This window comes from Pyxicephalus adspersus, chromosome 4 (assembly GCF_032062135.1).
Source record: "Pyxicephalus adspersus chromosome 4, UCB_Pads_2.0, whole genome shotgun sequence".
Taxonomy (NCBI): domain Eukaryota; kingdom Metazoa; phylum Chordata; class Amphibia; order Anura; family Pyxicephalidae; genus Pyxicephalus; species Pyxicephalus adspersus.
Window position 1 is genome coordinate 120,612,638 of NC_092861.1, and position 67,943 is coordinate 120,680,580.

Consider the following 67,943-nt stretch of genomic DNA (forward strand, 5'->3'; position numbering starts at 1 on the left):
GCTTTAGGGGATTGGTTCCTTAAAAGGAGGTAGCCTACAGGTCGAGTTAGGTAGGGCAAAATGATTTTTATTGGCACCCTAGGCAAAAACAATAAAAAAATCCTGCAGCGGGGTTAGTTTAACATGTATACATCATGATGCAAGGAAATGATACAAGGAGGTACTGAGTATTTTTCAGACATAATGGGCCTGATTTATTAAGGCTCTCCAAGGTTGGAGAGGATTCACTTTCATGAGCAAATCTAGGTGATCCAGCAATCCTGGCATGGATTTCCTAAAAGTAATTTCCTATTTGTTAGCCAATGTTTCCAATCCTGGACTGGGTCCATTCCAGGTTTGCTGACTGAGGAAAGTGTATCCTCTCCAGCCATGGAGAGCTTTATTAAATCTGAACCATAGGCCCTGATTTATTAAAGTTCTCCAAGGCTGGATACACTTCCATCAGTAAAGCTGTGTGATCCAGCAAACCTGAAATGGATCTGGTCCAGGAATAAAAACATTTGCTAACAAATAGCTAATGACTTTTTGGAAATCCATTCCAGGTTTGCTGGATTACCCAGCTTCACTGATGAAAGTGTATTCTCTCCAGCCTTGGAGAACTTTAATAAATCAGGGCCATTATGGACAAATAACAAACTAAACATACTGGGTAAACAAGGGTTATCTTCCAAAATTCATCACACTTGGTGTTGACATAAAATAATTATCCGTAAACATGTATACTCAGTGGGGACTTGCTCACTCACTTTGTATCCATTCCATACAATTTCTTACATTGTAAACTTTATGTAAAATGTGCGGATGGCTGGGTATGTTTTAAAATCTGAATTTTATATATGATTGTATAGATAATAAAGTGTGAATTTGAAGATTTCTTAATGAGATAGAAATATTTCAAGTAAAAATTAGGTGACTTCCCTATTAAAAGGTTATAATGATAACATTGTTTCTTGACTATCTGGCCCTAAAGTTCTGGAAAACTTGGGAAGTGATTTCAGGGTTTTTGTTTCTAACTGTGAAACAGAACTGTGGATAGCAGTGAAATAAAAAACTTCTGCAGAGGATGATGACCGTTATGAACAGTTTAAGCTAACCTGGGCTGCCTAGAACTGGTTTATCCTCCCTAACGGTACATTTCTGTCTGGATATATATCTCTAACAGCAGTACATTGTTTTTCATGAAAATTTATTTTACAGTATAATATAATAGTATGAGTATGTTAAAGTTTGAAACACAAAATCATGTAAAAATAATAAATAACTAAAAAAAATATATATTAATATATATATATATTTCTCTACCACTAGGTAGGTTAAAGAATCTCCCCAAATTCAAGCATATATAACCTAAAATATCTATACATACAATAGTAATTTTTTTTTTTCCTACACCAAAGGTTGCCTTTGTTACATTAACCAGCCCTTCCCGTTTTTCCTCCCTTACCCTCCCTCCCCACACCCCTGTGGGCCGATCTTTTGATTCGGTTTATATTATTTATTCCCTCCCTACCCCCTATATCCCCCCCTTTTTTGTTGTTACCAGTCCAGGGTTACATTGGTTTTTCAGGTACCTGGGTGCGACAAGAATGTATATTATTGCTTACATTGCTGTGTGCAGGTGATACTATGTTCACGAGGGCACATACCCTCAAGTCTACATTTTTTAAGGGAGTATTGAATTTTTTTCAGTTCTAAACTCTGTTTTCTTGCGAACACCCCTAATTTACATGTGCTATTACCTTGTATCGGTATTGTGTTTGTTTTGTTTTTTGTATTTTGTTGTATCTGTTTGAAAAACCCAATAAAAATGATTGACACAAGAAATAAAGAACCTCTAATCTTTCCGGACTTGGACCAAACAATTGTTTTGCTTAAAATACACTTTAATAAAAATGAACTTGCTATAAGTAACATTGCAGCTTGTTCGTATCTCCATTAGTGTACACTAGGTCTAACGTGTAAGGTATATTTGCACCTCTGCAAAGGATTATTGTGAAAGATTAATCTTTATAAAACGTTGTCTTTATGATAAAGACTTACTATTTATATAATTCTACAATGCACATTTCTACTAAAATGTAACAAAATAATGTCCTTCTTGGATCCAGGTTGTCAGCAACGTTGGTTTCAACTGTCATTTATATAAAGACCTTCTGCATGACAAAAATCCAACACCACCATCAAGATCTATTTTAAGGCACAGTATTGTTTTGTGGCTAGCCTAAACCTTATGATTAACGATCTGCTTTTCTACTTTTAGAACTCTGTACAATGAATGGCTTCTATCTTTGCTCACCTCATCCTTTTGGCCCATGGTACTGTCAAAGAAAAGAGTGATGTTTTCAATCCAATAGTGTCCCTGCTCCAGTACATTAAATATTGCTTGATTAATGGGCCTGCTGCAATTTAGTCTGCGCCTAGCTTTTTGATTAATGCTTCCTAATTTACCTCGGAGGAAAGACTCGAAAGGCAAAATCTTTAAACTTAATTGACCTTGTTTGTAAATATTACCCTGGTCTAATAGTTTGCAACAAATATGCCTTGTATACAGTGATTAAAATGGAATATAAACAGTAAAGTTAATCTCTGTCACCAAGTAAAAGTATACTGTTACCCATCAGTCTTTCCAGCATAAGTACTTGGCAGTTACAATAAGATGCAGAATCAACAGAGCGTATTGTTTTATATTAGAGTTTAAAATTATTTGTGGAAACTGATCAATGCTACTTTCAAAAAGATAAATATATTCTACTTGTGGTTCATTCATTTTATGAAAAGATTTCAATGCAAACAATATTTCTTTAGAAGAAGTCCAAAAATGGCTCTTTTGTAAGAAAGAAGGAATGTGGACACAATTCTGAATGTGGACTTAGCAAGCAATCAAAACCAAAATGAAAACAATAAAATAAGAAAGTTAACACTTTCTTATTTTATTTTGTTCAATTGGTCAGTGAGCCACAGTCATATGCAGTGTTTCTTGGCCTTTTCATATGGGGAAACCATTAAAAACTTTCAGGTCTCCAGGGAACCCCTGCTATAACTACTTTATCCACAGCTCACAGTTCATTGAAGTAGTGGTCATTGGGAAAAATGCTTCCTATATTGGTGGTTATTGGGAAGAATGTCACACTTACAGATAGCCAAAATGATCATTGTCAGTTAATCCGACTTAAAAGTCACAAATTGCTAAGTGATCGAGGAACTCCTAACAACCTCTGGAGAAACCCTAGTTGAAAAATGGGTTTTTACTTTGGGGATCTAAGCCACAAAATAAACTAATCTCTAACTAAAAGTTAACATTTATTATAGTGACAGAGATTCCCAGGGTTTATTTTCCAATATGTCAATCCTAATAATGTCAATTAAACAGCAGAAGACAATGCAATAAAAATCAGCAGCATAACATTTTTAAAAGTGAATTAAAATAAAATAATACGCCTGGGACAGCAATTAGGCAATCATTTTTATAACTAGACTTAAAATACATTAATTGAAAATAATGGATTAGGTTTGATCAAGAATGGAGTGAAGATAAAGGAAAAGTACAGCTACAGTTGCATTTTTTTTTCTTCTGTCTGTGTCTCGATTGGCAAGATCATATTAATTAAGGTGATTGTGGTCACTAGGACAAGAAGGTAAAATATATTACCAACAGCGGAAACCGGACAACGTGGAAACTTTTCTCCACAGACAAAATTCAAAAAGAAAATGGACATAATTCCAATAATAAAATAGTAACAAAAATGCAAAATGGAACAGCTGTACTTTTTCATAAATGTGTAAAAAGGTGTAAAAGGTGTTTATGAATAATAAAAAGGCATCATTCTAAAAATTCTTGTAACAGTAAATGGCTGGCCAGCTTCAAGCAGCTTCCCTTTAACCATTAACCACTCTTCTTTTAAAGACAAACCTATTTAATGGCAAATTATAAAAAAATAGAAATATAGAAAATATAGAAAACATGATTTTTGGGTCAATGTTTTGGATTGTCTTTATGTTTAAAAAAAATTGTAAAAAATTAAGGTAGAACAGCAGAGGCTGTCTTTCTTATGGCTCGGTTTGTCTGATTGTAAAGGAGACCTAAGCTCTAACTGCTGGCTCATAAATGAGTGCAAAGCATTAACATGAAATATTTTATATTTACTTGCCCTGACTATAAAAAATAAGACAAAAAGGTATTAAACGGGCTACACTATAAATACAATGTGCTATACTAAATAATTACATATATTGACCGCATTACAGTCTCATTTTATGGGGCTTTAAACTCCTTTCTTATATATTTGAATCTCAACCTTGGAACTGTGGCCCAAGCATGGAAATCTTTAACACTCTCTTAATTATCATTATGTGCATCACAATGACTTGATAGGTAAATTTCAGAAGGTATAGGAGCCATGGATTGGAGGGTGCTTTTTACACGTTTTGATGTGTTGTCTTTTCACCCAGTAGTTTGTCTCAATGGAGGGATAATATATTAGGGGTTCATACTAAATCCCCGTTTTTCCTTGAATACCCTTAGAATATCTACCCTTTAACACCATTCTTTTTTCTTCCATATACCTGTAAGGCCCTGCTCAGCACTAGTTCTCACCAGACACCAGTACCCCAATCTAACACTGCAGTCTTCAGACTTGGGAGACTAGTTGTGTCTCCCAGAATTTGGTTGCCCCCAGGACTTACTGCGCATGGAATGGTGTCTGGGGATGGTCTGGCAGCAATCCAGGAGCCCACAGATAGCAGTACCAAGATTCCAACAGAGCCAAGTCCAGAATACAGAGCAGAGGTCATACACAGAATATCCATGTACCAAACGAAGTATACAAGGGCAAAACACAAGCAGAGTCGGGGTCACAGGCAAAGGTCCGTTCAGGCAGCATAAACTCATAAGGTCAGAAACAGGCAAGGTCAGCAACTCAGAGGAAACACACTCCAGCATAGATTAGCCCTGCTACATGCTATAACAGGCCCTGGTGACTGGGAGCAGAGAGGCTATAAAATCCCAGCAGCCAATGGCAGTGCAGGACTGAGTCAGGAGCTAATTGCCTCTGATATCCCCTTTAGCTGTGCACAGCCTTACAAAGTGGTGCTAGGGATGCAGAAAATACATCAGGGTGCACAGCTAAGGGGAAGCAGGCACTGCTATCTTAGTTCTCCTGGCTCCTCCAAATGACATCACTGGACAAAATAAACAGTGTTTTTTACTCTGATGGCACACAGCACAGAGTTGCCGGACAGTTGAGCATCTCCTAACAATATCTTTGCTTCTCTTCCACTCTGTGTCTTTCTTTCATTCCCCAGTTCTTCCTCCCCATGTTCTCACACTGGTTCAGTGTTTCTCATCCAGGGTTCTGCCAGAGGTCGATAGGGGTTTCTTGAGTAGTGAGCAATTTGTGCCTCTTAGGTCAGATTTAGTGACAACGATGATCTTTTTGGCTATTTGTAAGGGTGACATTCTTCCCAATTGCCAGCAATGTTAGAGGCATTCTCACTGACCACCACACTGGGCACTGTGGATATAGTAATTATAGTAGTGGTTCCCAGAGGACCTGAAAGTTTCAAGGGTTTTTACATGTTAAAAAGGTTAATAAAGGCTGTGCTAGCTATTATATACCATGTCAAACCATTGGGAACTTTGCTTACATCATTGTTGAGTCATTTTCCTAATGTTACCATTTCCCATGATTTGCAGCCAATGCCACATTCTTAAGCACAAACCGAACATACCACAAACCTGTTGCAAAGACCTCCATAACTAAAGTCAGTTATAAAGTTCTATACCCGGTATGATATCTGAGTTCAGAAGGTTATTTTATGCTTTAATGTGTATCTTTTTTTCTGTAGTTTAGTGAAAGGTTTCAGACAGACAAAGCAAGATGTAAAGCAGTATCTACTGTGCTGTTCCTTAGATAAAGCACAGTGCGCTTGGATTACATGTATGTATTTAGTATGTAGTATATCTATCTATATATTTATATATATAGTCTATTTTGTGGGCAGCCAGAGATTTAGGTTTAGTGATTTGAGGTTTCTGCATACACATGCTTGTTTTGCATCGGTGACTATGTAATAGAGCAAAACTAGGAGGACTACCTGATGCATTTTCAAAAACAATCTGGAAATGCAACTTTTAATTTTTGTTTGGACAGAATAATACTATAGTTATGAATGCTGTGAACCCTATGCAAAAATAGGATTTGAAAATTTTCAGTAAGAGTCTTCAATAGATATACCTAACCCTTGATAAAACATATTGTTTTTTTCTTCACTCTGCAGTCATTATTGATCCAATGTCACTAATTAGTTAACAGCATTCTCTGTGAGTAATTACGGGTAAAATAACTGCTAAATAGTTGAAATTAATTGTGAATGTGAAGATGAGATTTCTAGCACTATAGCTGACAGACTAAATGTAATAAGCACACTTCGCGACAACTGGCAGAGCTTTTCAGATCTTTTTATACTAAGCACAATAGACGTTAACACAGCAATCCAACTACCAAAGAGCTCATACATGTAATAAGATTAAGTCGGTATGGCCTTAATGTGAGTAAAAAAATCGATCAATTGAAAATGAAGAGACTCTGTTATGGATGTTGGATTACTTTAAAAAATTTCTATAGCTCAAGCATTTTTCATATTTTTTTATTATCAGATACATGTTTTTTTTCTGTCTGTGTCCCATTGGAAATTGTAACCTTTTCTTCCTATTGTAAAGACACAACAAAGAAATCTCTTCTATGTGAAAGTAAATCCCATGTAATAGTTGTCTCCATTAAAGAATTTCTTACCTATCTCTATTCCAATGGGAATTTTACATCATTTTCTTAAGAGTATGAGTTACCCCAGTAAATAGACCAAGAGAAATAGAACCAGGAAAAACACTTTGTTAAAAAAGTACAACTTTTAAAAATATAATTTAAGGTGAACTTTGGGCTTCCAATTTACTTGTTTTATCTACATTTAAAACAGGTTCATTTCATTAGAACTTTTAGATGTCTAAAGATCACATGGATTCTTGTCTACAAAATAGTTACTGTACTCTGTACTACTCGTAGTATGCTAACATAGTTATTTTTGGTAAAACAATTAGGTATGCTATGTCACACTTGGGGAGATGATGCCACTAGGGGGCACTATGGCCAAAAAGTCCAAAAAGTAACCAGGTCTCCTCCAGAGCCTCTAGTGGTAAGGATGTTGTGCTGCTGGTTACTGCCAGGTTGAGGTCCTTAGGCACACCAGGGTGGGCAGGATGATACTGGGTACTAACTACAGACAGGGAGAAACACTGGAACAGCACAAGGGAATTGGCAGGGAAACAATAGACTGGGCAACAAGGGGTAAACATAGGATTCAAGGGAAGCACTGAATTAGCCAACAGGTGTAGAGAAAATGCTCAGCAGAGCTAGGGGGCTCAGCACTAGTGGAGACACTCAAGTCAATGACAGTGTCTGAGCTAGCTAAATAGCCCTGGATGATTAGGAGGCTTTTTCCTGATTGGGCGGCGGGATGGGCGACACTGATAAAACTTGGAAGAGCAGGCACACCCAGGGTCACAACTCACGCGCAGGAGAGAGGTGCCTATACTTTAGTGAGGAAGAGGTAAGTGTGGCCAATTTTGTAACATCTAGGTGTATTTATAGTTAAACTTTTTAAATGATTTGGAAAAAAGAAAGGCTAGTACAGATGGCAGGTTATTTTTGTAGTCCACATACCAATGGGAAAATTTCAATTCACTTTCTGTCCCAAAGATGAAATAGGAAGTTAGAGGAAATTTTGGAAAGTGAGGGGGACTTCCCTGCTAGATACTTATGCCTATTAGCAAGTTCCCCCCTGCCTTGTGTTCTGGTGATTTCTACTCTCCTTAGTAGAAATTTAGTTCAATGTGTTGAGAATTATTTTTTCAAACAATGCTAAACCACGTCAAGCAAATGTAAAAAAACATGATTTGTGCTTACACATGATCGGATGGTTAAAATTAGCAAAACATCTAACTTACTAAACTAAGTAAAAATTTCCTTGCAAGGTGATATAAAAAAAAAAAAAAAAAGAATTAAGTAAACTGCCTTTGGTAAATCAAGTCCTGTGATCAACATTCTGAACAGGGTAGCGAATCTCCCCACAAGGGACAAGGAGAAAAATAAAAACTTGACAAAAACCCACCATATACAAAATTCAAAATATTCATGTTAGTGTTGGAGATCACAAACCCTACAAAACTGAGTTAAGCTTTATTCAAAGATCCATCACAAACTGTAATGTTAACACTTGTTTGTTAAAATGTGAAAGTTTTCTTATAATTCTAATTTACACTTAATCAATGAGGCTTTCATTTGAAAATACATGCAGTCTAGTCATGTGCTCCTAGATAGGAAACCTGTAATAAAGAGAAGATTGGTGTGTCTATATTCATTTTTGTATTTCTCCATGATGCATGTTTTGTGCAAAGATTTTATATATCGGAAGCAAAGCAATCATTTCTGATTTATTACTTTTGGTATCCTAAAAATATGCAGTTTCTTCTATTTCTCTATTTTGCACAAGGACAGCTTTATTACCATGGTGGTTTCTCTTGAAAAGTAATCTAAATATATAATCAGCTTTAACGAAAGAGATCCAACACATTATTGGCCATGTTTTATGTTAACACTTTTCTTTGGCATCAGCACAGAAGATCAGGCTTCATTGGCCAAAATGGATTTTTACACAGCAATGACCGAAACAGTGTTGTGTTTCTTGGTGACAATAACATACTGGCACATGTTCCTGAAAAATGAAAGTCAGTTGTCTAATACCATATTTTGATTAGCAACAGGAAAACATATTAAGCTCAGATTATTTTTTAGTAAAGTACTCTAAAAATAACTTAAGCATATCTAAGAGCGAACCAGTAGCCCATCTGTCTGATTACCAGCTTACGGCACCACTTTAAAAATCAAACAGAAATTAGCATCATTATAACCTCATTGTCAAATGATTTTTGCGGGATATGGCAGAGATTATTTTCGAACAGACTTGACAAAAGAGATACGGTAAATGATATACATGTAGGGGTATATCTATTTATAAATTTTTTTACCCAAGTTTTCCACCAACTTTTACCTAAAATTTACACATTGTATTTTTAAACGATTTTTCATTCTTCACATTAAATTAGAAAATGAACGACTGGTAAAAGTTGGTTCACACATTTTCCTATTGAATTCAGCATGACAAATGTGTAAGTCTTGAGTAAACCTGGTTGAAAACATTTATATACAGACCCCTTAGAGTAACAGTTTTCCACCCACATCCCTTTCAAACCATTGGGCAGGTCTTGCATCCCTGAAAAGAAGAAATAAAGTTACTATTTTAAGCATTTATAATCATTTACAAAAGTAAAGCAGTCAGATCAAGGTAGAAATCGTAGATGTACAGCTTTATATATATATATATATATATATGCATTTTCTTCACAGCATATACCTGCTTCTATATCTATATCTGCAAAATGCATTGAAACAAGAGCAATGTGATATTCTATGTTCATTCAAGGCCCATTATACATGGTATACTTGAGGGGAAGGTGTAACTTCCAAGACACAAAAATATTTTGGCTGTGTTGTGCTCATTGTCATAGGTATCTGAAAATGTTGCTACATGCTTTTGCAAATATGTGTTATTTTTCAATTAAGTATATGAATAAATTGATACATTTTTATTGCATACTACATTTTATTATTCATTAGTTCATTTGTTCATTTGTTGTTATAATAATGCAGAAACACACTTCAAGACCCAATAACAGTTTGAGCTGCAGTCCTATCCACACCACGTAGCCTTAAATGGGGATAACTGACTTGGGGACTTATGTATAGAAATGATAGGGTTTGCACTACCTTCTCCAACCTTTAAACAACAGAGATATAGGGCCTGTTAGAGCACGCCCCTTAAATATTCGAAGTAAACAAATTGGTTGAAAAAAAATGGGACTACCAATGGTCAAATTAGATACATTTTTGATACTCTAAAACATTCTAGTTCATTTCAACTAAATTTAAAAAAAACAAATACATAAAATTAATTTATTATAAAATACCTATCCAAAATACCAATTTATATCCCCCAATAAATCAGTCAAATAAAAATCTTTCATTTCTGTAATTGCAATTACCTCAATTTCCAAAAACTTCTTCTTCAGGAGGTGTGCATATGATGGCAAAAACCTCTGTATGCACTGCAGGTTGTTGAGGCAAATTTAACATAGCAAGTAGAGTGTTTCCCTATCCCTTATTAGTCGTAAAAATAGTTTTCAGGTTAGAGTTTGATGCCACCCCGTATTAAACTCAAATATTCAAATGTGTAGAAAAGGAGACAGGGACTAGGCTGGCAGTAGGTAAATTATGTAATAATATAATTAGACATCATACAAAATTACAAACAATATATGTATATTGTGTATATATCTTAAACTCGGTTGTATCGCGACAGAGTTCAGATATTCAAACTATACATTATACACCTAACAGATAAGGAATTACCAGTTTCACTCAGATATGTCCCGACGCGTTTCGCCAGTTCGGCTTCTTCAGGGGTACGGTTAATATTTAGGAGTTATTATATTTGTTACAATAGCTGGTATATAATACAAAAAAAATGATATATAAAAGATTTAATACAATATATAAATAGCTAAAAAAAATATGGTATGCAAATTAACATTCAACATAATTCATATGAATATACATGAGATAAGATGATATAGTGTATATTGGAAATAGTGGTAAATTGATGTTTTTTAGTGTAATCATTACATTGGATGTATGTAGTTTTTAGCAGTTCTAGTGAGAAAAGCTACATAGTAACACTTAGGCTACGTACACACGTCCAATGGTTCTCAATAGTACACACGTCATATGGTTCTCTGAAAGGATCATGAAAAATCCTTTCCAATGACAATAATTGCACGTGTGTACCCAGATTTACTTGGTATTGGAAGGCTGATAAGATGTTTTGTCCCAAATAAACTGTGGGAGACTTATGTAACAAGGAACAAGCTGTATGTATCTATTGTGTAAATAATGATCATTAATAGTATTCAAATTGGAGAATGTATGAAAGAGTGCACAAAAATAAAAAAAAAGTATAAAAATATTCAAAGTTGTTTATAACTTTCTTCTCGACTGAATAGGCTTAAGGGAAAGGGTAGTTTTGATACAATGTTTCCGTTTGAAACCTTATGTGTTGAATGGATATTTTCTATGTACAAATAGCAAGTGAATATCAATGAGGTTTGATTAGTTAGAAGGTCAATGTGTCTGCACATAAAAAACGAAAAAAATTATATACATCTCTTACCCTTTTCTGTGTTTTAATCTGGGGTTAACCAATTTTCAATCACATGATGTTCTAGGTCCATAAAGTGTTAAACCTTAAAGGCTTATTATAGACCAACTGACTATAAACCATTTTAATTACCTGGGTAATTGTGGTTAACTTTTTGGAATGAAAATGATGGGTAGGAACATTCAAAACACCTAAAAAAGGGGGAAGGTGACAAGATGCAATAGGATGCTTGGAGTATTTGCAGCAAAAAGTGGAGAATAGAGCTTAATAAATAATGCAATAAAGGGAACATTTTTTTAACTTAGCAGTTAGAGATGTAGGGGACAAAATAGAAGTCCATGTTGCAAGGAACCAGCCAGAGGCTGTCTGGAGGAAAAATCCACCAAAAAAAGGCATTGGGGGCGAGGTTGTATGGAGCCTGATGGCAGCCTAGGTTATGTACAAAGGCAGTGCATAAAATCTAGGTGGGTGCGATCTGGGCAGGTCCTGCACAATCCACGCCCACTGTATCGGCATGTAGGATTCCCTTAGACAATGGGGGAACTCCCATCCCACCAATCAGGCCCATGTATTGTGCGTCTTGTGGTTGTGGGGTGGTTAGTCATCTCAGTACCGGGGAGAAATTAACTAATCCAGGGGAGATAGATGTTCCCTGGACAGTCTAAACCGCTAACCCTTAGGCGGCGCTTTTTCCCCACAAGCCGCCCTGGTTGCAGAGGGACATCCCTAGGGGATAATGCAGTGAGGGTCAATTTTGATGTGAGTGTGGCCCCCTGATTGTGTAAGTGTGGCATGAAGGTATGCACAGTTGAGGATTATTAGAGGGAAATACAGATTGCCCTTAGCAGCTTGATACCAGCTATCTAACAAATGCAGATATAGGGTGAAAATATGCCAAGTAGATGGTTGTTGACAACAAATACAGATTGTTATTAGTAAACTTGGAAAACAAAGTGAATAAGTTTGATATGCTAAACTAACAGATTGTATCCAACCTATCTAATCAATGTAAATATCATATAGACAACATGTAAATATTGGATCTTAATATGCTAATGCAAAGAGTTGAAGGGTTAAAATTGTGAAAGATTACTGTAATTATGTATCATATCATAATAGTTATATATTATAGGGTAGGGGTACATGTGGTCCCATGAATGATTCCACAAGGGTGTATCAGAGTATGGGTGCTGAGAAGTTCCTGGCTTTGCACAGAAAGAAGAGAGCCAGAGTTATGAAATAACACATTTATTCAACATATTCTCCCCTGAGACTGATGCACTTGGTACAGCGTAGTTGCAGCTTTTTTAGACTGTTGAAATAAAAGTCCTTTGGTTGGGCTGCAAACCAGCTCTCAGCAGCATCTTTGACATCAGAAATGTCCTTAAAACATTGCCCCTTCAGGTGTTTCTTCAAATTCGGGAACAGATTAAAGTACGAAGGGGCCAGGTCAGGGGAGTAGGGGGGATGGTAGACCAATTGGAAACCCAGGGTGTTCAATTTGGCAGCCACAACGTTGGACGTGTGTGCAGGTGCATTGTCCTGGAAAAAAAGGATCCCTTTGGTCAACTTTCCATGACATTTCATCTTAATTGCCTCCTTCAGCTGGTCCAGGATAGCATAATACTGTCTGGTGATACTAGAGCCCTGAGGTAGGTGGTTCACCAACAGAATACCGTCTTTGTCCTAGAGAACAGACACCATTACTTTTTTGGCCGATTTCTGGGTTCCGCACTTCTTTGGCCACGGGGACCCGCTGTGGCGCCATTCCTTTCACTGTTCCTTGGTTTCAGGATCAGAGATGTGGAGCCAGGTTTCATCCCCAGTCACTAACCTAGCCAAAAAGTCCTGTGCAGCTTAAAAATGGGCCAAAACAACTTTGGATGCTTCAACTCGTTCCTTCTTCTGATCACTGTTCAAACATTTCGGCACCCACTTCACTGAAAGCTTGCGCATGTCTAGAATAGGGATGATAACAAACCCAACGCGCTTCCGTGAGATGTCAAGTATCTGGGCTATCTTTTTTGCAGATATTTGCCGGTCCTCAGTAATCAGCTCATGGACAGCATCGCAGGTTGCCGGGTCAGTTGAGGTTGGGGGCACCCACTGCAGGGCCGTGAAATGCCCAGTCATGAAACGAGATACCCAGGTTTTGACAGGACTGTAGGAAGGACACTTCTCCCCCGGTGTTTGTGACATCTCAGTGTGAATGTCATTTGCTGACTTTCCCTGGAATAGCAGGAATACCAGAATATTTTTCCATTATTATAAAAAATCAACAGGAACAGGATAGAGGGATTTCAGAAATCCGGATGTCTTTGCATCAAATACTGTGTATCAATGCAATTGCGATTACAGCATAGAAAGATTTTTTTAACTGATTTATTAGAGGATAACTAATTGGCAAGTGATGTCCCAGGAAGAGTTTCTGCTAGAGATTTATGCAGATCCTGGCTAGTTGCTGGAAACAACCAAGTTGAGCTGTCCATTTGTCTTTGCTTCTCTAGTTCTCTAACAGCACAGCAAACACTCTGTTCTGCCTGATTGTAGCCCTGGAAGTCTGGATTTTCACCATGCTGTTCAGTCCCTCTCTCTTTTTCCCCCTCACTACAATCGTCTGGACAAAGGGCCAAGTCCAGCCAGTCACAGCCCTGCTAATCTCTTCCCCTCAGCTCCTAAAGAGCTTCAACAAGAAGCCAAGAGGACTGCCAGTCATGGGAATTGAGGCCATTTTAGACTCACAGTGTTCTGCTAAAAATTCAACTGCAATCTCTACCTCCTATATTCAAGTGAATAAGGGAGGATCCTTTTTTGCATGCAGCAGGCTGTGACAGATTGTGGCACAGGTCCCAAATGCAACATGTTTTTAGCCATGTGGTAGACTTTGGTAGGTGCCCTAAAAGTCCCAAAAACACAGTTTAAATCTGTACAGTAATAAGGAATGTGGCACCATGATACTATAACCCCACCCTAAACAAATAAAATAAATAGATGAAATATCCATTGCAAATGAATAATACACTTTGCTGTTAGCAACCTATATTACTTTACAAAATAAACTCCACTGACTTGAATGTCAAAGATAAAGATAAATGAATCTGGCACTCATTTTCATTTTCAGGTCTGTGGCTGCAATAGTATTGCTGCTAGGCACGGTAAGGCAATAAAAGCCTTATAAATATAGGCGCAATGACAGCCTCCATACGTTTCTTATGGCAAAATCACTTTACTTACCTTTCAGTTGAGTTGTTTTTTTACTATGCCTTGCCGAATAAAAAGACTGGAGTAGCTTACATTTATAATGTACTCAATCAGTAAAAACAGCCAGCCATCTACAGAGTATGTCTCCAGGATGCAATGTGGAGCTTAGCACTTTCATTGGGAACCATATCCACCTGTAAAAGTAAAAAAGAGGGAGCTGACCTCACTGTGCATTTGAGGGATTATTTTTTTTTCATTGTTGGGGAAAAGCACCTTCTGCACATGACGTAGGTATCCTAGGAGGTTGAGTGCTCCCATTCAGTCTTTAACACTCCAGTGGTAAAGACAGAAGGGGAGGGGCCGCCCTTTAAAATAAAAAGCTATTTAGGTTAAAAAAAAAACACACACATAAATCCACCCTATATAAATATAAATTGTGGCGTTTAAAGTCCACTTTAAAAAACTAATGATATTGGAAGAAGCCACTTCCAGTGCTGTGGTGCTGGTGTGTGTGATGGGGGATTAAGGAAAGTTGGTTTCTTTTCCACCTATTTTACCAGCAAAGTCATCTTCATGATATGTTTATCCACTGTGACATTTGCTTTGGGACAATTGTATATTTATACAAGTTAACAAATTTATTTTTAGAATAAGTTACTTTGATCCAAAATGTATTCAAGTATATTTTCATTTAACATGGTAAAGCAAGAAACATTTTGCAAAGAACATATTTTAAGTTCTCACTATCATATCAAACAGCTCTTCATATCATCTTTCATGATCTCAACACAGACATCAACCACTTTAAATATTTGTGAGGAGAATTTGCCTGTAAAGGAAACAAAAAAGCCATTGCTTTAAATATTTAAGGCACAATTAGATTACTGCAGGATAAAGGATTATGGTAATCTCTTACTATAACAAACAATGAAAAAGGTTTCAAATATAAAACTCATGTTCTTATACGTGCTTTCTCCACAGTGCTAGATAAAGTACTCTTCTAAATAAAGAAAACATTGGAAAAATGAAGGTTTAATATAGGCCAAAAGATCTGTAGCCAAAATAGATAAAAACGTTATGACTGAAAGATATTGTTATAAAAACAAGTTGCAAGTGTTTTTGTTCTGGTTTTGGAAATTTAAGATATTATTGCTTTCATTCTCTTAAAATGGGTATCTTTTAAGCGCACACCCTCTTTTCATTTAATATGATACTCAAAGATCATTTCTTTGAAGTACACTTCACCAAATCACCATGTCAACCTTGTCGTCTTTATTGTATTGTTTTGGATCCCAATGCTTCTCCAGAGCCCGAGTGCTAGTAACATATTAGGAGATGATGCTTAAATGAATTTATATAGGACATAAGCTTTGCAAAACTGTACCAACGTGAAATCATGACATGATAAATGCTAGCAAAATGATATTTACCCATACAAAAATAAATGTGATAATAAAACATAAAACACAGCTATCCTGCCATACAAATCACAATTTGATGTCCCAGGTTCAGGTCTTTGAACCTTTATACTAGGAGTCAACAAACTTTTATGGACACTAGGCCATTCATGGGTTGGGCGGGAGTACACCAGGCCAGACCGTGAGGCCCATCCTAATGGCTCCGCCCACCACCAGGGAACGCCTTCTGAAGTGAAATCCCTCTCCTCCGTATGCATTGCGGAGGAGGGAGATTTACCTTCAGAAAGCGTTCCCTATTTACCGCGGCGGCAGAATATCAATGCCGGCAGCGGTAAATAGGGGAGCAACAGCAAGGAGGTGGCTCCGGTAGTTCCTAACGCCCCCTGGCAGATCCAGCCAGGGGGTGTTAGGCCGGAACGAACTACTGGCTAGGCCTAAAAGCTGGAGTTTGCCAACCCCTGCTTTATACAGACTGAAGCCATATATACCAGTACAGGTAATCCCTGAATTAAGGACATAGGGACGACTCCTAGATACGAACGGGGCTTCCCTGCTCATTTGTGAACAGGACAGACGCTTGATGGGGCAGTTCACATGACTTGCAGAAGAAATCTGTTGCTAAACACAGCTGAGGTTGTGGGTGATCTTAGGAGGGTGAGCTCTTTCCTCAGCCTTATAACACTTTAATGACCAAGACAAACTCTGCAGTTGTTTCTTTTTGCATATCAAAGCACAGCTTGCTCCAGAAGTTAATAAACTTTATGCTCCATAAAGTTTTTTTTGCTTTGTTTGTGATTAACTCACAATGAGGATTTTATACAGTAACTGATACCACACTGCCTAATAATTTATTGAGAGAAACATCTGTGCTATTTGGATTTATTAAAATATTGTACCTGTTCTGACTTGCATACAAGTTCTACTTAAGAACAATCTCCATCTCGTATGTAACCCAGGAACTACCTGTATAATGTCCTAGTGTGTAGTGGGTATAGGATATGTATAAAGTTAGGTCCAAAACCAGGCAAAGGCAAGTATGGAATACCATGCTTGGCCTACTGGGCCTTATCCCAACCAGGAGAAACAAATGAAAGACGGGGAAAAATGCAGCCCGTGGGGTAGTTTGACCGTTTCTTTCTCTTTTTTCATTAGTATTACTGAATACTTTATAGGAACAGGCTTTTACAACTATTGAATGCCAGAAAATTGTATCTTTTTGTTTACTATTCTTTGCTGAAAGATTCTTTTGTCAAACGTGTTTAAAGTTCCCTCACAATTTCCACAATAAGCAAGAAATGAAGCTCTCCTTCTGTAGCAGGCAGTGAATACATGATATTGATCATACTTCAAGTGCTGAGAGCTAAAACTACTTAAAGCTGCCTGAGCCGCATAAACACAATAATTAGTATTGACCCCTAAGATACTAACAAAGAAAAAGAATGTTTTAGCCTGCAATAGTCTATTGAACATAGCAAACACCTTAGCAGAGAACAAAAAGGTAAAAAGCTTTAAATAAGTGCACTCCGAATATGGAATATATATGATTGAAAGACATACTATAAGAAACTATAAAATTCACCAGTATTCTGAATATACATTTTAGATTTTGTTACATATAAGAAGGAAAGCATGATGTAAATGATGAGGGACATTTCTTAGTGTTGAATTCACATAGAAATGTATAGTTTTTTTTTTTTAAATACCATAAATACATGGCAATAGAGTCACACAGCACTATAAGTTAGCTCAATTGACAGCGCACCACAGTTCACTTTGCATTAACATCTGTCTGGTTACAAATTCCTACCGAGATATGCAAAAAGTTTCTGCTAAGATGATTCATTCCTTTTCTAATAAAAACACAAATGAATATAAAAAAGCAAACTAGAACTTCACTTTTTTTTTTTTTTAAAGGAGCACTCTTTTGCCATTTAACAGCTAAATGGAAAAGCTGGGAGAAATCACAATTATTACAACTTATAAATAATAAGCATAGATTTAAAAGTAGAAAATAATTTGTAGAGCCACTAACTTAACCTATATCAGTTCCTGGCTAACGAGGTGCCCCTTATGAGTTCTTCAAAAACAAACTGTACATTTACCTTTTTATCATTCAGTTGATAGTCATCTTTTCGCACAGCAGAAGGCTCTCACATAGCGGGGAAAGTGGAAGAGAGAGGCTTTGAGCTTCAGGTCGTATTTATAAAGACATAATACCAGCTCACTAGTTAGTGAGATCTGGCAAACAGGCAAGATGTAGTCCTAGGGTTAGAGGCTTATTCCAGACTCTCGGACTCAGTAGACTCTCGACTATCCGGCCTAATGTGGCGGGAGGGTAGGTCGAATAACAAAAAAAGATGGATAGTCGGGAGTCCCATTAGTAAAGTACAATACTCACCTCCACACACTGGCAGTGTTCCTCTCCCCGCACCCAAGGACATCTGCTCACAGTTCCAGAGAGCAGGCAGCATAGACTTCTACATGTGTACCATGCAGGAGCACCACAGCAGATGTCCACCCACACCGCCCCGGCATTTTAGAATGAAGACTGTTCTTTTTTCCGGATTCCGTACTAGGCCTGATAGTACGAAGGCTGGATGGTCGCGAGCTGGATAGGCGATATACTGTTTATATATATGATGTTGTGCACTCCGCGTGAGGGGATCATTTATCTAAATAAATAGGTTTTTTTTAATGTTTGGAATTACCTACTGCATATAGGTCTCTAAAGATGAGGACACTATTTTTTATGACAATATTGAACATATTTCTTTCTGATGAACAACAAATATTCATATATAAATATTCATACTAGCTTAGCAAAATGACTTACAGCAAAACAATTAGTGCAGCAAGGGAAATATGGATAACTGTGTAACAAAATAAATTATAAACACTTTTTGTCTTAATAAGCATGATTGCTCTATGATTACTAAAATTACTCATGTTCTTCTGGTAACCCGCAGCTTTCTATTGCATTTTCAGATATTGCATTCATATATCATTCTGGGTACTTATATTAATCTAGCTCCCAGCATTGGGTGTACTGAAAAATAACAAACAGGACAAATAGAATGCAAAAAGAAACAATGTCATAAAAATGATTCATTAATACAAATATGATTTAACTTATTACTCTAAAGTTAGGCACAAACAGTACATAAAAGTTTACAACTTTTTTATGACTCACATTATAAACATGAGGCTTTAAGACATATTAGTTGCATTATATGTTATCCAGTGTGTAAGGATTGAAGTTGCTGACTAAGTGTTGCTTGAATTTGCCCTCATTCAGTTACAATCTTCTTACATTCAGTTGTTCTTAAACATAGAAAGTATTCTGCTATAAAAGTGAAAATTAATATAGCCTAGTAACTAAAGCAAACACAGATAAAAACAAGATACACTTGAGGCAGTGACCTTACACTTGTGTGTCCAATCATTATCTAGTAATGCTAGTTAGTAAAACTCAAATATAAATTTGTCTAATTTGCTCCATTTTGTTACGTTGAAAATATTTTGGTATATCTGTCTCGAAAAACCTTTTTTTTTTTAGAAATGTGTAACTATCTCAAGTCCTCTGCACATGCCCTGTGTTATCTCAGAGTCTTTTAAACATTCCATATTTTTAATTTGGGATTAAAAACTAAATGATACCAATGCTAAAGACAAAAACATGGATTACGTAGTTTCATAACTTACTTAGTAAATTTGTAAAGGGCTGTCACCATTAAACTCATATAATTGTGGTTTGTTTTGGCCTATATTTAGGAAATTGAGTGCTGAGTGCATTTCTAGCAGATCAACAGGTATCAGGAACTATTGTGTACTGCTGTGCATTCAACAAAGTTTAGTAGAGCACAGAAATTAAACAAAAGTAACAACAGGTTTTTTTCAATTGCATGTAGGAATTATATATTACTGCTGAATTAATCTATAGTATGTTAGAGAAGAGAAAGAGTAAAGGCAGGTTTTTGTAGGCAATCGTAGTAAAATTCAAAATTGATTTAATGTTTCAAATTTTACCACCTGAAAATAACAGAGATCTAATGCTGTCACCTCAGCTAAACTGATAGATCCTATGCTATATACATGAAGTAGTAAGCCCATGTTTCACATTTTTTCACACAGGGTTCGAGTCATATAATCAAAAGATGATGGTCTCGAATTCCGAAGTGTTTTGCGCAGTGCCTTCCTCAGGGGATTTTTTGAGACTAAGGCTGTCAGTTATAAACATAAAAAGAAAAAACTCAATCTGTTATGAGTTCAACAAAGTATGAAATGCAAAATGTAAATTACTACACATAAGGGCGATAAATATACCAATATAAGGGAGTATTAAAGAATCATAAAAAATATATTAATATAAGGGAGTATTATGTCGAATGTCAACTTATAGTCATGATAGTGTTACCGTGAGTAATATTTACATGGTAATAAGCGGTATAAACCTACTGTGTTTTGCTACTTGTACACAATCTTAAATATTAGAAGTGTGACTTACTTAGGTATATGATGACCAATCAAAACTAATCACAGGCAAAGAAAAAAAGGGGAGGTGGTGAATGATACTAATAATCTAGATCTCAATGTTACCAAAAGATGGCCTGTATTCAAGAAGAAATAAGCTCTTTAAGTAGGAATATAGTCTATCCAGAAATTTCAGATAGACTTACTTTTGGATATGGCTGTATATGAAACCCAGATGGTGACCTGCTTGAACGTATTCCCCATCAAATTCAGTCAAAGCTTATTATAGAATCCATGTGCATTAGAGCAAATAAAGTACCTACATCATGTGGATATGGGGCTTCATATTAGCATTATAGGCTATGCAACTGTAAAGGATAGAATATATGTTAGGAAATGCTCTGTCCGACAACTCCATTCTGTGCCCCATCGCAGTAAAAAACCCTGTTTGTTCTGTCCAGCAATGTCATTTGCAGCAGCCAAGAGAACTTGTTGATTGTTGGGCTGTGCACAGCTGGAGGGGATTCTAGAGGCTGATCAGCTCCTGACTCGGTCCTGTGTTGCTGTTGGCTGCTGGGACTTTAAAGCCTCTCTGCTTCCAGTCACCAGTCCTTTACATACCTATGGTTATGTATCATAATTAGGGGATGCGTACTTTCTATTGCTACATAGAACAATGCTTTCCATATCATCAAATAGTATTGCAGACTGGTGCTGCCATACATCTTTCAAACAAATGATAGCCAAGGAACAATCTTTTTCTTCTATCCTCCTCTCCCTGCTCTGTTGGATTAAGGAACCATAAACACCCAGTGTTTCCATGCCAGTTGGGCCAACCTGGGGAATCTGCCAGATGGCTTTTTATGGACCAGGACCTTCCCCAACCCTTCTTATCTATATTATAGGGAAACCCTTCACCCCCCCAACCCCCCCCCCCCGCCTAGAGGATCTGCCCTTTTGTCACCTCCACTCTAAACTCTTGTATACAGCCCAACTTTATATTATTTATTTCAATCTTAAATCTTTTTGCATTGAAATCTGTGACTGCAGATATTAGACACAATATGCCAAAGTGTTGAACTATGTAAAATAGTAGGTGAGTCTTCTTGGCATAAAAAACACACACATACGCACAGACACACATAAATATATGTGTGTGTTCTACTGCACATGGACTGACATCCAAGTATAATTCAGGTGCCCGCAATATTTTAATTTAAAGAAAATACCTTTAATGGTGTAAAATCACTTATCCTTTAAAATGTTCAGTAAAGATAGAAGGGGAGGATACCTCCCCAAAAAATGTCAAAAAAAATTGTTAAAAGAATACATTTTTTTCTATTATACATATGATAGGTCCACTTTAATGAATACAATACTTTATTCATATTTTTTTACATCTGTTTGAAGTTCAGCGTAACATTGCTTTAATAAATATATAAAACCATGAAATTGGAAAAAAACTAAGCAAACTTTTTTTACCCAATTTCTACCTGCGCTGCAAATTGAATTATACTATTTTGGATTGGATTGTATACTGTTTGATGATTGTAAATTGTTCAATGTTCTGTCCATATCTATTACATTTGCTGCAGAGCTTCATCTCTTCTTATTTTTCTAAATTTTTTTTCTAAAGTAGACATTAAGATCTCAAGTAATTCTTTGTGAAAACCTTGTTAATTAAGTTCCTTTCAAATAAATTTTGGCAAAAGGGGCTTATGAAGACTCATAAGGCAACTACGGAGCTAGCCGGAGGCAATATTTAATATGTTCTGACAAATTAAAACTATGAGAGTTGCTGCCGTGAAATCTATCGAAGGTAGGCAGGATGCCAGAGGAAGCTAGAGCCAGCATTGCACTATGAAAATGTGTAGTGCCTGCAAAAAGAGCAATGTCCATTACAAAAAAAAAGTCATTTACAATACACATTTAATAAATCGCTACATTTAAGCAAAGCTCAGAGTGAGGGAAGTTCTTAACGAGTTTAGAAACTAAAATTCAAGATTAGAAGTCAAATGCTTGGCAGCCGAGACATAAAAGTGCTGAGTTTTACACACATACTTTATTTTCTTCACCTGGCAGGAAATGTAATGACAGCAGGGTCCTGTTAGCCCAAAAACTTTCTTTAAAGTGGAAATATACTTTCCAAACAAAGGGCAAAGACTGTCTCTTTCAGGTCCTCCTTTGGCTGTGTATATAAAGAGAAATTACAGGTAAATTGTAGGTATGGGGACCTTGTTACCCCATTTTTCCCCACATGATGATGTGGATGGTTGACCACATAGCTGGTGTTAAATAAGGGCAAGTTAAATAAGGGAATATTAGAGATTCCTCAGATATGACACTTCCAAACATCTCCTTGGAACTTACATGTGACTTCCCTCCCAATATTTGAAGGAAATCAGAAGGGGGGGTTAGTGTAAAACATATGTTAATATGTTGGCAAAACAAAGGGTCATTTTAAAGTGGACCTATCATAAAATTTTACTTTATTTAAAAGGGTAGAGAACCCTTTATTATAAAGTTATTATAAAGTATAAAAAATTACTTTTTGAGGGGAAGCCCCTCCCCTACTGTCCTTAACAATGTGCCAGAAAAGACAGAATGGTAAGACCACAGCCTCTTAGAATACCCACTTTACTTGCTTTCTTCTGCAGCAAAAGAAAAAAATGGTGATCTCATGCATGCACAGTGAGATTGGCACTTTTTTCAGTTTCCAGAAGCGTGTTACTTGATCTCGCATCCGTGCAGTGAAAGATTGGGTGATGTAAGAAGAAGAAGATGGCAAAAGATGGTGGTGCCCCGGTGTCCAGTCTACACTAGGATGAAGAAGAAAGACAGGACTACATGGGACCAATTGGACTGAGATTGAGGAGGGATCAACGACTTTCCACCTGTAAGGCACCTGTTTTGTTTTTTTTTCATGATAGTTAAGTAAGATAGGTGTCTGATTAAGACTATTTTGTGGCAAAAGCCTCAACAAAGTCACCTTGCTACAATAACTTTGCCATGTTTTTCTTTCTGACTTTGTTTCCTTTTCTTCACAATGGTATTTTCTTGCACAGGGCCTGTAACAATCATTCTTAGAAGTCAGGTACCCTGTATAGATTGACCATAGGGACTAATCTTCACCAATCATTACTGGTGAGGCTAGGCTTTGCATCACAGATGTGATACATTTAACATTGGTAAAAATTGTCATGAGGGTGTGGTAACAAGTGTCAGTGCCAGCAAAGATAACCCCCATTGCTCTAACTCCGAAGACAAATAACCCTTAGCCAGGACAGTAACTCCAAATCTGCTTTCTAGATCATAGTTCTTCTACAGTTCATAGATTTGACATTCCTGCTCCTTCTGCTGCCTACCATCTTGTGTATTGCTAAACAAAATTCACTGCACTATGTAAATTATGCCCAAAGTGACTTCAAAGTGCTTCATTCTGCCTGCAGCAGACTGATAATGTTATTGTCTTAATGCTTCTCATAGCCATGAACACAGCCTACTGAAGTCCAAGGATTTTATTTTAAATGTTGAAAAAATAATTTTCTGAAAAATAATAATGTTGCTTTATATTGTGATACTTCATTAATGCATTCATGCAAGCTTGTAAATTTTATAAACTAATTTGTAAAGTTTTATCAGCTACCTCTCTGTAGAAACAATAATTACCAGTAGTTAGGTCCTGTTTTCTGGATGTCCAGGACAATTATTGAGGTAGCCCAATATCAATGGTCTGTGAAAGTTTAAAAACTAAACCAATGTTTGAGCAGGTGCATTTATAGATTAATTTTGTGGCCGAAAAACCCTAAAACCACTGATGGAATTTAGTCTGTTGGGGCCCAAAATATGGATACCTAGATCCTCAACAGTATGCTGATCTAAAAAGTCACACAGAGTATGAGACAGTTCAAAAGAGTAAGAAACAAATAAATAAAAGCTATCTAGCAAACAAGAGAGATAATAAAAAGCTTCTGGATACTGCGTACATATAACATAATGGAAAATGCCTTTGGGCTAGGTCAACAAAAGAAACATTTACCTAAAATCAGAGGCTGTGGAAAATGGTGTAAGGGCAGAAGAAATACCTGTTTGATACAATGTTGTTTAAAATTTATGTTTATTTGTATTTTTCTCTCTGCCAATAAAGAAATCTTTAAAAAAAACAGGGGCTTTACATAAAGCAAAGCGATTTTTTTGTTTTGAAAACATATGTTACAAATTGAATGACAGTATATAAGGCAAATCTGATTACTTTTATTATTCAGAGAGAAATTAAATAAAAAAGTGCGTATGCTACTACAAATGGCCTTTTGCTAGGGACAACATGTCATGAATAACATGACTATGGACTCTAAAGCACTGTGGAAGATATTGGCAATATACAAATACGTAATAATAAATCATCTGGTTTGCATGGGAGCAAAAAAAAAAAATACATTTTAAAAGTTTTCCAATTTAATTTGATTTGCTACCAAATTGTAAGTGCAAAAACTGAAAATATCCTTTTAAAGCATGTATCATGAATGGTATTCCACAGAATTAGCACAGGAGCATTCCAAAATCAATACACTATGATGGTGTAATATTAAAGTGGACCTTGGGCAGTTTTTTGTTTGTAAGTTGTTAACTGACTTTTTCTGAAGATCTGACACTCCTTATACCAGTCTTTTAATTGGTTATATTTGACAAAATTTTTTTGTGTAACAATATAATTTAATATAATTTTAATCTGAAAAAGTAGAAAAAAAAGAATAGAGTTAGAATCAAAATATATGAGATTACTTTAAACAATAGTATATATTTTATGTACTGTATGTATTTATTACAAAAACAAACGTAACAAACGTCAATCAATAAATGAACAGCTTGCTTCTCATCAGCATAGAGGAATTAGAAGGATAAGATCTAACTGTTATTTGGCTGTTCTATGGTTAGGTTACTTTTACCTATGGCTATTTGAATGAGCAAAAACAAGATATGGCAAACCCAAATGCAGAGTACTGCGCTGACTCAGCTTTCCTCTGCTCCTCATCACTCACTATAGCTTCTACTGCCAACAACTTTATTCTTTGGGGTTCTTCACACATCAGCTGATTTCGCACTGCACAGGCACAAGAAGTAATATGTCTTCCTAAAAATGTATACATGCATGCGATTGACACTTTTTTTACATTAGGGAAAAGCCTATTATGCTGCATGCCTAATGCACAGAAGGAGCCACACAGACTCCCATCCTAAAAAAAAAAAAAGAAGGTAATTCCTTACCTTACCTTATATAAAAGGATTCTCTACCCTTTTAAGTACTGTAAAAAATTTAGTTTAGGTCCACTTTAAGTAGGGAGCTCCAAGCTGTGTGCATAATGAGTTCTTCCTGAATGTGGCCATCTGCCTGAAGGAGAAGCAGATAATGGCAGAAACCATGACAAACGGAATGAATTTCTTAAAAATCATGTATTCGTTTTCAATCTTGAACCAGATCTATTTCAGGTTTGCTGAATCCTCCATGTTCTCCCATGATGGTCTTTCTTCTCCAGTCTTGGGGAGTTTTAATAAGTTAGGCCTAGATTGTGCCCTCTCAGGCACATCCTTCTAGTGCAAACTCAGAGCAAGTGGCTGAAAAAGTAAGCAGAATGCTTAGAGATCATTAAGATGCAGACAGACTGATTACATCCCTTCCCTAAGTTACCAGTGTGGGGGGCAACTATTGCGTTTTACAGCTCATTTCTCTTATGTAATCTGCAATAATTGTAATAAAAAATGTTCTAACACTTTTTTGGTTTGGATAATATTATCGTGTTCATGCCATATTTTCATAACCAATCAAAAACCCGACTGTTTCCTACAGAATAAAAAAGTTGTAAAAAGGCAATTTAAAAAACAAAAACAAAAAAAGGTGTAAGGACTTACAGGCCTCTTGTAATGTATTACTGTTACTGATGAATATCACGTGGAATTCTTTCACAATGGCTAAAAACAACACTCAAGTGAATCATGCAAGGCATCAAAATAAATATTATTGGTATTAACTGGCTGCAGAACCTAAGCTGCTGCTCTAGGTAGACTTTGTAGTTTTTTTGCAAAAACATTAGGGTTGAAAAGTAATTCTGGAAAATAAAGCAAAGTAACTTTATCAACATATTTTAAGCTCACTGGTGCAGGGTATGTATATCCCTACCAGACACACCAATATTTCAAGACGCTTGTCAGTTAAGATAGCATATGATATTCTGCTATATTTCATTGTTTGGATTGGATTTAGGTTGCAAAATTAAAGGTTTATTATCTATTAATACAACAATTTGTTACACAAATAAACAATGTAAAATAACATAACAGTCATTTTGATATTTCTAGTGTTAACTGCAATTTTTGGCTAATATGTATTTATTAAAACTTTTATCTATTGTGCTGTTACGGTTCCAATTTTTGTCAGTTTTTTGCCCTGTTTATAAACTTTGGAAAAAAAACTCATATTTACTCATATCTGTTGCCAAAACTAACAAGAAACCAAAGGTGATTCCATCTGACATCAGCAGCACAAAACTCCCATGTACATTGAAGTCAACTTTCTTCCTACCTCTTACTCCTTCTATTGAATACCTGGTCTTCAAACTTTGAATGATTGTTGTGATTATACAGAAACAACTGCAAAACAAGAAGTAAAGATTCCTCAATAAATATACCATCATCCCGGGCTAAATTCTGTACACGTTCACTGTAGGTATTAAGATGTTCAATAAAAATATGGTTTCTAAATGATGCTTGGATGCATTTTTCTCCTTGTGTCTGGTTTTCATAGCTGCATAGGGTAAACAAAATGATTCTGCGCAGAAAAGATATCTCTTTGGCATCATCCAATTAATTACATACATGTACATAAATGGTGCTTAAAAGGTACTACAAAACTGACTATTCAGACAATCATAATCCAAACCAATAATTTAATTTCATAAAAACATATATTTATTCATAAAATCATCTGTAAAATCAGGTTGGGATATGAGAGGCGCCCTATCTGTAATAAGCATTGTTTACAGCTGATTTCTGCTCCGGTGATTAGACCTCCTGCATGACCTAATAGATGTTAATTTAACTCAATACAATCAGTTCAGCTCCAGCTTGCAGAGGACTAGAACTGTCTTGATGCAATTTTCATTTAAAGCTCCACATGCTATTGCTGTAGGTGAGTTAGGCTGGGTACACATGTGCAATTTTCATCATTGACGCGGCTGTAATCCCACCTTGGCCACATTAGCACATTAAGTAGACGCTTGGCAGTGTGGGGGGAGGATAAAGGTGTGGGTATGGCAGGAGGTGGTGCTACAGGGGAGTTGCCAGGCACGCTGGGATGGAGGGCAGGGGGGTGCCATGCAATAGTAATGAGAGGAGAGGAGGAGAGACGCGTGCTGGCCGGTCACATACTCTGGGCATGGCAGGATTATGAAGGTTGTACACACCACCCACTTGAAGGACTAACCAGGCATTCCAGTGAGAGAAACTCAAAACTGAACAGAAACAAACTGATAACCAGTTTTCAGTACTGTTACTGGCTCTCCCCAAAAATTCCCCTGAAAAAGCGAAACGCATCAGAAATCAGGATCCAGTTTTACTACTCATTTATGTTCAAACTTTTTTGTGTTGGCAGTTGAACTCTGTCTAGACATAAGCCCCTGCAACCCCCCTTTATATTGCCAAGGGTCAGGTGAAGGAACAAGACTTACCTTTGTGGAAAAACAAGTAATTTTGTTCATCTATCTATGAATTGTACATAAATGTATTTAGCTAATAATCTGCTTTTCTCTTTTTCAAACCATTTATGTAATGTAGTTTAATTTAAAGGTATTAGGAAACACCTATTGAGTTATCTCTTAAAAGTGTATCATTGGAAACAAACTGTCATGATAGTTTACAGCAACAAAGAATGACGGATGAACAAATGAGTGCTGTACACACAGCACCCTTTCTGTTCTATGGAGAGGGGAGGGAAAGAACGAATGAACGGCACCCTACTGTGCTCTGCTCCATTGACTTGTATATCGGTCATCTATCAGGATTGATCCATGAATGGTATCGGCCAATCACTGTACACATGCGCTGTACATGGGCGAGAATAGATCGTACATAGCCTAAGGACCACAGGGAATTTAAGAATGCAACAGTGTGAAATGTATTATTCAGATAATTAGGGGGGAAGGGGTGCACAAATCAGAAAAGTTACCTTGCAATATTTTAGCAATGACCAAGCATACTCAGCATTAGAAGAATGACATGTAAGACGTATAAATATTATATGTAAAGTTCTGGCTTTCTGTTCATGGGTAATGTATGAGTACTGGCATCTAGCTCTGCTGGTCTTTGGTTTGCTGATAACAGATTGTTATAAAGTGATCTGTTGCTGCTAAGGTAAAAAGACGTGGTGGATCAGTTTTTACTGACCTAATAAAACCCTCATGTTAACAAAAAATAAAGGAAAACCACTAATCACACCATATGTTCTAATTGGCATATGTGCTAACTGTGAGTACAGATGTTTAAGCAAGTTTATTCCAGGTTATTCACAGTGCTTGCCTTTGCAAATTTGCAAAAACACAAATCCCTACCATCTAGACATACAGTATGTGATTCATTCTCATCTCTGCGAAACAGGGGCATTTTAGATTAAAATATTATTTTACCAGTGTAGATTATAGTATGGCAATAAAAAGGAACAAAGGGGAAAAATCTATCCCAAATTTAGGGCAGCCTTTGACTTTGGACTTACCACTGTGTTACATTATAATTTATTTAGATATATGTAACATCCTGGTTCTCAGAAGACTTTGATGATACATTTTGATGATATGATTTAAATGTCTGGGCAATTTTTATTTATATACTGTGTTGCAAAAATAATCGCTGGATTTTTCTTTGATGATTTTCTTTCTAGGGAAAAAATTTAGAATAAAAATAGATATATTTAACTTTTCTAAATTCACCTCTACGGAAGTGGTTGAATTTTCTAAAGTTTCCTTCAGCCTGGTCCAAAATGATCCTAGAAGCTCAGTCCAGTTTGAGTCTTTGGTCTATTTATTGTTCAAATCATCAGAAAAAGTTGAAGGGTGTGTCAGAGTCAGGTCATAAAAACTCCCAAACCAGAGGGCCTCCAGGCATATCACAAAGCATTAATGTAGATCTCCTATCATCATATCTTGATCTGAAAGGCCATTGACAGGCCTCAATAGTTCAAAGTAACCCCTGCTTTGACAGTCCCAAATTTAGGCACTCATTGGCTCCTGACATTTATCAACCTCCAAGGGGTCCCTTCTTCTTCAGCAAGAAATATCACAGAACACAAGAGGCCTATCCCTTCCCTCTACAGCAGTCTACGATCCAGGCCCCACCAAGCCAGGGTCCCCAAGCCATTCAGCACCCATAGTCAAATCTACAAAACTAGTGAATCTAGTGAACTAGTGAATCTATGGTGACATGATTTATAACTGGTCTTTATAATATGAAACCTAATTGTTTCTATTAGCATTACTCACATTTACATTTTTGGATTCCAGAATACTGTAAAGTGTTAAAATTTGATTCACATCCTCTGTTTTTATTTGGTTGATGGATATGTCAGATAACTACTTATTAAAAAGCTGCAAATTGTCAATTAATGTCAGATGAGCAGAATAAGAAACTGTAAAGTCTGACTGCACTTGTTGCCATGTCAACTGGAATGCAAAATATATTTTCCTTATAATATTTTCAAGATCCCAAGCACCAAGCTTAGATTATCGAAAAAGAAAAAAAATCTTTTTTAGTATAATTCTATGCACAATATGATTTATACCCAGCATGTATAATTTACAACAAAATGTATGATAAATTATTTTAGATATTATTAATTTTTTCTGTGTATATACCGAATTGAGTACATTTTAGTTTCTTGTTTCTAGTTATGGTAACAGTTTTGTTACAGTATTGTTGGGTTAATGATATGGAACAATCATGCACATTAAGAATGTCCATCTAGAAACACTTCTAACTCTTCTCTGTCCTAACTGATGTCATTGGCATTCCTTTTTGAGGTTAGTAAACCAAATGTGGGTCAACTACTGACTCAAAGGGCCTGATTTATTAAAGTTCTCCAAGGTTGGTGAAGATACACTTTTAGCAGTGATGCTTGGTAAGTGGTTATTAGCCAAATGTGGGCAAATGAACATTTGCTGTATGGTAGAGGTGTGTGTTTGAGTTTGTGAATTGAGGATGTATGGAGAAACTTGTGGTTTGGGTCCCAGGTTTGAATCTCAGACAGGACACTATCTGCATGGAGTTTTCCTGTTTTCTCTGTGTTTGTGTGGGTTACCTCTGGGTACTCCGGTTTCCTCCCACATTCTAAAATCATGCATTTAGGTTAATTGGCTTCCCCCAAAAATTTACCTTAGACTATAATAAAGACATATGACTGAGGTAGGGACATTAGATTGTGAGCCCCTTTGAGGGACAGCTAGTGACATGACTGTGGACTTTGTACAGTGCAGCATAATATGAAGAAGCTATATAACTACTGTGTAATAATAATATTTGTTCCATGACTGGTTCATGCTTACAATGCATTGGAAATTGTATGCATAATCACTATTTATTATAAAACATGTGTTCATGGGAGACAAGGTGCAAATTGTTTTTCAAAAATGTACATAAACACCATATAAAAAATAAAATACTTTATTTTTATCCCTGCTTCCTATAAGCATCTTGTTTTTTTTAACTAACCAATGTAACATTTTGTCTAAAACTGACAATATATATATATATATATATATATATATGAAGAGGACGTATTCCCTTAGCTTCTATCTATTGTTACTGAGACATAATGAAGAGGAAAGAAAAGACGGGGTATTGGCCTTAATTTTAAAAGATGATTATGTAATGTTCATACGATTCATACATAATTTGTGTGACAATAGAAAATTATTTTACCTTGCCCATTACACAGCATGGGCTGGGGTTCACTCACTATACATAGATCCACTAGCATTTTGATATTAAACTGTTGAGTCTCATTAACCCGATGGGTTTCACCACTGTGGGCTTCCTCAGGAGCATGTAGCATACACTTTGTCGGTTTGTTAAAAGTATTGCACAAGTAAATTATTGTGTGTTCCAGCGTGAGATGCGGGCACCTTTATATCAGAGGGTGGTGCTTCAGATATAGCCAGTCTTAGGTTAAGTATAGATGTGGGTATACCCATATCTAATAAAACTCAACAAGAAGCCACAGACCTAGAAATTAACTTTTCCTCTTATCAACTAACAGACATAGAAAGACAGGTATTAAAATGGGTCTATCCTTTTGCTTGCATCAAGGCTTAAACAAAATTGAAGTGATAAAAGATATTCCTTTATTTACCCTTACACTTAAAACAATATATGACAAACCCAACCTTGAACTCTTACCGTATAATCCAGAACTTTTCAAAGACTGGAAGACACAGTAATTTAAAGCTCTGAAAGATATACATCAATTATATTTGGAAAGTGAACATAATGAAATCACATCAACCTCTGACCCCTTAGACCAGTGTTTCCCAACTTTTCTTAGTCGCGGCACATATTTTACAATTAGAAAAATCCCACGGAACACCACCAAAAAGTCAGACACGTAAATTAGCTACCTGCTGCCATCTAGTGGAAAAGTTTTTTTTGGTTCTGCCTATCACTATACATCGCTGGTATAGACAAATGAAGACAAATTTTTTGCAGTAAATAAATCATTTTGGGACCAATTAACTGAAATTGGATAATTTCCCACGGTACACCCGAAGATCTCTCAAGGCACACTAGTGTGCCGCGGAACAGCGGTTGAAAAACACTGCCTTAGAGGATGCAGTACCAGCAAATATTTCTAGGAAACCTAAAACTACTTTTTTCCCTCCCCTATCCACAAACCCACAGATACAAATGTTTGTTGATATTACTACCAACAAAATTTTAAAACCCAACCTGGAATCACTTCCCCATAACATGAAACTATCTATACAACAGATAGCCCTCAAAAACCTACAAAGCAGAAAAGACCTCATAATCAAACCCGCCGACAAAGGGGGCAACAAAAGGGTCTTAGACATTGACCACTATCACAAAGTTTGCTATAACATTCTGGACAACCAAGAATGGTACACATTGATACCTAACAGTAAAACCATCAAGTATAGACAGGAATACTATACTTTTATCTATAACACATGGACAAAAAATATTTTAGATTCAAACACCAAAGAATACCGCTCTAACAAATTTCCCATCATTCCCACTTTTTACGCCCTCCCAAAAATACACAAAAGTCTATCCAACCCAACAGGTAGACCCATAATCTCAGGTATAGGATCCATAGCTGCAACTGCCAGTGAGCTAGTGGATTCATATTTACGTCCACTTGTCACTAAACTACCATCATACCTTAAAGATACAATATAACTACTCAAACTCACCCTGAACAAAGAAGTCCCGCCCAACTTAGTTCTAGTAGCTATTGATGTTGAATCACTATATAGCAGTGTACCACATCATACAGGCATTCAAGCAATTTCTAAATGCTTGTAAGAGGCCTATCCTACATCAATCCTACATCAACGATATTATCATATCACTCCTCACATAAATAATTCATAGAAACATCTTAACATTTGACAACAATACATACTTACAGACACAAGGCGTGGCTATAGGGACGAAGTGCGCACCCTCCTACGCTAACCTATACCTTGGGGAATGGGAAACAACCCTTTTTTCCAACCCCAACACAAGTAAATACAACCAATTCATCTCTTTTGGAAACGCTACATAGATGATATACCAATAATTTGGACAGGATCCATCCCATCCCTAAAGGAATTTTTTCAACAGCTCCAAAATAACCCTTTTAACCTAAAATTCACAATAGAACATAACATAACACACAAAACACTTTTCTTGATTTATACCTCAAAATTCAAAACAATAAAATTATTACTACTCTATCGTAAAGATACCGCAGGTAATACTATACGCCACGCCCACAGCGCACATCCTAAAACACTAATTATCAGTATACCTTACAGTCAGTACCTAAGACATAGAAGGAACTGCACAACAGACGAAAATTTCAAAAAAGAGGCTGACAATTTACAAAACAGTCTACTCCTTAGAGGCTACACTAAAAAACTTTTAAAAAAAAAGCCTATCAAAAAGCATTCTGTCAATCAAGAACAGTTCTCCTTTTCAACAAAGCCAAATCCGAACCGTCTCAAATTACACGTATTATCACCCGATACAACACACACCACAATGTCATCTACAACACTATTAAGCAACTGGCATACTACAATCAGATCCTAAGATTAAAAAAATTATTGGAGAAAAACCAATGATAACGTATAGGAAATCACTATCCCTGAAGGATAAACTGGTTTCCAGTCACTTTCAGACCAAATTTCACAGACAAAAATCCCCTAAAATCGAAGGCATGTTCAAATGCAGATGATGTAATCAATGTCCTTGGATAGAGGAATCCCTATTTTTTATTCTCCCCAACAATACCACACACAGACCAATGCATTGTATAGATTGGTCCACAACAGGGGTCATATACATGATCACCTGCAATTGTGGGGCTTTCTACGTAGGAAAAACCATAAGACCTTTAAGAAAAAGAATGTACAAGCACATTCACTCAATTAAGAATGGTAAGTTAACAACCCCAATCTGCCATTATGTTGGCAGCAAACACAACTTTGACCCAAATGTACTCTCCTGTACGGGTTTGGAACACCTTCCTCCCAACCCAAGAGGGGGAAACTTGGATAAGAGACTCTTGAACCCAAATGGATTACTATCCTAAGAGCCACCGGGTTTAAATGACGTACCTGTTCTCTAAGGTACACTGTCCCTAAATTGTAAACTCTGACAATCACAAACAAATCAACACCTGCAGTCCTGTGGACCCCAAGGTCACACCCACAACTTGGAGCCTTGGCAAATATATAGCAATCCTATATATTTGGTGACGATCATAAGAAAGGTAAAGTTGGGCTTTCAGCTGGATAAAAAAACTGGGCTCGACTCGATTTTGCACATGTTACATAGTAAATTTCTTTAATTGCAACTAAACTATTATCAACATATTACAATTCATGTAAGGAGATAACACTTGGACATATTAAAACGTTGACTTTTATTGCAAACAACAAGTTTGGCCCTACTCCCACCCACTTCTAGGGCCTGTTTACTGGTCAGTGAAGCTGCCTGTCATAATAAATGTGATTGAGTTATGTTGCTGGCATTATCATAGCAATTCTTGCTTTTTTAAATTTAAAAAGTCTAGTTTTAATAGTGTTTAATACTGTTGATCCTGCTCTGCAAATCAGTTACTTTACTGAAGAAAAATTGTGCAGGAGAAGTTAGGTCATGTTGTGGCCTTAAGTTAGTACAAAATTGCATTGACTTTTTTTTGTTATGGCAGCAATAAATTAGAGGGTGTCGGGATATGGATAGGGAATCCTAGAGATCAACTTTAAACAGGGGGAAAAACAGGGGGGGGAAACCCCCTGTGCCCAACCGGTGGCAATCACATAGTCCTTTCAAAGGGCTTTTTTTCTTTAATCCTAAAAATAAATATCACTGTGGCAAATATTTTCTAGAAGTTTAAAGGGAGAATTTGTAAAAGGGTTGTAATAGATCTCTAGCAGTGTCTTGTAACGTGTCTTCAGTCTCTAACCATCACCTATAGCTCCTACAGTCTTTAATCTCATCCTGTTATGTCTTAAATCTTTGACAGTTTTCTGTATTTATACATCCTATTTAGTGTGTGGATGAGCCAACCATTAGTTTGTCCTCAAACAGATGTATATTTGATTTCCTTTGGTAATGGTCTTGAAGTTTATTGAAGAAACCTAATTTGTGTTAGTTCCTATTGATGTTTGCCTCCCCAGCTGTTGATGTTCCCAGGAAAGTTTGGTTTCTGCTGTATGCTTTATAGGATGTTTGTGCAGAAAATAGATTTAGTCTGGAACCTCAAGAAAAACAACAGAAGCCACTACAGGTGTACCGTATAGTGATGGGAATTTTATTTTCCTTTAAAGTTTGAGGAACTATAATATTTGACTGATGAAGTGGTAATTTGCTTTAGAAATGCAGTAAGTAAGTTATAACTGTTATGCTGTTTGGTGTGATAAATCAAAATTGTTATTTTATATATATATATATATATATATATATATATATATATATATATATATATATATATATATATATATATATATATATATATATGTCACAGATCAGGAGCACAGCTGCTACTAAATGGGTCATTTTTCTTTTCTTATTTTTTGTTTTATGATTTTTACAAATGTATTTGTTTCACATTCCTATTGATGTATTGATACTAATTGATGTATTGCATCATTGCCTGTTTTCCTTTGCATTTATTTTTTTATACATATTATTTTTATGCAGGAAAAAAAATTTCAGCCAGCAAAAATTTGAAAAGCTTCTAGTGCTATGCAGTTAACATAAATCTAGAGCTGCATACACATGACAGATAATCATTGTTCTCAGGGAAGAATCTGACATATGTACAGTAGTTGCCAGTTGTGTACTGGTTGTATACATAGTCTTATTCAGCTAAATTCAAAATGTTTACTTAATTTTCTCTAATTTGAGTTCTGGCTCATTGTGACCTCCATCATTGTGAGGAGTAGTGGGGAATAGAAGGTGGCCAGGATGATTTCCATACTAATGCTATACAGTATCCATGCATTCAGGTAAAGGCTTCAGGTACTTCATACTTGCTGCATTTATGTGCAGTTTACAACAAGCACATAGATCATAGACTTATATAGTACAGTCTGTAATAGGAATGTGAAACAAATCATAAGCTATATAAAAGACACAATGCAATAAATGAAAAGGCAAAAAAATGAATAGGTCCTGAGATCAGAAGCCTAGTGGTTTAGTTTACTTTTCAACATTTTTTGTTGTTGATCAGACTCTGGTTTAAATGTTAAATATAATAAAATTGAATATGTTATATGGTACAGGTAGTCCTTGAATTAAGGACATCTGACACATGGACAACTCCTAGATATGAACAGGGCTTCCCTGCTGGCTCCTGTGCAGGATGGAGGGGGATGGTTTGCATGACTTGCAGAAGAAATCTTTTGCTAAACACAGCTACAACATTTTGTAACTCTTTAATGACCAAGACAAAGTCGCAGTTTTTATTTTTGCATATCAAAGCACAGCTTGCTCCAGAAACTAATAAAAAGTCTAGGCTCCATAAAGTTTTTTTTTGCTTTGTTTGTGACTAACACTGTGAGGATTTTGTACAGTAACTGACACCTCACTGCCTAATATTATGTTGGGACAAACATCTGTCCTAATTGTATTTATTAAAATAATGTACCTGTTCCAACTTACATAAAAATTCAACTTAAGAACAAACCTACAGTACCTATGTACTGTAACCCAGGGACTACCTGTACATTTTAGTGATAAATACATATGAGCAACAATATGCTATTGTTTAGTGAAAGCTATTTGCCATATTTTCCTTATCCATAACCGTTGCTCTTTATGATATTTAAATTTTTCTTTAAAGTGTAACTCCACTTTTTCTGAGAAAAAACATGGCAGGGAATATAGGAAACCTGGTAGCAGATTCCTACATTATGAATGTACAGGATTCATGGTAGACACATTCCCCCCTGCTTTAGGTCATGGTCACTCTGAAAAGTGGCTATGTACTGCAGAGGAGTCTGAGAAATTTACCTTGGTAATCTGCAGTGGTCATTTTGTGGTCAAATGATTACAGGGCCTGGGATAGGAGGGAAGGATCTGGGTGGGCTTTCCTATCCCACTGCAGTACAGCCCAGGATTTGAAACTGACCTGACAGGTATGTCTGGGGGCTGTCAGGAAGCAGGTGGGGGGAGTGTGAGTAAAGCTGGAGGTAACAGGACTGGATAGCTGGGCTTTGTGGAGTAAAGACTTTGTAACTATACGTACCAGGTCCAATTCTGGTTTAGCTGCTTGGGTGGCAGGACTTTATTTGCTGAAGTAAGCCATCTTTTTTTGTGCTGATCCCTCTAACTTAACAGAAGAAACATTTTGTTTATTTCACCATAAATCCACATATTCTTACATTAAATGGGATCTGAAAGCCTTTCTAAATAATAGTAAAATCATTTACTACATCAAATGTGGAAACATAGAAATTCTATTTTCTTTATTTTTTCTATTTTCTTCTATTTTTTTATATAAAACAAGAATGAATACACAAACAAATATTGTTATACATTACACAACCACAAATACCCAGCGGTTGCAGATTTTCCTTGTGGAACTTGACACATCATTGGATTAACTAACCACTGATTTCTGGCATTCAACATCAAGCTAGTGGTTAGTCATTAGTGTGTGGTAACTCAGTCGGTATCAGCTTTTCAGGGACGTATTAAACTGTTTTGGGAAATGTGAATAAAAGTAGAACTGGCCAAGTAATATTAAATTGCATCTCCGGAGCTCTATGAAGTATGTGTTAAAAGTAATAACATTTCCAGGTTTAGGAAAATCGTGATTAATGCTGGTGGCTAAAGCAGCCAACTTGGAAGAAACTATGGATGTAAAATCTTTCAGATTCCAATTTTGATTTGGCATCTAACAATCTCACTGAAAGTTTTAGGTTCTCTAACCATTAAAACTGTACCTTCATTGACTGCAAGCATGACACTTCCTGTAGGAAGGTCGCCTAGATGTAAAACTCAATGAGATCTTAGAATGACACGTAGATAGTTGAAAAACCTTAATCTGTTAAATGGTGTGGAAAAAGTTGCTGAAATGCTGATAATTGCAAGGGACATGTAACATACTTCTAGGACTATGGAAAGCTGCTTGGAGGCCAAAAATAATTTAAAGTCTACTGTACTATACATTCACATTTGTTTTATTACTTGGAGTAGGATCCTTTCTGGTGCATTAAATCACCTTTTATAGGTACTTTTACTTCATAACCTTGTTATTAAGGATAATACAAGATAATATATATTTCTTAGCCTACAGAAAGGTACTTCCTGATTCTAAAAGACACAAGATCGCAGGTTTTGATATAGACCACCATGATGTTTTATAATAAATTATGTTTTACCTTCTTTCCTAATATTACAACTACCATATTTTTCGCCGTAGAAGACGCTCCGGAATATAGGACGCACCCAATTTTAAAGGAGAAAAAAAAGATTCTGAAAGATTATTCCCCTTCTGATCACTCATGTGCCATTCAAATTCCCTTTCTGATCACTCTGTGTCATTCAAATTCCCCTTCTGATCACTGTGTCATTCAAATTCCCCTTCTGATCACTCTGTGCTTTTTTTCCACTGTACCAGCAGTTAGGACAGGGAACAGCAGGTGGGGCTGTGCCAGCTTCTTTCGCTCTGCACTGAAGCCAGGAGAAGACACGCTGCTGCCAGAGAGGAGAGGAGACACGCTGCATGCAGCCAGCGAGAAGAAGAGACACACGCAGGATCGGGTATCGGGTGAGTATCTTGTTTTAATTATTTTATAACACATTTGTCGTATAGGACGCACCAACTTTCCCCCCCCAGTTTGGGGGAAGAAAAAGTGCGTCTTAAACAGCAAAAAATACGGTAAGTTAAAATTTTAATTCTGATTGATATACATCGATTGACCTTGACATGGATGGCAACATATGGGCCTTAAGTGCACTGGAGGTCCCTAGGGCTTATGACATAATAGATCAGGTTTATTAAAGCTCTCCAAGATTGGAGAAGATAGAGAATCATGATCAGACCTGGGTGGTCCATTAATCCTGGAATGGATTTCTTGAAAATCGTTTGCTATAGGTTGGCAAATGTTTTTAATTCTGGACCAGATCTGTTCCAGATTTGCTGAATCACCCAAGTTTACCCATGACCGTCTATCTTCTTCAGTCTTGGAAAGCTTTTATGATTCACACCAACGTGTAAGCATGTACAACATTTTGCACATGGTAGGCTTTCCTACTCAGCTATTGGATGGCCACAATCTCCTTTAATATCCTGTTGTTCTCACTACCAATGACATCTTTGCCTGGTGTTCTTCTGGGTTTAGTGTTATTTTATTATACTGTTCTGGGATTACATACCTCCCACATAAAACACAAGAGTTTATTCTACCTAGCATACAAGGCATACCAAGGTTTTACACTGAATTTTACATGCATGTCCTAGTGAAGTGGTCGCCAACCTTTTCGGTCCCATGGACCACTAAAATTACCGTCTCCGGACCGCGCATGTGCAGGGAGCTGGAGGTCACTCTAAGGGGAAGAAACTTCCCCCATAGTGACGTCATGATGCCAAAACCCCGCCCACTCTCCCATTGCAAATCTGAGCCTGTGATGGCAGAGTGGGCGGGTTGTGTCACCTCATGGAGACTGTGTCCTTCTCCTGACTGGCCAGGGCCACGGACCACCAAAATTTTCTTAGACCGGTTGGCGACCGATGTCCTAGTGAACCTTTAAATGAAAATTGCTAGCAGACAAGGTAGATAGTTTTATGGTAGAAGACCTTTATAGTCTCTTCTGCCATAAAATCCAACCTGCTAATAATTTTTTTAGCGCATTTTAGTTCCAAATCATTTGGCTTTGCTATGACTGATTATCATATTGGCAAGGAACTGATATTTGGCATTAAAGTGGGAACTGGTGGGAGCTGAAGTTGTTCGCAATAAGATACAGGAAATAGAGGTGGAAAACCAGAAACATATTCTATCTAGTACAGTATAATGAAGATCCATTTAATAAATAAATCTTCCTCCACGTAATCTACTGTCAGCAAATTTATTTCTTTCTACTGCGTCCTGGTTCAACAAGAACAACATTTACAAGAGACTGTCAATCTAAAATGAGCTACACGTACAAGAGACTGATGGTTCAAAAGTAGCTATTCTTTTTATTTTAGACTGTAATCATCAGGAGACATGCACTCAGAGACTTTCAATTCAGAATGAGCCACACTTACAAGGGATTGTCTCATTTTGAAGACAGATATTTACAAGTGAGTGCTAGAGAAATATGTTCCATTCCTCTTTATCACTGAATCCTGCATCCTGCAGGTAAGCATTAGTTAAAAAAAATAACCTTTTATGTTTTTATTTCTATGGCATTTTTAACCCTTTATGGAAATGGGTAAGGCCTGTTCTCATTCCCAAGGACTAGGGGGCAAATATCTGGGGCCCCTTTTATTAAAGGGGACATCCAGATTCCAATAAGCTCCATATTTGCAGACTCCCACATTGTTTTTTTTTTAATTCTGGGCAATGTATATACTAAAAAATACTAAAAACTGTTTGCAATTGGCACCACCTGGATAAAGCATTTTCCAAGTTTCACCAATTCAAATCTATGAATGTTACAACCCCTGGGTAGTATATAAAAAGGTAATACTGTTGCCTGTCAAATGAACAGACTAACCAATCAAAAAAGCCAAAACACTGTCTTCTTGATTGGTTAGAGAACCTTGACAGGGAGCTTGGGCAGTGAGGAAGGAATGTTGGAAAAAAGGTCAGGAAAGGATGGGAAGGGTAATAGTTCTACACACAAGATGGCAATTTCCATACATATATTGGATGTTATATTTTTCATGAATGCCAGTTGATGAAACAGGCAGCCCTACTAAGGGGAACTGGCATTCCAGTGCCAGTAAGGGAAATCAGATATCTAATTATAAATCTGATGTTAGTGTCTTTGATGATCAGTATTTCTCAACCAGGGTTTCTCCAGAAGTTACTTGGGGTTCCTTGAGTAATTTGTGCCTATTGGGTCAATTTAGGTGACACCAATGATCTTTTTGGTTATCTGTAAAGGTGAAATTCTTCTAAATGGCCAGCAATTTTGGAAGCATTCTTCCCACTGACCACCATACTGATATACTGTGGATACATATAGAGATAGCTGTGGATATAGTAAAATAAGAAGGGGTTTCCTGAGGACCTGAAAGTTTTTTCAGTGGTTCCCACTTGTTAAAAGAAGAGACACTGCGTTAGACTTTAAGTCCACTTTAAGTGTTAATTCGCTTGGACGTACATGTTTTATCAATTGGTTGGTTATATTACGGTAATATAGTGTACTCAATATATTCCGTTTACAAACATTAACATATTATTGATATGATGATTGTTGTTTTTTATTACATGACATGGGCATATAAGCATTCATATGATGATGATGCCTGTTAGAAGCTAGCAGTATTTTATAGTTCTATGGTCTAAGCTATATTTTTGGGAATCTTTCTACTCTATGGCCAATAGTGTATTATTACTTTATTATTTGTTAAAATACCAAAATACAGAACAAATTATTTCAATTGATAATTGGTGATCAGTTTGTGAATTACCAAATTTGCAATTTTGATGCAGATGACTACATGGTACCACATGGTAAGAACTAGAAGAAGTCTTTGAATTGAATTGTTTTATTTGCTATCTTCCAGATCACATGAAAGCTTATTGAATCCTGAGGAAGGAGCACTAGCACAAGATATTTAAATGACTGTCAATATTTCTTCACTTTGAAAACTGGTAATAATGAAATAAATGTGGTTTTTAGGTGGCACACCAATACCCCTCAAACCCCACCTCTTAGATTGTGAGCTCTCCTGGCCAGGGTCCTCTCCTTCTGTACCATTGTTTGTATCTGAGTGCCATTTACAACCACTTTTTAATGTAATATATATTACATAATATGTTAGCGCTATATAAATACAGTTTAATAATATTATTAAACCCTTCCCCTGGTCTTTTTCTGGATGGCTGTCTTTCTAGTGTCCCAGTGTGCTCCTGGCTTGCTCTGTGCCTTTTCAGCAAGATCACTGATGAAGCACTTGCATCTCTATTCTAGTGAGTTGCATTAGCTGCACATTTTGCCTCCCAGTAGCCATGCCACTAATATTATAATAACTTAACACCTAGCACAGTAAATAGCTGGCAGGAAATATTTAGACTACATTTGGATGACTTACAACAATAGCATGGGCAGATTAAAATAAACTAAGTTAAGACATTGGTTCTTAAAGTGGACCTATCACCAAATTTATCTTATATAACGTTATATAAAAAAAAAAAAAAAATATATATATATATATATATATATATATATTGTCATCAGTAAAGGTACGTTTTTGTTTTTTTTCGGAAAGTTCCACTTGAATGATATCTAGCTCGTAATTGGATGGACATCTTTCTGAGTTGTATAAAAGTGCAGAAAAATGGCTCTGTGGCTAGCACTCTTGCCTTGTGCACCTGGGTATCAGGTTTGACGTATTTAGCCAGAGCACTATTTAAATGTTTAAATGTTTTTTGAGTTTGTATGTTTTCTCTGTATTTGCATAGAATTGCCTCTGGAACCCCCGCCCCCCCCCCCCCCTTTTCCGTTTATATCTCAAAAACATGCTGGTAGCTAAATCTTCATAGAAAGTAAGTCGTGGGTTAGTTAGTGAGTGACATGACTGGTGCTGTGCAGTATTTTGGAACTATATAAACAGATGATGATATTTATCATATTCATCAGCCTCATAAATAAAAAAAAAACAAAAACAAATATAGGCTGAGAATACTGAAAAAGGACCAAAAGGTGAGGGCAGTGTACTGGAAATAGCAGTTAAAGCATGAATGGAAAATGAATTAGTTTTATAACTTATATCAAACTTCAAGGACTTGGATAACGATTAATTTTCATAGAGGGCAGATTGGAATAACAGTGACTCGAGAACACCTGACCCATTCTGAAAAGATCAAATAAAATTTGCCAGCTAATTAAGTTTGACAAGCCTCTAAAGATGTAGAGATGTTTTGCTGTTAAAAGGTTATGTAATGGAAAAATTTATATCACATTGCTAAAACTCAACTTTCTAAGACTATGATCAGAAAACATTTCTGTCTGTAAAGTAAAAAAAAAAATACATTTTAAAAATATAGATTCTCTTGTATATCTGTTTTTTATTATTTTTATACAGAAAATGTTTACTCACATGGCAATGCTACCATCTAGTGGACATCTGGGGAGTTCTTCCTGTGATTTTCACAAAAGTTTGGATGGAAATTGGGGAGATCTAAAACTGTTAAAAAATAAATACAGTCATGTGCATAAAGACTATAAAACATCCTTCAGAATGCTTCCCAGCTAAATAAAATGTTGCTTAGGTCATAAAGGAGTTTCCGTTGGACACATTTGCAAATACAGTGGTACCTCGGTATAAGTCCGCCTTAGAATAAATATGTTCAACTTATTATAAGTCCCGTTTGGACACGAAAAAGTTTGCTTGGTATACAACCTTTGTTCTAGAACTTGTATGGGTCAAAATGAGTCATAACACCGCATGCTACCCTTGTTTACTTCTCTCGAGACAAAGCTATGGCTGCCCACGAGCATCAGTACGCCAGTTGCGACCATTCAGTGAACAACCCGCGCTATAACTCGCGCTGTGAATTCACGCACTGTGAATTAAATACCATCTCCTCCTCCTCCCTTCTCAGCACCATCCTAGTAGGCACTCGATTCAGCAAGGTATAGGGAGGTAAAATTTTCATTTATTTATTCTAATTGCTTTTGTATTTATGTATTTTAGTATTAAGAAGTGTTTAAATTATTTCATACAGCCCCATCAATGTATAATATGCCAATAACAATAGGATTTTTTTTTCATGGGAACAGATTAATCATTTTCCTTTTATTTCTTATGGGAAAAATGTGTTTGGTATAAGTCCAAGGATCTGGAACGGATTAAGGACATATACCAAGGCACCACTGTACATGTGGCACAATACTACCACATCAAGGCATTATTTTTATTATAATAAGACTTGCAGCAGAAGGTCATATCTTGTACTTTTTAAGGAAACTACATTTCACACATTTACATATACAGTGGGATCAGAAAGTTTTCAGAACCCCTTCATTTGTTCTATTTTTGTTATGTTGAAACTTGGTACCACAAATGTTTGTTTTTTTCTCATTATTCTATACGTAGTACCCCTTAATGACAAAGTGAAAACAGAACTTTGTAAATTTATTGAAAATAAAAACTAAAATCTCACATTCACATAAGTTTTTTAAACACATTGTTTTAAGCTGAAGCTCCCTTGGCAGCAATTATGGTCTTGAGTCATTTAGGGTAAGATGTAAAAAGCTTTGCACACCTGGATTTGGATTTTCAGCAAATCTTCACACATTCAGATTGGATTGGAAAAGTCAGTGGCCAGTTTCAGCTCTCTACAGAGATGTTCAATAGGGTTCAATTCAGGGCTCTGGCTGGGTCATGCTATGGCATTCAATTTGAAATTGAATGCCATAGCAATTGAATTGAAAAAAATGAAACCACTGTAGCTGGGTAAGCTGGGAAGCATTGCAGCAAAAGGCCTTGTTTTTAACTGAAAGGTTTTGGGGAAAATACATTTTATATGTTTACATATTCATTGAGAAAACAGAAGATGTTCTGGAAACCAGTAACTTTTATAGCGCAGTTGGCAACACTTTCTAAAGTGCATCTAAAACACTACTAAACTCTGCCACTTTCTGCCTCATTTCATGCTGCTTCCAGAAGCCAGGTTAAAGAGGATCTAAACAGAAAATGGCAAAAAAAAAATCAACAAACTTTCAAACCTTCAAGGGCAGTCTGATCCCTCTGGGGAGGTCCTGCATCGGGTCCCGCGTCATTTCGACATTCATCCTGGGGCCGGTTCTCCGGGCGCCACCATCTTCTTCCTGGCTCTTCATCCTACATCACCTGACCCAGGCACCAGATCAGGTGACATTGGATGAAAATAAAATTTTCCGATCTCACTGCGCATGCGTGAGATCAACACATTTTTCTGTTTGAGCAAAAAGGCTCCTTCTGCACATGCTCAAGATCCTCAGGCATGCGCAGAAGGAGCACCCAAGAGCCTCCCGGGATACCTACGTCTTTGTGCTCCCATTCATTCCAGATCACCTTAAGAATAAATGGGGGCCGTGGAGGTTGAGAATTAGGGGGCGGTGCTGCACCCTTTTATATTTAAAAAAAGGGTGTTGCACTTAAAAAAAAACAGAATTTTTACTTTACATGAAAGGGTTATCTAACTTTTATGTAAAGTCAAAATTCCGAGTTTAGGTATGCTTTAAACTTCTAATTCTAACTTAAAAAGCTCTCCATACTCTTTTAACTCATACATTACTCCACTTATTACATGTTACTATCTCTCTGGCTCATAGTGGCTTTTTGTTTAGCCTCTAAACTACACAGTGAAAGCGCCATGTAGCTTAGAGCTCAGCTCTGTGCAAGTCAAAGAAGATAATCTGTTTAGTGAGCAGGACAGCCATCTTAACGAAAGTCTGCCGAGAAGATGGGGCCTCCCTGGGGTGCAGGGATGACATCACTGCTGCAGGGTGATTGCACAGAGTAAGTATGTGCCATAATTAGCAAGTATACTGTTTATATTTTATATTTTACTGTGTACAGCAAAAACTCACCACCAACCAACCAGTTTTATTTCCACTTTAAAAATTTAGTTTTTAATAAAGTTTTTTCTACATAAATGTTTTATAAATACCTGTTGATTTTAGTTTTTGTAACATACTGCCATAGTAAAGCTAATTTTACATTAGGCCACAAGCACATTATTTAAATAATAGTCACCTGATAACCACGAGTTGCTACTTGTTGTTTTAAGTATATATTTATCTCTTTTATCTGCATAAATATGGAAATTATATTCCCTATCAATTCATAAAGATATTTAATTAAAGAAGGTTCATGCACAAATAGTAGCTAGTCACTCAGTTTAATTAAGAAACAAGGTAAGACAATGTGCCCAGCAATATTGTCAGATATTTAAACACATAGGAACTTCAATCAATGTTACATATATATTACATGGACATAAAGTTATTAGAAGTAACCCCTGTAAGAATCTAGTAACTCCTCAGTACATAATACAGTAATTATAAAACAGCAAAGTGATGCAGTAATACTATAGACACCCATAAGAATATAATCAGGAATATCTTATAGCTACCTGCTAAGAGGTTAATAGGTATATCAGGAGCCTACTTCCTTCCGAAAAGGACTCCATAACTTAGCTTACCCAAGGAGACCCTCGGGAGACAAAGAGGACCAGCCCGCCAGAGAGAAGAGCAAGAGCAAGAGAGCTAAATTCTCTCAGTTCCCCTTTTTACATAGTTAATTCCAATTAGGTAACCTTGAGGCTCTTGGATTGGTTCCTCAATGTGATCTGTAAGATTACAATTGGTTACTGTAACTTGAGGAATTTACTAGGCCTCCTATCTAAGTTGATATGGGAAGCTGCAGACAAAGCCAGGTGGAGGTCGTCTAATTTTAGTTGTCACCAAAAGGTCTGGATGGGCAATTAACCCAACCCATCTGCTCAATTACTTCTGTGAAGTCTAAAGCTGCGTACACACTTGCAATTTTTGTCGTTGGAAAGGATCTTTCACGATCCTTTCCAACGACAAGGTGCTGCAAGATGCATGAACGATGCTGTACATACAGCACCGTTCATGCTCTATGGAGAGGGGAGGGGGGAGAGCGACGGAGCGGCACTATACATATCTATTTACATATTCATAAACAATCTTGAGGTGCAACATACTGCAGTGTATAATACTATATCCCATACATAGCACTTACAAATGTGAAGCAAAGGTAAAATTCCACTATTGCTCCCAGAACATAGATATGCAAAGAATGGCATTTGGAAGATGGAAAAAAATGATAAAAGGAAGATTTGAATCGCAAAATCAGCAAAATAACTTGTAACGTGACTACAGAGACATAAGTACTGAACTGACACAGTCAATGACACATGCAAAAATACATCTGCAAAAAATAATTACTGTCCAGACACAGCTATAAACATATATCAAGAAAAAACAGTGCAGAACAGAAACATCTAGAGAAATGTCCTAGACCAGCACACCACAGCCATTTAAAATAATATCCAGTAAAATAGAATTATCACCATACTGACAACATTGGGTCAAGTCTGCAACTGTGTAATCTATATCATACTAACAGGGCCAAAAAGACAGAATCAGTATTGCCCTGACAACTGGCACTAGGCATTTTTATTTTATGATTCACAAGAAACCCCTTCGATTTTTAGGCAGAAGAAACATAGCAGCAGCAACAGACATTGAAGAAATAAATGTTCTGGCTGGCTAAGTGTTGTTCTAAAGATGGTGGCCAGGACCTAGGTGGCCTAGCAAGAAATCTGACCCTGACTCCTCTGAAGAAACTTATATTAACCCCTTGGCGGTATTCCCGAGTATGGCTTGGGGTAAAAAAACATGCAAAAAGCTGTAACCCTGAGCCACACTCGGGGTAGATAAAAACATAAAAAAAAAACACTTACCTGGTCCCATCGGCACCCCCTGTGTCCTGGCTATCGGATCTCCTCCTTGGGCTGCGTACTCCTCTTCTGATCTTCAGCGGGCGAGTGCAGTGACGTTTCTGGGGTTTCCTCGGTAAAGTCGGTGCATGCGTTGATGTGTGCAGGAGGCACAGTGGGAATTCAAATAATTTTGTATTGGATTCAATACAAAATAGCTGTATTGAATCCAATACAAATGAATCTTTATAATATATATATATATATATATATATATATATATATATATATATATAATTATATTATATATATATATATATTATACATACTACTGTACAGTTATATCACAGATTTCAGTATTTTTATGCACCATTGTTTTAACAGATTTTTATTTTTACCTAAAAAGGGGGGGCTGTCTTATTTGATGGCCCTGCCTTATCATCGGGGAAACACGGTAGTCATTAACCTGATTTATTAGATTTAAAAGTATCTAAATAAAAAAACTGTATTATTCTTTTTACATTCCCCCAGGCTTGAATCATTTTACAAGTTTGATTGACTGCTTGTTGCAGAGTAGTCTAGGCCTCTATTTATAAATGATTCATTTCAAATTGTCTTAAATTTGCTGGCAAGTGTCCCAATCTCCCTACAATTTTCAGTCCCTAATGAAACAATGGCTCAGCCTGCCACCTAACGGCAAATCATCAAAAGTAGGAAAGGATCAGGAAACAAGCTGATAATTATCAACAAATTTAGAGCCAATTATCACAGAAATAATGTACAAAAAGTTTTTTTGACAATTCCTAAGATTCTAATTTATCAATCAAATTATGACTGTATGGTGTGTGTGGCATATAGGTTTAATAGGAGAGGTTACTGGAATACAATAGTATTGGTATTAAGATTCTAATTTATCAATCAAATTATGACTGTATGGTGTGTGTGGCATATAGGTTTAATAGGAGAGGTTACTGGAATACAATAGTATTGGTATTGCACACAAGGCTAAGCACCCTTATTGTATTCCTGCTCAGTTTATTATCAATAAACAGAGACCGGTTTCAGGTAACTCTTATTAGTCCTTATACACATTGTAATACATTTCCTAATTTATAAAGCTAACACATAATGTTAGGGATTCTTATTAAGAATCAAAAAGTGCATGTTATTTTCAGTTCAGCCAAAAGAGATTCTATGTGGAGACTGCAGTCACATCATTTTAGGAAAGTTTGTTTCCCCCAAACCTCTGCTAGATTTAAAAATCAGCAAGCTTGTTAAAATCATTGGAAAATTATTCACAAGACTTTAACATCATCATATGAATCTCTATATTTCAGCCACTGCATTGTAAGGTATAGTGCAGACAGGCTGATCTCCATGGACAGAAAAACACCTGGTGGGCAATACCATTATAGTTAGTTAGCTAGGGATACTCTCCCAAGCTCGGGATAGCTGGGGATACTCACCTTAGCTAGGGATAGCTAGAGATACTCCCCCTAGCTAACTGAGCAATGGTATTGCCCAACTAAAAAATGACGGTTTGCTTTTGCTATGGCTCTGTTGCTAAGCAGAAGCGACTCTGAAAGCATCTCCAAAGTGCTTTCTCTGAGATTTTCTGCTGATTTCTGTTCTATTTTTGTGTTTTTGGTGAATCATCGATAAGGGCATCTTATACCATCGGGATGCCATCAAGGAGAGGCCATTCACGGCCCAACATCCAACAAATGACATCACTGGAGGAAGGCCAATCTCCAATTGCTCACCGGACCAGATTAAGATCAACACTTAGAGGCAGAATATCAGATTATGAGCTGCCACAAAGACCCAGAAGAAGAGGACGTTCCAACACCAACACCTCACAATGGAATGTAAGCCGCTCTCCAGTTGGCCACATGGATGAATGTCATCAAGGACCCCAAATAGACCAAACACCCCCAGCCCAGGGCCAGCAGACTGAGGATCAGCCGCACTGCACCATCTGCTTGATGGAGATTGTACAGGGAGAGCAAACTCAACAACTCTCCTGTGCACACAAATTCCACCAGGTATGTATGAACACATGGCTGAGGGAAAATCCTACCTGTCCCATCTGCCGGAGACCTGTTTCTGAAACCATTGAGTCAGTTTTTCCCCAGGACCCTAACATTCAACATCTGCGGGAAATTACTGTTTGGTCTGTAGGACTGGAAGAAGTTCTCACATTCATGGTCTCTGAAGTGCCTGGTTTCTTCTTTGCAGATGAAGATTAGAAGCTAAATATTCAACTGGCACCAATGCTATTCATCAGGCATAGAGAGAGCTGTTGCCTTGTTCCTTTTCCAGTTGCCTGGATCTGTTGCCTGGTTCCTTTTCCAGTGATTGCCTCATCCTAATCAGGTATGTGTTATATCATTTACTTCAATTGTCTTTATCAATAACTCTAATAGGTGGTATCTTTTATTCTGCAGGACGAAGAAACCATATATTAGGAGCGACTACCTGCCCTCCCACAGTTGGGCAAAGTTTGTTTCATCAGGGACAGCCAGCGCTGGAATGGTCTGTGTGGGATTTGGACATTGTTGGACCTTGGAAAGGTAATCATTAGTTAGTGTGCTTTCGTCTAAGGGAAGAGGGCTACTCACTTTTTTCCCCTTTCCTACTTTGGCAAGCCACATTCCAGAGGACCATTTTTGGCTAAGAAAAGGTTACACATGTCCCCACTACTTGTCCACAATTTTCTCAAGCCTTTAAAAGGTCTTTTAAGTTTTAATATTAGGGGGCACACCACACAATGACCTTTTAATTTGTACTTTTTTATTTTTTTATTTTTAAATTGAACTTAATATTCTAAAAACCAAAAAATAAACATTACGGAAGGTTGGCAGGATTTCTAGAGGCTTCGCTAGACTCTACAAAGGCCCGCCCCCAGCCACATGCTTGCACGTCCCATGCCTGGCCGGCATCTGCGTCCCCTGGCCTTGCGTCCTCAATGTTCACATGCTGGGGATGCAGATGCCGGGCACACATATACACACTTAAATGTGCACACACACCCACAAAAAAACTTAAAAGTGCACAAACACACACACACTTGGTTATTAGACGAGGTCTTATACAAACACACATCCAACAATAGAGGAACGATGATTAGCATCAAGTAGGGTAGCATAGTGTAGATTAGAGTAGGTCCTGCCCTAAAGAGTCTACCTTGTCGTGGTGGGCAGGCTTATAATCTTTTGGCTAAAAATGTGTCACAGAATGGGAGACAAGTCTTTTTTCCCCAGTGAGTTTCATTTTTGTCCAGATGAATAAACCAAAAGACTCTTGATTAGTGATAACACACATTGTAAATAAAAAACTATAATAAAAACAACAACACACAAATGCATTCTTGATTCCTGTCGTTTTTGTTATTGATTTTTTTTAATGCTAAACTACAGTGTTTAAATACCTTTATCATATACAAGACATGCTATAATACTATAATATTCATGTTACATTTTCAGCCAGTGCTCACATATGCTCGGCCAATTGGAAACAATAGATATAGGTTTGTACTTGGCATGAGCCAGTGTAAAGACATGCAGATGCACATAGGTTTAATGGGTCTTTGGATACCCAAGACCCTTCAACAATGACTGTAATGTACGGTCATGGAAGAATGTAGATAGATCATCACGGTAGAACTTCAGTGATCCAACAGACCTGGGATCTGGCAATTATTTGCAATCCTGGACTCGCTCACATCAGAAAATAGTAAGAATTACTGAAAGTCCAGTGAACAAGCGGTAATCATGCAATTTTAATTTTGTTCAAACACCTACAGGACTAATTTTGTTGTTTTGATAAATCTGTTCTCCATGCAAATACATGTAAAAATACTCATCAAATGTACTTGTAAAAAATCAATATGCCTTATTCAAGCCTCAAAACAACAATCTATGATGTCTTTCCCAATCCAGATGTATATTAGGAAGTTCTTAGTGAAGCTTATTACAGCATAGAGCTTTGTAACTCGTAGATGTTTCATGAGTATAAGGCACACATACTATTCTCAAACTAAATAGAGCCAAAGATTTACTGAGACAAGTATGTTTTTCCCAGGTTCACAATAAAATGCTTCTTCACACAAACTCATCTCCATTACCTTTTGCACAATTTGTTCTGTCTTATTTCTATTCTAACTATTTGTAGGTTGAAACATTTACCTCTACTCATGACCTTGGAAATTACAAGTGTCCTCAGATCCTCTTAGTCCCTGTTTTTACTTCTATGATTGATCTGGTATTTACGGCCGCAACAGGAGTAATTCTAAAGAACTGGAAAACTGAACCAAAATTAGAGAAGGTCCAATGTTCATTAGAATTGCCCATGAGTTGCTACTGCAGTGTATAATACTATGTCCCATACATAGCACTTACAAATGTGAAGTAAAGGTAACACTATTGCTCCCAGAACTTACATATGCAAAGAATGCCATTTGGAGGATGGAAAAGAATGATAAAAGGAAGAATTGAACCAAAACCAAATAAGCAAAATAACTTTTAACGTGACTATAGAGACATAATATATTATATATATATTGTACATATTACTGTACAGTTATATCACAGTTTTCAGTATTTTTATGCACCCCTGTTTTAACAGATTTTTGTGTTTTTTTTTCTAGTTTATTATTACATTTACTAAATTTATTAAATATTGGACATATTTCGGTGAGTTATGCCTAAGATTTATAGGCCTACAATGTAAAATAAATTTCCATGGAGTGTAATTTAAATGACTCCCACAAAACAAGCTATGGCGCTAACCTGTAGATAACAGAGAGGATCCTGAGCCTTCGCTTTGTGGAAGAGTGAGGATAATAATAAAGTTGGCAGTGCCTCCACCCAGGACAGGGTCTCTGTTAGCAGAGGGGCTCCCTTCCTGGGACATTAACCACAAATAATAACAGCAATATAATACAACATCTGAGGAACCACTACACCCAGCATGCAACATTAACCATTGCAGCTAAATGAACACACAGGTTGGAGTATTTGTAAGCTTTATATCTCAAAACAGTAATAACAATATATATCATCAATAAACAGCAATGAATACATGTAACAAGCACACAGCAGAGTCCTGAGGAGAATTGTGCACAGATATACCCGGGTATGTATACAGTCTATAACCACAAATACCTCCAGTACTGATCAGTATCAGGATGAGTGGCAGAGGCCTCTGGAGCTGATTGTAGAAAAGATGTCCTGATGAGATGATCCTCAAAACAGCAGCAAGGAAATCCTCCAACCGCCAATTGGGCTGTGTGTGCTGTGATCCTGTATTGCAGGGATGCAGGCAAAGTCTCTGGAGTTCAGGAACAATCTATCTGCCCTACCACTTGGACCCTAGCAATCACACTAATCTGCCAATGCAACCGGACCTCTGCTACCTATGGGCCATCAGATGCCTAACCTATGCTAGATGTAACTAGACAGGGGACGCAGATCAGGAAAGATAACTGAAAAGGGCAGAGACAATATATATTTGTGTATATAGCTGATACACTGACAGTAGGATTATCCCAAAGTGATCTCTGATAAGATCTCACATATACCCCCATTAATACAGAGGGAATTATTATAACAATGCACTACATACAGACAAGGCAGTCAGTGTGTTCTGGGAGGGATGCAAGCACCTACCCCTGGCTGAGCACATGTTCTCATCTCTGTCCCTGTACCTCCTGCATTTCTCTATATCCTGATGGGGTTTCCCAGGACACTATCAGGGGCAGGAAAACTTCAACAACTTTATTTGCTATTTACAAAGTTACAACTCAGCAAGCAGATAGAAAAAGGCAGACCCATATAATTGTTATACTTCCCAGTGTTACGGTATACCTTCAGTAACATGTAGTGAAGAAGCATTATTACAGTCAAATCATAAATACTAGTCATTAACCTGATTTATTAGATTTAAAAGTATCTAAATAAAATAAACTGTATTATTCTTTTTACATCCCCCCAGGCATGAATCATTTTACAGATACGAGTTTGATTGACTGCTTGTTGCAGAGTAATCTAGGACTCTATTTATAAATTATTCCTTTCAAACTGAACCTAATACTCTAAAAACCAAAAAATAAACATTACGGAAGGTTGGCAGGATTTCTAGAGGCTTCGCTAGACTCTACAAAGGCCCGCCCCCAGCCACATGCTTGCACCTCCCATGCCTGGCCGACATCTGCGTCCCCCGGCCTTGCGTCCTCAATGTTCACATGCTGGGGATGCAGATGCCGGGCACACACATACACACTCACATATACACATAAAAGTGCACAAACACACACACTTGGTTATTAGATGAGCTCCTATACAAACACACATCCAAAATTAGAGGAACGATGACTAGCATCAAGTAGGGTAGCATAGTGTAGATTAGAGTAGGTCCTGCCCTAAAGAGTCTACCTTGTCGTGGTGGGCAGGCTTATAATCTTTTGGCTAAAAATGTGTCACAGAATGGGAGACAAGTCTTTTTTCCCCAGTGAGTTTCATTTTTGGCCAGATGATTAAACCAAAAGACTCTTGATTAGTGATAACACACATTGTAAATAAAAAACTATAATAAAAACAACAACACACAAATGCATTCTTGATTCCTGTCCTTTTTGTTATTGATTTTTTTTAATGCTAAACTACAGTGTTTAAATACTTTTATCATATACAAGACATGCTATAATACTATAATATTCATGTTACATTTTCAGCCAGTGCTCACAAACTCAGCCAATTGAAAACAATAGATATCAGTTTGTACTTAGGTCAGTGTAAGGACATGCAAATGCACATTTTAATGATACCCAAGACCCTTCAACAATGACCGTAATGTACACACTTCTGGAAGAATGTAGATAAATCATCACGGTAGAACTTCAGTGATCCAACAGACCTGGGATCTGGCAATTATTTGCAATCCTGGACTCGCTCACATCAGAAAATAGTAAGAATTACTGAAAGTCCAGTGAACAAGCGGTAATCATGCAATTTTAATTTTGTTCAAACACCTACAGGACTAATTTTGTTGTTTTGATAAATCTGTTCTCCATGCAAATACATGTAAAAATACTCATCAAATGTACTTGTAAACAATCAATATGCCTTATTCAAGCCTCAAAACAACAATCTATGATGTCTTTCCCAATCCAGATGTATATTAGGAAGTTCTTAGTGAAGCTTATTACAGCATAGAGCTTTGTAACTCGTAGATGTTTCATGAGTATAAGGCACACATACTATTCTCAAACTAAATAGAGCCAAAGATTTACTGAGACAAGTATGTTTTTCACAGGTTCACAATAAAATGCTGCTTCACACAAACTCATCTCCATTACCTTTTGCACAATTTGTTGTCTTATTTCTACTCTAACTATTTGTAGATTGAAACATTTACCTCTACTCAAGACCCTGGAAATTACAAGTGTCCTCAGATCCTCTTAGTCCCTGATTTTACTTCTATAATTGATCTGGTATTTATGGCCGCCACCAAATCTTAAATGGAAATACAAGGAAAAAATGTATATATACATACATTATACAAGATCATTATTCCTTTTGTCATCTAATGATAGAATGAATATGTTATATTAGTAATACAGTATATATTTGTACCTGGAATAGATCAGGTTCCACGATTAAAAACTAATATTTAAAACATTTATTCCAGGTTTACTGGATCACCCAGGTTCTCCCTTGATAGTCTATCTTTTCCAATCTCGGATAGCTTAATTAAACCAGGGCCATTGAATTGGCCTAAATGATGTTAAGTCTTGGGTTATTAGACAGTGTAGCTGCAGATTTTTGGCTTTTGCTACATAGCTGCTTGTTTTACTTCAAACCCTGAACTTCTCTGGACATGGACATGACAGGTTAACACTCAAAAATTTGGTTCACCAGCTTCTAAAGCTGTGTAGGTCCTTACTTTGTTCACTTACTAATGTATATTATGATTTTGGCCTTACTCATCTACAGAGGTTGGACTAAGTCATCCCCCTTCAAGTCCAAGTTGAGTCCGAAGTCATTGATGCCAAGTCCCAAGTCAAGTCTCAAGTCACCAAGAATTCTTCCAAGTCGAGTCCCAATTCAAGTCACCTAATTTATCAAGTCCTACTTAGTCTGTTATAATGCCTTCCTCCCCACTATCCTTGAATTCTAAGTCCACTAAATTCGGCATTCTCCCCTGACAGCTGAAAGGGACGGGAAGGAAGGCAGTGAGGCTTCTGTTACACCGCCTTCCTCCCCACCCCCTTCAGCTGTCAGAGGAGAAAGCTGTGGACTTGGAATGCAAAGAAGGCAGGGAGGAAGGCGGTGTTACAAAAGACTCACTGAAAGTCACTATTAGGTGACTTAAGTCCAAGTCCCGTGACTCACGTTCCAACCTCAGGCATATGACATATACAGGAAATCAGGAGATAACTGATAGCATAACAAGCAAAGCAGTAATAATGTCACTTGTCATCAAGAAGATTAATCCATATCCTTTACATTTAATATTACATATTATTATATCATATTATGTATACACAATAATTACATGCCATTTGATGACATCTTGAGACAAAGCAAGCAAACAAAGCAAAAACACACCCAAATGTGGATGTCTGCCAAGTCACTGTCCTTGAAAACAAAAAAAAAATGATATAATGGTGGTTAAACCACTTTAAAATAACCCCATTTTTATTGCTTGTTCATAACATCAAACCCTAAGACGTTTATAATCTTATAGTCTCCTAGTGTAATGGAATATTTAATTTGCCAAGCTTGCACACAAATTTAAAGTATTTGTTTCACAAATCAAACATCCGCCGCTGCCGCTTAGGGACTGGTTTGCATCCTTACCATACAGTACACACATTTAGTATTCACATACATAACCACGCTGGTGTCTGTAAATCAGGCTGAAGGTATTGGGAGGCTTTATTTGTTAGAAACAGTAACAGCATACAAATGCCTGAACACGTTTACGCTGCTGCGCTTAGTTCAGCTAACTTTATGTATGTAGGGATAAATTATAAAGGCAAATTACCATGCTTAATTTTTAAGGTTGTGCATTTTTTAATAAATTGTATCTATTCATTTTTGTTTCTCTGTTTTACAAATGAAAGTTAAAAGAATAGCCAAAGTGGCAAGTCATCTCCCATCTGACTGACAGGTCGGGTCTGATTTATTAAAGCTCCCCAAGGCTGAAAAGGATCTTCACTTTTATCAGTAAAGCTGGGTGATTCAGCAAACCTGGAATGGATTTCCTACTTCATTTGCTATTTGTTTTCAATCCTGGACCAGATCCATTACAGGTTTGCTGGATCACCCAGCTTCACTGATGAAAGTGTAACTTCTCCAGACTTGGAGAGCTGTAATAAATCAGGCCCATCAGATCATAGCAATAGCCCTGCTTTATTAAAGCTTCCCAAGATGGGAGAAGATAGGAGAACCTGGGTGATCTAGCAAACCTGAAATGGTTCTGGTCCAGGATTGAAAATATTTGCCAAATAATGCAAACGATTATGAAATGACCCAGGTACTCCATAACAGTATATATTTTCCAGTTTTAGAGAGGTTTTGTTTATCAAAGATTGTAAATGCACAAGAGCTGTTAGACTTTAAAATCTTGTATTTTGTGAACCAATATTTCAAGTTAAAGCTAAATTCCCCCTAATTTTCACAGAAATTCCAGCTGCCATGTTTACCACTTCTGTGTGTCTATTACGGCCTACAGTCTAGCAGACCAGGAGTGGTCTTAAGTAAAAAGGCTTTTTTAACTTACCTTGCAAGTTACTTTTTCACAGGAAGATTCTGGAATCCCTGAAAATAAAAAAGTGATACAGCTTGCTCACTTAAAGTCTATAGGGCCACTAGTGTGCCGTGAGAGATCTTCAGGTGTGTCGTAGGAAATTATCCAAGTCAGAAATGGATTCGCCATGGCTACGCAAGTCAACCGCAAAAGCCTGGCTGAGTTCTGGCTCCGCCCACTAATGTCAGCAGGGGTTGCCATAGTTCCTGGCATGTGGTAGCACAGGACCCATAGTGTGATAAAGGAATACAGAGGCTGCACTCTCTCTCTTTGAGTCATATTGCACCTTTACCCTAACTTTTTTTATGTATATTCTTATAAATTAAAGGCATTACCGTTACTAGGCAACATAGTCATATGTGTATATATATTTACTGCATTTAAAGTCCCTCACCTTTTCTTTTCTATTATTTGTTAATTTCAGAATGTGGCAGGTGTAATTTTGTTGCATTAAATGTGGGAGTCTCCAGGTTTGTTTCTTTAAAGCCCTGTGTTACACTTATGCACAGCTAGTGGAGTGATTATTGTACTATAGAATGTGATTTTGTAACATTTTTGGTTTGTGATTTTTTTCAGTGTAAAAAATGTGGCTCAAAAAAGGTTGAAAAACAATGTTCTACTGGAATGAGATCTGGTGGATTGAGGAGGATGTTTAGGTGAAGTGAACTCATTGTCATGTTTAGAAAACCTGATTGGGATGATTTGTGCACCCTAACATGGTGCAATATCCTGCTGGAAATAGCCTTTAGACACTGAGATCATTAAGGGATTATTATTAATCTTATTATTATTAATAATGATAAACAGGATTTATATAGCGCCAACATATTATGCAGTGCTGTACATTAAAAAAGGGTTGCAAATGGCAGACAGATACAGACAGTGACACAGGAGATGACCCTGTCCTGAAGAGCTTACAATCTAGTAGGTGGGGGGAAATATCAAGTATTGATATTATTGAAGTAGTGAGGGTTTCAAAAGACAGAAGAAAAAAAAATGGGTTTTCAGTGCTTTTTTAAATGAGAAACTAAGAGCAAGCTGACTAGGACAAGGAAGACTATTCCAAAAAGTTGGGGAAGCTCTAGAGAAGTCTTGGAGCTGTGCGTGTGATGAGGTTATAAGTGAGGGAGCCAGTATTAGGTCATTGAAGGAGTGCAGAGAGCGGCTAGGGGAGTATTTTTTTACCAGATCAGAAAGATAAGTGGGACAAGAGCTGTGGAGGGATTTGAAGGCAACGCACAGGAGCTTGAATTTGATTCTATGGTGAAATGGAAGCCAATGAAGAAAACTACAAAGAGATGGAAATGGTCATCAATACTAGGGTAGACTGAGGTACCATGAAAATAAAAAACCATGACACCGCCACCAGCCTGAACCCAACATACTGTAGATGGCAGAATTTAATAATGTTTTCTTATTGTTGATGTCAAATTCTTACCCTACCAAATTCAAATATCACAGCAGAAATCAGGACTCATCAGACCAGGTAATGTTTCTTTTATCTAATTTTGGTGAGCCTGATCAAACTGCATGCTCAGGTACCTATTGTTAGCTGACAAGAGTGGTACCTGGAATGGTTTCATGTGCTTAAATATTCAACATGTTGTGGGCTTCTACGTGCCTGTTGTGGTATTGTTACATTTCTTTTGCCTTAAACAAGCCTGGCCATTCTCCTTTGCCCTTTGGCATCCTTTGATGGCCCAGAGAACGGACAATCACAAGATATGTTCCCTTTCTGGACTATTCTTTGTAAACCCTAGTGTAACAATAATAATCCTAAATTTAAAATCACCAGTTTCTGAAATACTGAGACCAGCCAGCCCAACACTAACTAATATGTCAGGTCCAAAGTTACCAGAATCGCCTTTGTTCCCTATTCTAATTTCTAGTAAGAGAAGAAAAAGCAAGAAAAGTAAGGATTGACACTTAACGATCAATTACAAGCACCTAGTGTCTGTTTACACTGGAAAACTTGCAGCCAATCTTTGATCTGTGCAGATTCAGAAATGAGGGGGGCAAAAAACAAAAGAACCTATTAATGCCAAAGTCCATCTGATTTAGGCATTCAGAAGACTAAAGACTCCCCACCATAAGATGAAAGCCAGTATTCAGCCAGTACTGTAAAGTACTTTTCGGTAAAATACTGAAAAAAAAGAAAAAGTGTCACTTTTTTTAAATGTTTGGGGGTTAGACACTTTTTTGAGGTTTTCCATCTGTGGCTCCCATGTGGTATACAATTCAACTCTTAACAATGGCAGTCAAGGGAAATTAGAAATCGTCCACAGAACAATAGGTAGTAGGAAATCTCCCAAATAGGACCACTGCTTTCATTCTCATTCTTTTATATTCCTGTGTCAGGAAGTAAAGGGACATTTCCCAAATAGTATACAAACAGCATGAAAAAAAAATTTTGCCTTTACACAACCAGGGGCTGTAGTAGAAGGAGCACTGAGTGAGTGCAGGGAAGAAATGTATATACAGAGCAGTACACCAAAATTTTTTTTTTTTTTATAATCACAAATTATGCTAAAAATTACTACTGGAACCATGTATTTCTTATTAAATTTTTTTGTGTTAAAGAAACGGGTTTTTAAGGTGGCAAAAATTATAGATTAGATATAGTGCAAAATTCAAATAAAATCATAAGGTGAATTGTAAAATATATGTTCAGTTACTATTACTTCATGAGGCATATGGAAGACTTGCTAGATAATGATATTCCCAGTCAAACAGTTCACTAGAGTGAGTCCCTAATGGAGGGGCTCAAGGTCAATGCAAATATCTGGTCTAAGTAGTACTGATGTGTTTCGTCTGGCTTCCTCAGGGGTGAGACACTTGGGGTGTGCGAACATGCTCAGGTGGCTATTCTTAGCTGACATGAATAGGCTTGTCTGTCTTACTGTTTGTATATCATGTCATTTTTTACTATACTGTAGATAACATCATATACTGATAGCAGCGACCTAGAATGCACTTGGAATCAGTAAACCCCGGGGTCTTTGCAGTTAGACTTTCCTCACCTGCTTTTTTGTGATTTTTCCTTTACACATTTCTCAGTTTGAAGAGTTTTCCTATATGAGGTTCAAAATTATCTGTGAAAAGACATGCAAAGGTCAGTGACCACAAAACAAAATAGCAAATTGGTCTTTGGCTCAAAACTCCTGATAACCTGGCAATGCCATCTGCCTGGAATCCTAAAATGTTAGTGTACTAGGCCAGTCTGATATATGAGAATAGCTAAACTTGTCCACACTATACCAGGCTGCTAACCTTTGGCAAAAGAGGAGCCCACAGGACCTCACCCTTACCAGAGACAGCATTGGAGCATTTAGAGAAGTAGAAATCCAATATTTTAATGCAGAAGGAATCGAAAAATTAAAAAAGCTGCTTGTTCTCTTTAAATCTGAGGCCTTCAATAAAATATGAACTGGTTTATCCTACAGGAAGACACTTTCTGTTTTTGAGTGACAATGTTCTGTAGCTGCTGCATCATTGTTCTCACACTTTTATCCTGTTGGACATACTTATGTTGGAGACTATAAGCAGCTGTGCCAATACTCAGTGTACAAGAATATTACACCATTGTCAACATTATTCTGCAATTTGATTTGCAGCTGCTAAAGTACATCGATGTAAACAGGAAAGCACAATTGATTATCATACACAATATTTAAAAGTTAAATATTATTCAGTTTGGAATTATGTCTACCTAAACCCAGAGACATGGTTGGAAGCAATTAAATTGCACATGGAGTTGGAAAAAATGTACTGATTCTACAGTGCTGCTTAAAACAATTGTTATGAAAATACATTTACAAAAATAAAAAGATGATATCCACATGTGTACAATAATTTTACTTTAATATTTACAATAGAAACATATTGCAACGGTTTCCATTAAAAGATTTACAAAGAATAAAGTGATATAAAAAATATTCTTTTTTCTCCCCAAATACAACAGTAAGTACAGTCCAAAGTGCTTCTGCCTCTTTAATCTTCTTTGTTCTGGATGCTAAAAAAGAAAAAAAATAATACATTGTAAATGTTATACAACATAGACATGGGGAGGATTTAAACGTTAAATGCCTGATCCTAGTAAGAAACACCATGAAAAAGCTAGAAATATTATCAATATTCAGTTAAAGTATACTTCACACCAAAACCTTTTCCCTTACTCCATTTTAAACAGTGTCCATTTCTCACTAGACATCTCCTCCCACTTTCTGTGAATATGAAATAAATAAATATATATATATATATACACACACACACACACATACATACATACATACATATACACACAGTGAGAGAAACTTCCTTTATATTTTTATATTTTGTAATCCTCTAACCCAGCATATATTATTTTACTACAATATAGTCATCAGTCAATGCTCAACCCAGAATTTTTTTTAAGCCGGGTGGGAAGAAATTTTAGGTGGGTGGCAGCCCCTGTATTGAGACCAAATTCTTTGGTAACCACCCAAAAACAGCGGGATGGGTGCTGAAAAGTGCCGGGTAGTGCGGCCAGCTAAAAGTGCCTGGGGAGAACCCAGTCAGTAGTGACAGAATTCTCCCTGCAGCAGAGCTTTTCCCATTTACTGACCTAAAGCAAAACTAAACTTGCACAATGCAATTCCTCCACATTCCATTGCAGGGTTCTGCTATCTTCCTTCTCTTCTTCAGCCATCAGCTGTCCCTTTCTGCAAAAATGTGGCCTGATAGATCATTTGTATATAAACTTTAGCTACACCATGTTCTGAATTCTATATGGAGGTGGACATACTGGTATAGTGGGCTTTGCTTCCCCATGTCAGAGCCTCCAATAGGTGCAACACTGGGTACAGATTTTTATCCTTAATTCTCACTCCAAATCTAAGAAAAGCAATCATAGGAAGCAGTGCTCTGGATTTCACCCTTTAGATATACAGCTATGGGGTCACTGGGTAAGGGAGTTCCTAGGTGCACTCACATATCAGGCACTGCTATTCTTCCGGAGAAATTTTGTGGAGATGAAAACTGATATTTTTAACAAAATGCCCCCTAATAAAACAACATGAAATGCTTACCATCCCTGCTGATGTTGATCCCCATATTCACCATCTTTCATAGCCATGACTGCATTGGAATCACCAGCATCTGACACTTCTGGGTATTTTGGACGTCTAATCGTTCAGGTCATATTGTAATGACGCAGATGACGTCACCAGTGGATGACACAGCATGCAGCAGAGAATTAGGCATCTAAAAGACCGAGTTGGGAGCTAAAGATTCTTCATCAGCCATGGCTGGACAGGATGGTTCAATAAAAATTAGATGATGTACATGGGAAGAATGATAATGATATTCTCAGACAAAACTCTAGTGAGTTCTGCTGTCCCACAATGCTGTTCACAGCAGGGATGACCACCGTATTTCCCTAGGGAGGAGAGAACAGTGAGGTGCCACTTGCTAGTCCTCTCCTCTCTATACAACAGATTAGAGCCGTGTGTACAGCACTTCATTCAACTGTCAGGAAAGAATAGTTATAGAAAGAAGTCTTGGATATGTGCATAAATAAAGCAGAAAACTCACCTATCAGAGTTCCAGCACTGGGCACCATCTTCTTCCTTTTTTTCTTCTGCTTCCAGATGATCTTTGGCCATCCCAGAATGACGTAATCATACACCACCCTGGCACACACAGGGAAAGCTATGAATGCCAGGTTTCGCCGGCTACTAAAGCTGATTCCAGAATCCTGGCACGATCAGAGGTTGCATTATTGCAGAAGGGGCATGGTCTGTTCCTTTCTGCAACAATGAACTGCCTGATCATGCAAATTTAAAGCATACCTAAACTCAACATTTTCACTTTACATAGAAGACAACAAAAATGTTTTGTTTTTTTTTTTGTTATTTTCCACTTCATCCAGCTGCATATAAGCACCGCTTTACTTCCCCACAGACCAACCAAGATGCCTGGAAAATTATTTATCATTATGGGGAGGATGGTCATTCACACACAGCTTGGTCAGCTGAGGGTGGTAGGAGAGGCCCCATTGCTGTGCAGATTTCTAGGGGTGAATGTAGACCATCAGAGCAGCAAGGGGTGAATATAAGCAGCTGTCAGGGTCAGCCTGTTGCTGTGTATGTAAAGGTCACCATGCAACCTGCAGCTGAATTCCTACAAAGAAACAATTCAACCACAGACTGGGAATCAGACAGCTTGTAGTACACTGACCTCAGATCAGGGCACATGGGGAGGTCGAGGACAGGCAGTATGGTGACAGGCTCAGGACAGGTCCAGCTTCTTCTGTGTCTCCACCAGCTTGTCATGCAGCCTCTTCTTCTTCCAGTCAAGGTACCTCCTGCGCTGTCTGTTCGCCTGCCAGCCTACCAACACCCCGGCGGCGAAGCTGACAAGAAGCGCCACATAAAAGCCCCGCTCTGACACCTCTGCCATTTTCTGCCTGCTGCCTGACAACGTCTGACACCCAGCACGTGAGATCCGCCCCCCCCACCCGGTCATGGTCGTGGTCGCAGATATTAGTTTGTTCGTCATCACACAGCGCCAGGCGAGAACCGCAGAGGATCCTGGGAAATGGAGTTCCGTGTTCAGCCACTTGGTGACAGCAAATGTTTGCTCTTAATGTGCTCTGAGTACTTGTGAAGCAAAACTCTAAAACAAAGCAGTGAATTCACAGGTGAATATTCCAGAATATTAATTCTCCAGCAGAGAAGTTGTGATTAATGTAATATTCACTGCTTTATAGACTCCAACATCTTTCTTATATGTAATATGACCAATCCTTAAAGCAAAACTGAACTCAAAACAAACAAATTACACTTACCTTTAATCCCACAGATCCCTTGATCCAATCTGGTTCTGTGTTGTCCTGGGATTCCCTTTTGTCCCGGAACTTCCTCTGAGAAAGCGCCTGGTGCCGCCATCTTCAGTCTGGTCTCCTTTCTACGTTACCCAATCTCACACTGCACCGGTGGGAGATTGGGTTACGTAGCCTCTGTAAAGGGGGAAAAAAGTATGATTTCAATGCGCATACATGAGATCAGCTTCTCTTTGCCTTAGATAGAAAAATGCCCCTTCTGCCCATGCCTGAGATCAGCGCCTGTGCAGAAGGAGCAGCCAGAGCCTCCTGGATGTGTGACGAAGGTATCCCGGGAGGCTCTGCGTTCCTCTACGTCTTGATTGCTGCGTGTTTCAGTGAATAGGTTGTAAACTATATCATATAGTACCTTGCAGAAGTAGTATGATAAAAGGGAAGTCTGATGGTATGGTTCAGTTGATTTTTACATTCAAAGTTTCAAAAACGATACCCTATCAATTTATTTTGGTTTCATGGTGAATAGGTTGTAGATGAACCTTTTTTTATATCATAAGATTAAAATATTGCTTTACTTTAGTATTGGTTTAGGAGCCAGGAGATAAATGGGTTAACAGCTGGTAGTAAAATACACCCTCATCTGCTCTCTTCACTCTTCCAATGACCTACTAATGACTTCCTCACTCATAACCTCCTCACATGCATGGCTCCAAATCAATTCTAGAGCTGCCCGGACTTTTTGCAATGGTATTCCTCGTTCTTTTAGGCTTCTTCCTACTTTCAAACATGCTTACCCATGTTTTTCTGTGCTTTAAAACCCTCACTACTTCCCACCACTCCATATCCCCCTCCTAATGTCTGATACTTCCCTCACCCCCTAGATTGTAAGCTCTTCTGAGCAGGGTCCTCTCCTCCTCCTGTATCACTGTCTGTATCTGTCTGCCTTTGAAATCCCTATTTAATGTACGACGCTGTGTAATATGTTGGCGCTATAGAAATCCTGTTTAATAATAATAATATTCTTGTAGTGCAACAGTTTCTAGAGCAGTGTAATGAAATTCTTTTTTCTTCCTCGGACCATTTTGTGTGGCTTTAATGGCCAACCAGTCACCGGGTAGGGGTGGAGGTCAAGACAGTATGACAGCCTGGGCAAGACTGTCTTACTAAGGGCAACTTTTGTACGCATCTAAAATTGTCCTGCATATTTACCAATATTTGTAGTTAGAAGGATGTTTTTAAAAATTTCAGGAAAAAAATAGTCACCCAGACAAGTACATTTTCACGTGTATGGTCTTTATGGTGTATAAGTCGCATCACTGGTGCCAGGAGCTGTATCAATACCCCTAGCACTGGTATTATAGGTAGCAATAGTCTCTTTCAAACCCACATTAACCTTCTCAAGCACTGGTGGTCAGTGGCTTGCAATATTATAACTACCCTGCCAGCAGTGACATGGACACTCCTGTGCCATTTTCTCACCCAGTTAGGCAAATCTGGGGGTGCTCACAGGTATACAGTGTGCAGTATGCTGTATCCAATAAGCAGTATTATTTTACCGTCTGGTAAGGCATATCCCCATAAGCATGTAGGTTCCTCAGCAAAAAGGCCTTCTTGAGTTCACATGGAGCCTTAGGATTGCCATGTTAAAAAATGAGAAACAAATAACCCTGACACAGACATCTCATTTTTCGTACCTAGGTAAATGGATGATTGACTACAAAGCTAATCTTTCAAACAGGTGTAATGTATAAACCTTCATTTATTATTGTCACCATAAAAAGCTCTGAAAGGTCAAAGTGATAATAAGTAGGAGGAAATATCTGTTATTTTATGTGTGCACATTATAACAGCCTAGCAAAATGTCACACAGGATAGATTGGGATATTCACTAGTTTCAATTATTCAGTAATAAATATTGTTATTTTACATCAGCTTTTAATATGAGGATATAATAACAAACAAGCAACTCCCCTTTATCTTCTAGGTCACCATGCAATGGTCTTGACAGGGTTCTTGCACCTCCTTTACAAGGGACTGCCTAAAGTGTTATAGGTCACCTTGCAAGGGTCTTGGAAGGATTCTCTCAGTCACCACTAAGGGGTCTTGGCAGGGTCCTCCTACCTCCCTTACAAGTGAATCCTTGGTCTCATCCTTTTAAGTCACCTTACGAGGGTCTTGGCAGGGTCCTCCTACCTCCCTTACAAGTGAATCCTTCCACCTACCTTACAATGGTGGTCTTACCACCTCTCGTAGAAAGGATCCTTTTATATCTTCTAGTTCACCTTTAAAGTTTTATGGCAGGGTTCTCTTGCCTTCCTCACAAAGAACTGCCTTATGTGGTTTATCATCTTGCAAGGGTTTTGGTTTTGTAGTCTCACCTCCCTTGCAAGGGACCCATTTGCATCTTTTTAGTGACCTTACAAGGGTCCTGGCAGGGTTCTCTTGCTTCCCTTACAAGGGACTCTTCTGTTTTTATTTAGCCACCTTGCATGGGTCTTCACAGGGTCTTTCCACCTCTCTTACAAGGGAATAATTGTAACTTATATTGGGGAGCTCAGGGGCTGAGTGGGGAGCAGGATGTTGCCAGCATAATAACATAAGAAGGAGTACTAGAGTTTGGGATGGCTTATAAAACACTTGTACTTAATTCATCCTCCTTACTTTTAAGCTGTGGCACTGCATAGTTCAATTCACTATCACTCCATGTCTACGAGTGGTTTCAGGAAAGCTGTGTTTCTCGAAGTATTTAGAAAGGACGCTTATCATGTTTCCCTTTATACAAATGACTAATAAAGAAGATTATTATAAAACTGTATGTAACTCACAAAATAAAAGAATCAGCAAAGAAAACAAAATGTAAAAAATATGTGAAAGATTAATTTTAAATACCTATCGGTAATACAATAATAGGTTATAATAAGCTTCTTTACTAAGCACTTAGAGAACAAGATGCCCCAAAGTCAAGGTCACATGAAGGAGACAAAGGATTTCCCTGAAGGGAGATGGGAGCACCCTGCAAAGACCACTGCAAGGTGGCCAAGAAGAGAAAGAGAGTTTGTAAGGACATTGGCAGACTCCCGCCTCCCTTACAAAGTACTATTTTGTGCCTTCTAGGTTACTTTGTACGGGTCTTGGCAGGGTCTTCCTGCCTCATTTTGAGAGGATCCTTTTATATCTTCTGGTTCTTTCACTGGAAGAGTCTTTTCAGGGTCCCATCTCTGTTAGAAGGGACAGGTTTAGGTGACCTTAAAAAGGTTTTGGCAAGTTTCTCTCGCCTCCCTTACAAGGGACTCTCTCATTTTCTCACTTTGCTGGGGGTTTTGGCAAGTTGCTCCACCTCCTTTGCACAATTTCTTCTATCTGCCATGTTAACAGTTAAGGCTCCTGGCAGGATAGTCCCACCTTTTGTGTCATCTCAGACACCTTGCAAGGATCTTGGCAGGGTCCACCAGCCTGCTTCACGAGGCGGTCGCCAACCGGTGGTCCATGAAAAAATTTTGGTGGTCCACA

The 67,943-nt window shown here is 37.4% G+C and overlaps 1 protein-coding gene and 1 long non-coding RNA gene across 2 annotated transcripts; both read right to left on the reverse strand.

Moving 5' to 3' along the window:
• Nucleotides 1-25,287: 25,287 nt before the first annotated feature.
• Nucleotides 25,288-47,922, reverse strand: LOC140330133 (uncharacterized). Its single transcript, XR_011920637.1, has 4 exons — nt 47,828-47,922; nt 43,450-43,536; nt 26,992-27,059; nt 25,288-26,027 (listed from the first exon to the last, which is right to left on the reverse strand). It is a non-coding gene; the product is annotated as an uncharacterized lncRNA (long non-coding RNA).
• Nucleotides 47,923-61,460: 13,538 nt separating this feature from the next.
• MTLN (mitoregulin) lies at nt 61,461-64,115 on the reverse strand. The gene is made up of 2 exons (XM_072409486.1): nt 63,833-64,115; nt 61,461-61,628 (listed from the first exon to the last, which is right to left on the reverse strand). The coding sequence occupies exon 1, from the start codon at nt 64,052-64,054 to the stop codon at nt 63,884-63,886; it is 171 nt and encodes a 56-aa protein (XP_072265587.1). The 5' UTR covers nt 64,055-64,115; the 3' UTR covers nt 61,461-61,628; nt 63,833-63,883.
• Between the last annotated feature and the right edge of the window lie 3,828 nt (nt 64,116-67,943).

Bases quoted from the DNA above. Each gene is read 5' to 3' on its own strand.
- MTLN (XM_072409486.1), bottom strand. From the start codon at position 64,054: ATGGCAGAGGTGTCAGAGCGGGGCTTTTATGTGGCGCTTCTTGTCAGC.